The following is a 72089-nucleotide window of genomic DNA, read 5'->3' on the forward strand; positions in this document are numbered from 1 at the left end:
TTCACAGACTATTTTTATTAAGTCCAGCAGTATGTTTTCCTTCTGTGTATTTTTCCTCTCCTAAAATTCATGCTTTCCAAGAATCCTAGAGACTGCAGTCACGTCAGCTGTGGGTGAAATTCACCCCTGGGCAGTGACATGAACCCTCTAAAGTCCACCTAGACCACATTTGTGACTGAAAGTAAAACTTAAATGTTTATAAGCCTTCTGCTCACTCTCTGTCCAAAGGTAAATTTAATTTACCCTGTTGTTGCAATAATTACCAACTAAATATGGCTGAGAAAAGGAAAAAAGAAATTAAAAGAAATTGAATGACTTACTGGCTATATTAGATTAACATATTTGAGGAAAGATGACCCAAGTAGGATGAAATAACATCTAGCTCTTCTATACTAATTTTCATTCATAGATCTAATCTCCCCGCCACTGATATAACTTTTATAATACGTATAATACATATTTATGCTGTTCTAAGTTTGATGCATTCCTTATTTTGTACATTTGACATTCTTTCTCATACTCTTGTAACAAAAACTATCTTGTACTATCAATAATTTATTTTTATCCATAATAAAAATAAGTGTTTAATATTAGCATAGAGAAAAATTGGTAGACAGACAGAAATGTATATTTAACCTAGAGAATTCCCTAACATATGATACCTGAAAGGCTTAGATTATCATATTTTAATGTATTTTTTGGATTTACATGCAGTTACATCATACCCTCTGGATTCCCTTGACATTAAAGAATACAGTAAAAAAACCCAGCAGGACATTGCACTTCCTCCCTTCTCCTGAAACCAATCACTTCTCAGTCTTCAGTTGTCTCAGTCATGCCTAAATACCACTTACTAATGCTATCCATATAAATGGATAATCAAAACCTCTGCAGTTACATTATACTGGATAATTCTATTTCCCTTAAGGGATGTTCTAACTTGGGTACCTCTTGGCACTGACTGACATAGGGCACAGGGTTGCATAAAGGTAGAGCCCTGTGTGTATACAAAATTTGTATGTGCATCCGATTCGTGATCTGCAAAAATGGTCTGCGGATATGTGCATCTGCATCTTCATCAGATAAAATTATTCTATATATTATTCCCAAAGTCTGTGACTTGGGACTGGTCAACAGAAGGTGATAAACATCTCTTGCCTGAAAATCTTGTTTATCTACTTGTCTGGCTACATGTAAGTTAAGTATTGCATGGCTTCCAATGGCTGTCCATTTACAGTCTGAGCCAAATGCAAATGAAGGGACTGTGAAATCTTCAGGAGAGGAAATTTACAGGAAGAAATAAAACAGCAGGAGGGAGTCCAATTTTCATGTGAAGACAATGTATGTTTTGGACTATAAGTGTGGGGATACAGACACAGTAAACAACCTTCACCTAGGAAGAAAGCTGACAGTGGGTTTGCTTCATAAAAAAAGGATAACAGCAAAGTCTGAAAAATGCTGGAAAGACATTGGGGGTGAGCTAAACTTTGTTTGATAAGAGGGTATTTTGTTAATTAAGTCTAAGTTCTAGAATGCACATTTGACTTTGAAAAGGGGCTTTTTAAGCAACCAGACAGATGTCCAGGCCACTGCCGATTCTTGAGATGGACTATCAATTATTCTGCTTGTTTCATTTAGCCATTTAATAGGCCTTTTCAGGAACTTAGCATAACTAAGACAAGCCGAGAAGGGTAGGCAGCTATCATATGAAATGCACTTGACTCAAAACCCTCTCTGATATGCTGGGGTAAACATCTTTGGAAAAAAAGGAAGTCTGGCTATATCTTAGGATTGTCATTATGGGGAAATACAACTGCCAGACTAATGGCTCAAACCTCTTGCTTAACAATGTTTTTTTTAGTGACATGTTTTTTTGTAATTCCTGCTTTTGCCTAATGGTTGATTTTGTTTGGTCAGCTATGTAACAGTTTTGATTGACCTGTCTTTGTAACTTTTGGGTTGTAAGAGGGGAATTGTCAGTCTGGGTCAAGTGGACCACTTTGGGGACACATTGGAAAGATCTCCAGCCACAGATCGAAGGCTGGCCATCAGAAATCTGCTGCTGAATCACCTGAAGACTGCTCCAGACTTGTGGGATAACTAATTGTTTGAGGTACTCTGTAACCGATTGTGTTTGTATGTGCTTGAGACTAAATAAAACAGAGACTTTGAGTAAAGGCATTCTGATGAGAGTGCTGGAGACTAATAAAGTGCTGGCTTTACGTGAAAGCACTTGGTTTTGATGTGTTTTTCTCAGCTATATAGAAGACAGAGGCATTAGCCTAAAATATGCAGATCGAGTCTAGGAAGAAAATTCCCCTATGGACAGTTTTTATCTATAGCTGTCTTTTATGGCATTTCTTGCACCTTCCACTGAAGCAAGTGCTTGAGTCAGACACAGGATGCTGGACTAGTCTGATCTGGGATGGCAAAAAAAAAAAAAAAAAAAAGTATCAGGCCCTAGATGGGTAGGTGCAAAATTCAGCCCCAAGCCTAGGACCCAAGTGTAGGGCTGCTTATTAGCATGCCTTCCCCCTGTTTTTAGCTGCTATTTCTGGATATGTAAAAATGTGATTCCCGTGGCCCACATCTAATGCAGCTTTCTTTGCTAGCTTATACGGACCAGTGTGGATAACCCTTTCCTCAAGCAGCCCCTAAATGGTCATTCCACCTGCAATCTCCCTACACTGCATTTGTATTGGATTCTCTGAATGATTAAATGAATTTCACCCTAAAAAGGCAGGGGTTCTGCAGAAATAATAATTAGTGGTTATGTTATTAAAGGCAATCATAATGCATATGAACATTAGTGAACATGCAACTTTAGCACTGATGTTTCTTCACTTTTCAGAGCTTCATTTTGAAGTCTTAATGCTCTCTTTTGTATCGAATATATTATCCAAGTCAGTGAGGTAAATCCACTGTGTACTAAAGTCCCTGCACACATCTGCCCCCACGTTTTCTCTTCTCTTATTTCTTAACATGCATCTCCTCTCTTGCACAACAAATCCAGACTCACCTCTCCCTTCATGTTTTCTTTCAGCTTACATTTTATGCCTCCAACTCCCCATATCCCCGTGTACAAAGTCTCCTCCCTATTTCCTCTAAAATCTCACATCTAAATTCACTGCTACCATACTTCCACAAAAGCTGACCCACATCACTAAAAATACTGTTACTCAACCATTAACAAATAAAGCAAGTCTCTAAAATGGGATCTCCAGGTCTTCTTTTTACATTTTGTGTTGTTCCTTTCTATGTAGCTGGCAGTGAGAGGGTCAGTGCTTTCTTGTGGGTCTTGTTAAACCCCAGTTGCATGCTCAGCACTGGAGCTGGGCAAATAACTGATGTTTCTAGTTTGCTGGCAGTTCTGAAAAAAATAAAAATAATGGTTCAGGTCAAACCAAAACTGAATTTTTTGGTGAAGCAAGAAATGTCAGAAAATTTCATTTTGAGTATGTTTAACCTTTTTGATGAAAGCAAGAAAATGAAGTTAATGAAAAAAGGTAGTTCTGGTGCCCCCTCCCCGCCTCTAACCAATGGCCACATGGTTAGGGCACCTGAGTTTCAGGTTTGAATGCCTATTCTAGAGTAGGAGCTTGAACCTAGGTGAGTGCCCTGATCTCCAGGCTCCTAGCTATTCTGCTGTACATCTCTTTCAGTCTCACCTATTGAAGCTATTCCACTTTGTATAAAATATTTGGATAGTCACTGGGCCAGAAAGACAGTATGAGAGTTAATCTATAACCTGGGGGTTAGGGCACTCATGTGGAATGGGGTGGATACCCGGGTTTCACTCCCTGCTTCAATAACATTTGTAACACTTTTGGAGATGATGTTCCTGAAATACCACACTATGCCTCTAGGGGATTCGCCCCTGGATTACAGCAGCAACGATGGCACAGATATAACCTTTATTTCACTGCCCTTCTCCAGTGCCTAAAAACCCAAACTCCCATAGAAAAGCACATATACACTCAGAATTCAATCACTGAGGATTTTCAGCAAAGATTGAACAGGGTCAGCCTTCCCACAGCCACATCCAAAAAGAACAAAAGGAATGAACTTAAGAATTAAGTACCAATTTATAGAATATGATGATAAAACATAACGAACAACTTTTTTACAACATAACCTAGATACTTTATAATCCGCATGTATTATCTTCAGTTATACATAGGCATAAATGAAGAAAAAATATATATCTAAACAGGTCACTCCCACAGAAACACAGTGAGATGTAACTCAGAGTTCCCAAAAGCTTAGGCTGAGTTACAGTCTTCTATCACCAAAAGCTATATAGTCTGCTGAGTCAAAAGCACTGTAACAATATCTTCTTTCCTCTTGCTTGTAGAAACCTCCAACTGGAATCCATGCAGACTCTTCCTCCTCCTCTGCTGAAATCACTCAGTTAGCTAGTCAGCTAACTAATTAATCAACCACTCAGTTTAAAAAAGAAACCTGTTAAAAGAAAAATACAAAAATGAGAATAGCAAAGTATAAATGACTCTTTCCTTATCACCACATTCAAATAAGAGAAAAAATTGATTGTTACTGGTTGAGACAATGTTACTTAAACATTTTCGTTAAAATCAAACATTCAAAGTATACAATTAAAATAAAAGAAATGAGTTTTCCCTACCAATTTCCCCTTTCTGTAATTAACACTGCCAGGGCTTCCCTACTTGAAAGTTAACAATATCACTAATGTGCTGCAAAATGCTTCAGTTAGGAAAAAACAACCTGCTGACTGCTCCTGTGGTTCAGCTTCTCCCAACCCACACAGGTCACATGGCCTTTTGCAAAGCAGCTTTTCTGACTACTTGCCCTCATGGAGTATGAATCGAGCTACAGGAAACCTGGCTCAGGACTCAGTTTCCCAGGCTGGCTAGGGTCCTGGACAAAGGTAGAACTTGCTAGCAATACTACAAGAATCAATCATAAGCAGTGCACTCAGAGACAAACGGTTTGGTGTTGGCTGTGTTTTGGAGTATATCGGGGAGAGAAACATTGCAGCCGGGCAGGACCCTTCAACCCTCCACATTCTTACCCAAGGGGAGATTGAGTTCTTTTTGAATTTCTGGGACATTGAACACTGTCAGCTCAGCACAGACCAGAAACTCAGAAGCTCAGGAGAGTCAAAGTCACGCTACCAAGAGCCAGCCTAACTGCGCATTGGGATTCAGACCAAACAGCCACATGGACCATCTTACCATCCTTGGTGTGGATACTTTGTAAGATCACCCTGGTATATTGATTTTGTTTTAAGCCATCCACTGACATCAGTCATGCACAACCCATCAAAGACTGAGCCTAAAACTCACTAATTGCATAGGCAGGTGCTGGGAGAGAGCACAGAATGGTTTGTATGGACTGTACTTTTAGGAGGGGTAGAGTTTATGAATAGTTGTTTTTGCCTTTTATTATCCTGATCCCTTTTTCCATTGTCCCCAGAGCTCTCTATACGTGTCAAAGCCATAGTTACTGTTTTATTACTCTGGGAATTATGAGAACTATTTTATTATTTGTATTCTGAGTGGTACTTCTCTGTAACAGATTGTTTGTGAAATGTTTTCCCAAGAGACAGGCCCTTTGCTTTCTCTTAAATGCGGGGGGAGGGGAGGCTTCCTTTGGGATGAGGGGGAGGTTCTGCGGGGGAGGGGAGGGGCTTCCTTGGGTGGAGGCACCAGGTGTCAGGTGCCATTATAAAATGTACCCAGGACCCATAACCCTGAAGAGAGAAGGCTGAAGACACACCTCAGGGCTGGGTTACACATTGAATAAGTTATACAAAATAGAATAGTTTCTACAAAAGAGACTGAGACACCCACAGCATCATACCCAATAGGCTGGTAGTTAGAGCACTTATCTTGGAGGGGGATTCAATTAGATTCAAGTCCCTGCACCAGAATGGGGAGTCAAACAAGGTAAGCATCCTAACCACTCAGCTATAGGGTAGAAGGGTGAGATGGCAGCTCCTCCTCCCCGTCAGTTTCATGAATGGCACTTAAATTCTGTGTAAATCTAGCCTGAAAAATCTACAAATATTTTGTTTTGGTAATGTCAATTATTCCTTTTGACCTTGTTTGTTTGTTTTCAGTTGAAGCAATTCACCAAAATCAACATTTTTCAGTGGGATAAAAAATGTTCTGGGCAAAACACTTCACCCAGCTCTACTCAGCACTGAACAAATGATGACATAATATACCATAATAAGACATACAAGATATAGACAGGCATCAGGAGCCTTTATGCTTCTTTGAATGGCTCATTCTGTTATTCTAAATCTTTCAGGAAAATGAACATCCCCATTATTGTCAATGAGAAGATGGTTCAGCTTGAAAGAGAAGCTGCAATACCAGAATGACTCATGTTTAAATTCTGCAATCTTTTCTTAAAGAATTTTTGTAAGTTTTTTTTTTAATCTTAAAACATCTGTCTTTTTGTCTAATGGAGAAATCTTATTTTTATCAAGAGACAGTTTATAATTCCATTTCCAGCCTCCTAATAAAATGTCTGTCTCGTGAAGAAACAAAATGAAAATATTTCCTGGTGTTTTTGTCTAAGTAAATTTACATTGAACAATGGGTTTTTGATTGAGGTGTGTATATTTCCCTGGAGAGGTGGTTGAAAAAAATAATTTCCCCCTATAATGAAGGTGCTAAACGCTATTTATAGTCCTTCCTAAAGCACTCATCACTATAGTGCAGGCCTGATCCAAACTCATTTAAGTCAATGAATGTCTGGTCAACTCATAAGTGGTAGTATGCTTCTCCCTACTGCTCCCTTATGAGGTAGGAACAATTTACTACCCACTTTTCAGACAGGAAACTAAATCACATAGATGTTTAGTGATTTGGCTGAGGTCACATGAGATAGGAGACTAATTGTGTTCCATGACCAGTCCTGATTCCCTTTCCTGTGCCTTGTCAATGAGACCATGTTCTGTCTCAAATCAGATCTAATTAAAACTTTTCACTGTCTCTAAGTTTGATTTCTCTTTTAGCCATGAAAATCTTCTATACTCATCAAATTTTCTGATGTTTACTATTTTCACAGTTCTATTTAATCTTTTTATATAGTTATATTATATATATATATACACATAGAGAGAGAGAGAGAGAGTTATAAAAGTCCACATAAGATAGTAAGTTCTAGTGTGAGGGGGAAAATCCACTAGTGCTATAGCTGCACTACTACTTGTGGTTTTAACAGTGTCATCAAATTTGAGTTCAAAAATATCTTACAAAAGCTAAAGTGTTTTGAGCTGATAATATGCTACATAATCTTCCTTCACAGAGCTACATTATTTATAATGTAAAACTAGAAACTGTGTTCCTGTTTCAATATTTATAACCAGAGATCAACGAGACATACAATGCGGTACTATTACTTGCTGAAACCTCTACTACGTGTAAATCCTGATTAGACTAATTTTAACCAAAGAAAAAAACTTCAGAAATTACTTTACAAATAAATAATTGCCATAAATGCCCAGTCTTCTCAAGATTCCATAGAATATCCAGGAGATGCCAAAGATTTGTAATCCCTAAAATGATCATCTCAATCCTTTTAAAAGTAATTTTAAAACAATACTCAGCCCCGCCTTATCAGAAATAATATTTCAATGCTGTATTTGCAGGTCCAATCCTACAGTGCATTTGTTGTCCTCAGCCCACATTGATGTCAGCAGGAGTGGAGGGCTCAGCACCTCGCAGAACAATGGCTCTGGTTTGCAAGCAATAGAGCACGATAGGCAAAATAACCAAGATCCTAGACATTGAGGTGTCTAGCTGGAGAATTAGTGTGTGGCAAGCTGGGGTGTACGTCTACAGCACATGAACGTGTTGTTCATTGTCTGGTTGGATGCCGTTACCATACATTAAAAGTTTCATAATGCTGTGCTAAAGAATGCTCATCTTCAAAATGGATTCAAATAAGTAAATGTTTCATTTTCATCATCTTCTGGTGTGGTCTTCTGAGAGGTCTCTGTTTCTCCTGATTGGACCTCCTAAGTTTGTTCTCAGTCAGGTCAGTTCCTGGATTCTCACTGCCAATTAAGTCTATCAGCCCTTCCATTTTAAAACTTGCAATTTCCTCCTCAGCTGTTTTCTTCGTGGTATCCTGGTGCAGGGTTCTCACTCCTTTGCTATCCCAGGCCCTTCTACCTCCCCTTCCATCTCTGTACTGTCCCCTTCACAGCAGACCTTGTTCTTGTTACGTTGCAGCTGTGGGTGTCTGCCTCCATAATTGGCAGCTGAGTGGGGTGGTGGTGATCAAGCTGTTTGCTCATAAACAGGCGAGACTCTGCTCCCACCTCTGTCTCTGCTCAGCCTGGGGTTTGTAGACCCCATTACACTCATGCTTTTATAAATAAAATATTCTAGAGTTCAGAAATGTTTGATTTTTAAAACTGAAGTTAAGAGCACACAGGAAATCTAAGAAACCATTAAAAACCATTTGCTATTTGAATGTATGAACTAAAAAAACCATACAAAAATCACCTTTGAATCCCAGGAAGCTGATAAAAACATTTGTGTTATACAATTAAATTCTGTATTATTCAAAAACTCTGTCACTGAACTATGTCAATATCAGACATTAAAATTGCTATGCTCTTGCAGAATGAAATGAAATTTGACTTAATAAACCAGGTATTCCATAGTGCTTGACAACAGTTAAAAAGAAATTGGTGACTCAGGAGGGAGTAGGTTGCTGGTGAGTTAATGCATTCACCTCTGGAATCTTGAGTGCATGTTCTTACCTTATTCCTGTTGTGCATAATTTCTGAACATCAGATTTCAGCATATAATCAGTTGCTAATCAAAAGAGATCCAAAAACCCTTGGTGCTGAGCAGCAGGTGAAGGGTGAGTAGCATTTCTAGGGCTCTGTAGGATAGAGTAGTTTGATCAGCACCGGCACCTGCCCAGGAAAACTCAGTTCTATTCCCACAACTTTCAGACTCTTTCCTCAGGGCATGTTTATTGATTCAGACACAAACTCAGAAAACAGGCTACACAGGCCTTTCCCTTTGCAACTCTCTCTCCTCCACTGGAAGAGGGACACATCCATTCCTTTAACTCCTTGCTGAATCACATGACAGGCAGGTAACTGATCCCTTTCCTGGCTGTTCTAACCTGTCATAGGTAGTTTCAATATTACTTGCATTATTCCAGTTTTTAACTTGTTCTATGAGTTCTTAACTAACATGAGAGCTAAATTCAGCTAAGGGTCCAACTGAGAATTTTTTATACATCCCAAACTCTTAGACTTCAGTGGAAATCAACCTTTATGATTTCAGTCAGAAATCATCTGCAAAAGGTTTGTTCTCATGGCAGTCAAACCCCCATTGGGCCAACCGTGAGGAATCATTATCTGCATTGTCACTGAAGTCTTTCAAGACAGTGCACTTGGATGAGTCCCACAGCTGAGTTGTCACATATTCAGTTCATTGAGAAAGTTTGAGGTGTAGCAGAGTGGGCTATGAATTATGACCGTTCTCACTTTACTCCTGTCACAAGTCATGCAGGAAGTGAATACAGTCAAAGGAATCAGCTAAGAGACAAACTGAATTTGTCACGTTTCAGAGTTACAGCCATGTTAGTCTGTATCCGCAAAAAGAAAAGGAGTACTTGTGGCACCTTAGAGACTAACCAATTTATTTGAGCATAAGCTTTCGTGAGCTACAGCTCACTTCATCGGATACTCAAATAAATTGGTTAGTCTCTAAGGTGCCATATGAATTTGACACCTCTTTGATCCTCCTGTGGCCTATGGAAGTCCAAGTGCGCTGACATATGATTATTGTGCGAAGGAAGCTCCTGGTGTATCAGTTGCAATCCCAGAATTTCTCTGCATGGTCAAATTATAAATGATAACTTTATTAGCAACTGACCTTGAATTCAGCTTCAGGAACTGAAGAACAGTTTCCTTGTTGCATAATACCCTATGGAGGAATGGCTCCAATGTTTCCTTTGTGTTGGATGACAGTATGCTGGAAAGGGAATACATATTATCCAAGGAAGAATGAGGAAATTAATGTTAGGTTTCAGAGTAACAGCCGTGTTAGTCTGTATTCGCAAAAAGAAAAGGAGTACTTGTGGCACCTTAGAGACTAACCAATTTATTTGAGCATGAGCTTTCGTGAGCTACAGCTCACTTATATTCTGTCTTGGCCGGGGATAGACCAGGAATGGAGTCTTAGAACTTTTAGTAAGTAATCTAGCTAGGTACGTGTTAGATTATGATTTCTTTAAATGGCTGAGAAAAGAATTGTGCTGAATAGAATAACTATTTCTGTCTGTGTACCTTTTTTGTAACTTAAGGTTTTGCCTAGAGGGGTTCTCTATGTTTTGAATCTAATTACCCTGTAAGGTATCTACCATCCTGATTTTACAGGGGGGATTTCTTTATTTCTATTTACTTCTATTTTTATTAAAAGTCTTCTTGTAAGAAAACTGAATGCTTTTTCATTGTTCTCAGATCCAAGGGTTTGGGTCTGTGGTCACCTATGCAAATTGGTGAGGCTTTTTATCCAACATTTCCCAGGAAAGGGGGGGTGCAAGTGTTGGGAGGATTGTTCATTGTTCTAGTGAGCTGTAGCTCATGAAAGCTCATGCTCAAATAAATTAGTTAGTCTCTAAGGTGCCACAAGTACTACTTTTCTTTTTGCAAAATTAATGTTGTTTATTCTTCTCAAAGAAGATGTCTTCAGTTACTACATTATACTCTATAGGTTCACAAAGAGAAGATTTAATCCCATATATTCAGGTAGCTCCATCTCCTCCAGGACTTTTCTGCAGAAGTTGATTATCATGTAGTGAAAACAATGCATCATAAGAATTAATATCACTCCTCTACAGGAAATTGGGCAGACCCTGTGTTTAGAAACTGGCAAGCTTATATTTTTTGATTAAATATGAACTTGTTTCCTTCCCTATAAAATCAATACAGTAACAATCCCCATTTCTTTTCATTTTCTTCAATGAAAACCGTCTCAAAGGAAGACTGCCTCAGAGGAAGACCAGGAACTAATGAGCAGCAAGCCTTTTTCTTAATCACTGTGTCTTTAGGGTCCTATTTAGTCTTTGGAGGCTCTTAAGCTGTTTTGTTCTTTAAATTAAAGTTATTTTCTTGTACAGCATTTTGATTTTTGCTCTCCCTGTAGGAGGTTTCTATAGGGATAAGTTGCTTTATTTGTTAATGACCTTTACTCTTTTGCTTTTGAAGTCTCAATTTGTTAGAGGACCTATTTCTTGTCATTATTTATGATTTTTTTTTTTTTTTTTACTGTTTGACACCTGGAGGATAAATCAATGTCAAATACTGACACTGTTGATTGTTTATGAGCAATTGGAAAGGCTTGGAAAAACACACACATTGGGGGCCTCATCCTGTTCCCTTGGAAGTCAGTGGTAAACTTCCTTTAACTTCAGTTGGGGGAGGGGATAGAGCGACTGCATTATGCCTGGGAGAAAATGTGTGTGGAGAGAAACCCAGCCGACACTACCAGTCAGGCTTTGGTGAAGGTGAAAAGACTCACTCGCTCTCAGTTGCCTGTGCCAGGCCAGTTAGTATAGGGATTTAGTGAAGAAACCTCTAGCTCCCCCACCCCCTATGCCATGCCTGGCATAAAGACTTCCACCTACCCTCCCTCCCCAAGATTTGGGGGTGAAAGAGCTGAAGTAATTGCTGACTGGTACTTCCTGCAGGCCTGGGGGGAAGATATGAAGAACTTCCATATCCTTCCCCGCAACCCTTCTCAATCTAAACAAGCAGTTGCAGGAAAATAAAGTGGCAGAGCAGTAGGATTACTCCTTCTTTCACAGGAGGGGAAAGAGAGTAAAATGAGCTTGGCTGGAGATGCCAGCTTCTCTTAAAGATGCAGTTGTACAGCTGCCTGGGAAATAGTTTCCCCATCCTGTGAATTTTTTCCAGACCACAAAAAAAAAAAAAAAAAAAAAGAATATCCCAAATTAGGATTAAAAAGTCAATCTCAAACTTTCATGAACCAAAAATCTGAAAAAAAAAAATCATCAATTGATTCAATCCAAACATTTTGGTTCAGTAATTTCTAAATTTTTCATTTAGATTTCAACCATCTTTTATTCTTTTAAATGTGTAACTATAATTAGCTTACAATTCAAACCGCAAAGTCATTTTGTACTAGGAAATTAGTTTGTTGGTTTTTTTCATTTTGAAAATGTCTAAGTGAACTGTTTAGGCAATTCTGACATTTTTTCAAGTAAAAAAAAATCAAAATCAACCATTTCATGTAAAAAGTTCAGTTTTGACAATTTAGCATTTTCTGATTGGGGAGGGAGAAGCTTCGTCAAAATTTCCTGATCAGTTCTAAACAATTGATAAACCCTTGCTAAAGAGTTTCCTCATTATACTTCAAATCTCTTATCACCTTCCCTCAGATCTTCCTTTTTCAGGGTAGTGTTATTAAGAAGCTCATGGTGAAGCAATTCCAGAAATATCTGCAGTCCTGAGATCTCTTTAACCCAAGATAATTTGCTTTTAGGACTGGATATTTAATTACACTGTGTTAGTTATTTTGAGTGATTTTCTTCTTTGAGTGATGGATTAAATTCAGTTGTCCATGCTGACTGTCATCTAATAAATGTTGATAAAGTTCACCATAAATAGTTGACCTACCTGCAGACACTAGCAGGACAGTTGTGCTAGATCTTGAATTATACACCGTTTTTTCTTTCTGATGGATGGATGCCAGAGGGCAATATTAAATTATTGTCCATCTGAAGTATGTTTCCTCATGGTATACTTCTGTTACTCCTGTTCAAAATGTGTACAGGACCATTAAGAAGGTTAGTGAGTTGGTATGGTCTGAAGTATTCTTGATATGTGGATCACACCAAGCTCATTACATCCATTTTATCTGACCAGTCTACTATTTATGTGAAACTACCTAATGCTGGAGAGATTGGGCACTGTGGAGAACTATTTGATTGACACTCACCATAGATAAATCTGGGAGAGGCTGTATAGCTGCTGTTCGCTACTTAGGTTTGCATCCTAGGGTCTTTGTGCATTCCTATCTTGCCGTGTTTGCTAAATGTGGATTGTTTTAAAATAATTATTTTGTTGGGAGGACAGGGAAGCTTGCACCTTTTCATTCAGCTGAAGACTGGACCACAGCTATATATGTAATATTACTGGGAGTTACCAACTGAGACCATTACAGATAACCTTATAAGTTCTGAACGGTTGAATATATAGACAGATCTTGGAGAATGTTATGTTAGTTGTGATCCAGTTCTTTTGGGAACCTGAACATATTAGCAATGCAAGTTTGATTACTGCCTAAATCTGTCGGACTGAAATCCTTTTTTCAAATGCAGAACTGCTGCTTACACATAGAGCAAATCAGGAATTGCATCTAGTGCAGAATAAGTTTTAATGAAGTATCTGTGTTCCATTATCTGCACTGGTGATTAAGTGATTTACAGATGGACTTCAAGGTATTGGCTTTGTTTTATGAAACAAAACCCAAAGTGGTTTGGTCCCATTCTCCATCTCAGTTATGAATAGCTGAAGCTGATCACATATCTCTTAACAGAAATTAGACATGAAGTGAGAGGAAATAGACTCTTTCATGAACTACAAAAAGTAAAACTTCAGACCAAACACGATTCAATACGATGCAATCAACAGCAGTTTTACAAACAGATAATATAAAGGCACACTGTCATAAATTTGAGAGTTCTAAATTGTTGATTTGTTTCTTTTGATGGAATCCTGTTAATTTCCTTCATACCATTTTAATAGTAGTCCCCTCCTCCCCAAACACTTACATCATTTTTGCAGTCCTGGCTGACATGAACCTTTCAGAACCCATAATAACTACATAATTGTGCAAAAAGAACAGGAGTACTTGTGGCACCTTAGCGACTAACAAATGTATTTGAGCATAAGCTTTCATGGGCTACAGCCCGCTTCATTGGATGCATGCAGTGGAAAAAAACAGTAGGACAATTTTATATACACAGAGAACATGAAGCAATGGGTGTTACTGTGCACACTGTAAGGAAAGTGATCAGTTAAGGTGAGCTATTACCAGCAGGAGAGAAAACAACACACACAAAAAAAAAACCCTTTTGTAGTGATAATCAAGATGGGCCATTGCTAGCAGTTGACAAGAATGTGTGAGGAACAGTGGGGGGGGGGAAATAAACATGGGGAAATAGTTTTACCTTGTGTAATGACACATCCACTCCCAGTCTTTATTCAAGCCTAATTTAATGGTGTCCAGTTTGCAAATTAATTCCAATTCAGCAGTCTCTCATTGGAGTCTGTTTTTGAAGTTTTTTTGTTGTAATATTGTGACTTTTAGGTCTGTAATCGAGTGACCAAACAGATTGAAGTGTTCTCCAACTGGTTTTTGAATGTTATAATTCTTGACTTCTGATTTGTGTCCATTTATTCTTTTACGTAGAGACTGTCTGGTTTGGCCAATGTACACGGCAGAGGGGCATTGCTGGCACATGATGGCATATATCACATGTGTAGATGTGCAGGTGAATGAGCCTCTGATAGTGTGGACACAGTTGGCAACGGGTTTTGTTGCAAGGATAGGTTCCTGGGTTAGTGGTTCTGTTGTGTGGTGTGTGGTTGCTGGTGAGTATTTGCTTCAGGTTGGGGGGCTGTCTGTAAGCAAGGACTGGCCTGTCTCCCAAGATCTGTGAGAGTGATGGGTCGTCCTTCAGGATAGGTTGTAGATCCTTGATGATGCGCTGGAGAGGTTTTAGTTGGGGGCTGAAAGTGACGGCTACTGGCGTTCTGCAACTTTCTTTGTTAGGCCTGTCTTGTAGTCGATGACTTCTGGGTACTCTTCTGGCTCTGTCAATCTGTTTCTTCACTTCAGCAGGTGGGTATTGTAGCTATAAGAATGCTTGATAGAGATCTTGTAGGTGTTTGTCTCTGTCTGAGGTGTTGGAGCAAATACGGTTGTGTCTTAGAGCTTGGCTGTAGACAATGCATCGTGTGGTGTGGTCTGGATGAAAGCTGGAGGCATGTAGGTAAGTATAGCAGTCAGTAGGTTTCCGGTATAGGGTGGTGTTTATGTGACCATCGCTTATTAGCACTGTAGTTTCCAGGAAGTGGATCTCTTGTGTGGACTGGTCCAGGATGAGGTTGATGGTGGGATGGAAGTTGTTGAAATCATGGTGGAATTCCCCCCTACTGTTCCTCACACATTCTTGTCAACTGCTGGAAATGGCCCATCTTGATTATCACTACAAAAGGTTTTTGTTTTATTTTGTTTTTCTCTCCTGCTGGTAATAGCTCACCTTAACTGATCACTCTCATTATAGTGTGCGTGGTAACACCCATTGTTTCATGTTCTCTGTGCATATAAAATTGTCCTAATGTATTTTCCACTGCATGCATCCGATGAAGTGGGCTGTAGCCCACGAAATCTTATGCTCAAATAAATTTGTTAGTCTCAAAGGTGCCACAAGTACTCCTGTTCTTTTTGCAGATACAGACTAACACGGCTGCTACTCTGAAACCTGTCATTATAATAATTGTGAAAACCTGTTCTGTGTGTCCTTAAATAGTGCTCTTGAATTCTCCCACATTGCTGCTGCCTCAGGGGTGGTTGGGTTGCTCACTGATGCACAGAGGAGAGTCTCTGGATTCAAAAGGTAATTGGGTAGGTTGTCACACACAAAAATCAACGACCTGCAAATACAGTCATGCTAGAACAGGAACAAGCAGCAGGTATTGTAGTTGTAGAGCTTGTTTTTGTAAGATAAATTTTAGTACTTGTGAAAGGTACCTGGTTACAGTTACTATTGCTGTCTGTCTTGTATTAAAAACCAAACCAAACTACAGTAGCAGCATTGCAAGCTTACCAGCCAGCTTACCTTGCTAGTGGACTTTTTCTTTGACCAGGAGAGATCATTGGGGAATGTTACTGGGGAATGTAATTTGATCTCTGTGTACAAGCAGCAGTTCAATTAACACCAACTGTTGTATGGGCACAGATGCATTAAGTAATGGACTAGAGCAGCAGCTCCTGTCACAGAGACACCAACGTGCCAGGAAGTATAATAAGTTTGGGTCATGCATCCAATTACCAGTTCATTAAACAATCCAGCCCCCTTAACAAAAGAGTGGTTTTTCATTCTATAGAAGTAAACCTCTTCCTACATTCATCGAGAGCCACATTGTGCCTGGGTCTACCCAAAAATGCAGACAGAATATTGAGAATAAGGAAACTTCCTTACTCTTGCTAAGGGCTGGTACTGGTGCAGTCATGTGCTCAAGGGAGGACTGGACACAGGCACATAGCACCACAAAGTGAGAAGGCGGAAGAGGAGGAGGCATGGCTGTGTCCAGTGTCTTCTTGGCTGTGTCTTCTTATCTCCTGGCAGGATGGGGACTCTATCCTGGGAATCAGGGACTCTGAAAAAGATTTTGGGGATTATGGTGAATAATCAGCTTAACAGGAGCTTCTAGTGTGACGCTGTGGCCAAAAGAGCTAATGCAATCCTTGGTTCCATAAACACGGGAATCTCAAGTAGGAGTAGAGAGGGTACTTTACCTCTGTGTTTGGCACTGGTGCGATCACTGCTGGAATACTGTGTCCAGTTCTGGTGTCCACAGTTCAAGAAGGGTGTTGGTAAATTGGAGAGGATTCTGAGAACAGTCATGAAAATCATTAAAGGATTAAAAAAACTGGCCTTATAGTGAAAGACTCAAGGAGCTCAATCTATTGTGCATTACAAAGAGAAGGTTAGATGGCTACTTGATTATGGACTAAGTACCTACATGGGGAAGAAATATTTAATAATGGGCTATTCAATCTAGCAGAGAAAGTTATAACATGATCCAATAGCTGGATGTTGAAGCTAGACAAATTCAAACTGAAAATAAGGCACACATTTTTAAGAGTAAAAAGAAAAGGAGTACTTGTGGCACCTTAGAGACTAACCAATTTATTTGAGCATAAGCTTTTGTGAGCTACAGCTAGCTCACGAAAGCTTATGCTCAAATAAATTGGTTAGTCTCTAAGGTGCCACAAGTACTCCTTTTCTTCTTGCGAATACAGACTAACACGGCTGTTACTCTGAAACCTGTCATTTTTAAGAGTGTGAGTTATTAACCTTTGGACTATTTACCAAGGATCATGGTGGATTCTCCATTACTGACAATTTTAAAATCAAGAAAGGATTTTTTTTCTAAAAACTGTGCTCTAGGAATTATTTCAAGAAAGTCCTCTTGCCTGTGTTATACAGGTGGTCAGGCTAGATGATCAGAATGATCCCTTTCTGGCCTTGGAATCTAGGAATCATACCAACCAGCCCACAAAGCTCAGTGGACATGCAGGAGGGGAGGGAAGGCTGCCTCATCTCAAAGGATGTACCTTTTGAATTTCTCCTTAAGCTCTCCTTAGGAAGGTGCAGCTTCCTGCCAGTCCCAGTGTGGGTCTGTGCCTTTTAAGGCACAGTTTGTCCCTTTAGAGTAAATACATAGGGTTAATTCTGTTTCAATGTTCCTTCTTCAACATTAGTCCCCTTCCAATTGAGCATACATTGTTTTCTATGTGGACAGTAGAATTTAATGCTAAGCACTTCCCAATTAAAACAAACCAACCAACTGACCCATAGAACTTAAATTTGACTGTTTTCTTCACTCTGAATGGCTGTCCAGTTGTCTTAGGTATTATAGGAGTGATTCATAATGTAGTGGGAGAAATGCTTCTTGACTGCTGCACAACCCTTTAAACTTACAAAATCTACATATTATAAAGATACTTGACCTTCTCTGAAGGCTTACTCTTTAATATTTGAAAATCCAGACATCACAATTACTGAAACCATGACTCTCACTTAACAGTGTTATCTCTTTCCTGTCACACGGCCGCACACACTACACAGGAACTAAACATTTATTCAGCAATGATTTTTTAAAAGACTTGCAGCACAGTAGCAATGACAGAAGGGCTATAGTTTTACAAGGTAGTAATAATTCAGCTCCCTAACTAAGATTATGGCCTGTGGCCTCATAATTTGTCCTCTCAGGTGAGAGATTGCAGGCTTTCAGAACAGTGTAATGGTTCTATGTTATGAGGTATACAAACCCCATTCTGGGACTTAGGTTGCCAGGTGTCCGGTTTTTAACTGGAACGCACGGTCTGGTTGGCAGTGAAGCAGGACTAAGGCAGGCTCCGTGTGGCTCCCAGAAGCAGCAGCATGTCCCCTCCTCCGGCCCCTATACATAGGGGCCAGAGGAGGGGAACCAGTTGAAGCTGCAGGGGCAGCACCTGCGGATGGGGCAGCACGGAGAGCCACCTGGCTGTGTCTCCGTGTAGGAACCAGAGAAGGGACATGCTGCTGTTTCTGGGAGCTGCCTGAGGTAAGTGCCGCCTCGAGCCTGCATCCCTCACCCCTCCCATGCCCCAAACCCCTGCCCCAGCCCTGATCCGCCTCCCACCCTACAAACTCGTCAGTCCAAGCCTGGAGTCCCCTGCTGTACCCCAAATCTCTCATCCCTGGCCCCACATCAAAGCCTGCACCCCCAGTTGGAGCCCTCAGAGACCCCCGCACCCCAACCCTCTGCCCCCTCCTGCACCCTGAACCCCTCATTTCTGGCCCCACCTCATAACCCACACCCCCAGCCCAGAGCCTGTACCCCCTCCCATACCCCAACCCCCTAATTCAGCCCAGACCCCCTCCCATACTCCAAACCCCTTCACTCCACCCCCAGCCTGGAACCCCCTCCCGCACCCTGAACTCCTCATTTCTGGCACCATCCCAAAGCCTGCACCCCAGCTGGAGCCCTCACCCCCTCCCACACTCCAGCCCAGTGAAAATGAGTGAGTGAGGGTGGGGCAGGCGAGTGACAGAGGGAGTGGGGATGGAGTGAGCAGGGGTGGGGCCTTGGAGAAGGGGCAGGTGGTCAGAGCAGGCAGGCAGAGCAAAGGGGTTTGGTTTTGTGTGAGTAGAAAGTTGGCAACCCTATCTGGGACAGAAGGGAGTAAAGGATAGTTCTGGGCCTAGGTAGCCCAGCCTCACCAACCCTGCAGAGCTTGCTCCATCTGGAGACAGGGTTGAAAAGGTAGCAACCAGCTCAGAAGACTGAAGAGGAGTACAGACTTATCCTGAATGCTCCTGCCAAAAGGGGCTAGAGGTACCTCCCTGAAGTACAAGAACTGTATTCTGAGCCTGGTTGGGGCTGACAATTTGGTTACTTCTTGTTTTTATTTTTCCTCATATGAGACTAGCAGCAGAGGGAAGCAGTGGTAGGAAGTGACACACTGGTCGTCAAACAGTGCTGACACTATTAAGGCCCTGGGTTGGGGCCTGGTGGAGTCGGTGGGCCAGTGCTCTCCTACTACTGCTCCAAGACTGAGTGGATGCTAACCACTAGGCCTCCCAGCCTCTGAGGACCCTATTACATCCTATCAATATCAAGAATATCAATAGTGATCATTATGCTTCACCTGAACTGTCTTCCTGCATTCTTATTTCATTTGCAAGACACATTAAAGGTAAGGTGCATTAAATTTCTTCCTTACACAATCTTGTCTCAAAACCACTGGGAAAGGCTTTGGTAAAACAATGCACAGTAAGATAAAACCTCACTTTTGTATATATAATGCAGCATTTCTACACCCATATAAGTAGATATACTAGTTGTTAGAGTCAATGTACACTGACAATGAGCTGCATTCTTCTGTAGTCTGTCCATAGTTTGGTTAAACCAATGGCATTTGGCTTCATTCCGGTCAAGTAGAATCTACATTCCTTACATTAATTCATCTGAATTATGATAGGTGACATTAAAATTTGATCAGTGAATGTGAGTGATTGCAACATAAAACTGATGATAAAAAAAAAAGAAGCAAACCTTGCTACATTGGTTTACACTTTCAATATGAAAGCAGTGTCTCTGGCTGTAAGCAAGTGTTATTGCTAATGATATTGTGTATGCTACTATGGACATTCCACCAGGGGACATCTGCACAAATCTTGCTAGGGACAGAAAATTGCACATGTTTCTTTATGACAAAATGAAGGGAGACTTAAAATCTAATTTAAAATATGCACCCTAAAAGACATTATTTTTAATTAACGAGATATGTTTTTATTAACGCTAGCTGATGTGTATTTTTAATACAGTACATGGTCAAAAATAGTCATTTTAATAGGTTAGGGAGAATAATGCTATCATTTTTTTTCTATTTCACAGAATCCTAGATGTAACAGATAGGAAAGAACTATTATTAGCTAGTCCATCCTTCTGCAATTTCAGGAATGTTACCTATCGTATTTTGTCATGTTATATTTTAAATCAAATTGAAAGTCTTCCGGCACTTTCCTTAATTAAACTGTTCCATAGTCTCTTGGTGAAGCTGTTCTTGTTTCCATGAGGGAACAGATCAGGGAGGCAAGAAGGTTGCTGAGCCATAAAAATCATCAGCTGTTGTAGCCTCAGAGGGTATGTCTACACTGCAATTAGACACCTATGGCTTGCCCACGCCAGCTCACTTTGGCTCCTGGGACTCGGGATAAGAAGATGTTTAATTGCAATTTAGAGTTTTGGGCTGCACCCCAAGCTTTGGGACCCTCCCACCTCACAGGGTCCTAGAGCACGGGCTCCAGCACAGGCTTGAATGTCTACATCATAATTAAACAGCCACTTACCCCGAGACCTGTGAGGCCAAGTCAGCAGGCACAGGCCAGCCACTGTTTTTTAATTACAGTGCAGACATACCCTGAGAGTTCCTCGGAAATAGACAGGTCTACACCAGGACTCACAATCATAGAATTGTAGAAGATTAGGTTTGGAAGAGACCTCAGGAGGTCATCTAGTCCAACCCCTTGCTCAAAGCAGGACCAGCACCAACTAAATCATCCCAACCAGGGCTTTGTCAATCAGGGCCTTAAAAACCTCTAAGGATGGAGATTCCACCACCTCCTTAGGTAACCCATTCCAGTGCTTCACCACCCTCCTAATGAAACAGTGTTTCCTAATATCCTAATAGACCTCCCCCACTGCAACTTGAAGCCATTGCTCCCTGTTCTGCCATCTGCTACCACTAAGAACTGCCTAGCTCCATCCTCTTTGGAACCCCCCTTCAGGTAGTTGAAGGCTGCTCTCAAATCCCCCCTCACTCTTCTCTTCTGCAGACTGAACAAGCCAGTTCCCTCGCCTCTCCTTGTAAGTCATATGCCCCAGCCCCCTGATCATTTTTGTTGTCCTCCGCCAGACTCTCTCCAATTTGTCCACATGCCTTCTGCTGTGGGGGGGCCCAAAACTGGATGCAATACTCCAAATGTGGCCTCACCAGTGCCAAATTGAGGGGAATAATCACTTCCCTCAATCAACTTGCAATGCTCCTACGAATGCAGCCCAATATGCCATTAGCCTTCTTGGCAACAAGGGCACACTGCTGACTCATATCCAGCTTCTCATCCACTGTAATCCCCACAAGCACTGGCTGGGAGGCGAAAGGGGCCAAGGTCAGCAGTATGTTATGTGGGTAAACTCCTGCAGGTTTGAAAGGGCTGCTGCTGCTCAAGAGAGTAACACTCCTTGAGGTCTACTCAGTATTTTCCCAGCCATGCCCCCCCAAACCATACCTTGAACACTGTATCTGACTAAACACACTGTTGTTGGCTATCCCTGCTAACTATTACTGCTTGGTTCCTTAAATAGGAGTTGTGATTACTGATTCAGATTGTATTCAATGATGTCAAAATATTGATAGGCACTCGGCACTGACAAAATAAAGCTGTCAAATGCTTGCCTCTACTCATTTCCAGAGTGTAGCATGTTGATCTTGGAGCCATGTTTACAATTGCTGCAGCCCTTGTTTTTAATTACTTTTTATCATCTACATGACAGAACATCATTCACAGCAAATTTGTTTATTATTTCTTCATTTTTATGAGGAGTAGAGTCATTTTACCGGTTATATTTTTATCAAACTGCCTAAAAAGTGAAAGTTTACTGTGAAGGAAGTCATTGACTGGAGATAGAAAACTGTAATAGCAGCATCTGTGTATGACAGAGAATTCTTAGAAATTTTTGGGCATGAAACAAGTGAGAGTGATTTTCAGAGGGTTTTAAAATTAAACATATCTTCAGTCCTCACACTTGCTGAATTCTTGAGTTAAAAATCTACATGTTTCATAGGTCCCAATCCTACAATTAAAGTCACTTTGCCTGGGCAACCCGCTGTGTCCATGTAGAATCTCACTGAAATGAGGGGTCTGCCGATGCATGATCAGAGCATTAGACATTTAAGACCCAAAACAACTCTTGTTGAAGTCAAAACATCTTCACTGATTTCAATGGGTGCTGGATCAGACCCCATATGAGAAAAGTCAGAGGCTCTCTCTCTTAAGCATTAATATGGCTCCCATCAACACAGTATCTGAACACCTCACAATTTAATGCATTTGTTCTCACAACAGCGCTGTGGGGTTGTTAACCGGGGTTCTTTCAACCCAAAGCTCTCGGTAACTTTTACTCTGTGTGAGGTGGTGTCCGGAAATAAATCAGGGGAGACATGGCAGTCCGACCGGTAGATGGCTGGCACAAACAGGGCAACACAAGAGTGCTTTCACTTAATGCTAAACTTTACTTAGTCTCAAGCACTTACACACATCTGCAACAGGTTAGTAAAACATGCCCAACCCTTGATAATTACCGAAGCTGAATATGGCTCTCGAGTGGCACCGTGACAGGCTTCCACTGGCCAAACTTCCATCTGCCAGTGGGGACCCCAAGATGTGTCCAGAGGGAGCATCCCTGAAGAGCCCCTTCTGAGAAATCCAGCTACCTCAATCTTTTTTCCCCTTATTTATATATTGGTAATACAATGACATATCCCTTAAAGAAAACTTGCTAAGCAAGCAGTTTTTTAAGGTCAAGCAAAAAGTTTCCTTATGATCTTCAATTAACCAGATATGTTTCTTTTTTCAGAGTGTCTAGGCCTTGGAACCCTGACAGACACATTCCTCAGGGTACATTACAGACAAGTTTCCTGTTTTTCTAAAATACATATATCAGCAATTTCAACATTCTTAGCAGGAAGGACATGGGGTCAAGCCGCCTTGTCTGTGGCAGCTAAAACCTCCTTCCCTTATGCTTTGGTTACGCTAAGGCTGCTGCATGACCAATTGATGGCCTGCTGACTTGACTAATTTTAGCAATAAGCAATAGTGGTCTCAGACACTTTATTGGTTTGCCAAAATCTCCCCATACAGGGTAGGTACTATATCTCCATTTTACAGATGGGGAACTAAGTTACAGAGAGACTTTGTGATTTGCACAGTGTCACACAGGAAGTCGATGACAGGGTAGGGAATGGAATCTGGGTCTCCTGATTGTCTTTCCTCTATAAAAGACTGCAATACACATGACTCTTGTTCAAAAATTGCTATTCTCTGTTTGAACACACTGGAACTGGAATGTCCCACAACTTTAATGACATGGCCACTCACATTTCAGAGCTCTCGACATTTGGGTAGATCAGATTCTTCAGTTAATCATATTGAAAAGCTCATGGAAACTTTTGTTTTAAAAATATCTTGGTTACAATTAGTAAAATATCAAAAATAATTTTTAAAATATTTTAATGAACATGAGATGGCAATAAGTTGAAATAGGAAACCATAAGGAAATACTTGTATTTAAAAGTCTATTGTATTTCTTAAAATGGTCTACTAAGCAAGACTGAGACAAACTTTTAGATGTATTAAAGAAACAAGTACCATTCTGTAGTACTGTGGAGATAAGAGGTGTAAACTGAACATCTGACTGAATGTTTTACTCCTGTTAAAAAGATAATGTACTCATATGGTGTGATCCTGCTCCCACTGCAGTCAATGACAAACTCCATTTGACTCCAGTGGAGCATTATAAGGCATTATACAACAGAACTTACATGAAGTCATGATACAGTACATACTATACACACTTGCTGAAACTCATTAAGCAAAACTATACGTTAGCTCAGGAGAATTCCATTAAACTCAACATACACAAGGAGTTGAGTTTGAAAATACATATATTTTGAGCTATTCTTTTATAAAAGGCCTGAGGGAGTTAACAGTCTTTGACGTTCTGTGAGGGAATGTAAATGCCTAAAGCTGTAAGATTGGCTTTTATGAAACTTCCAGTTCTCAACGAGGCCCTTGGCTAGTAAAAAAGGTAATAATGCACAGCATATTCTGATAAAGGGCTGTTGATTGTTTCTCCTAGGGGCTCCCTTTCCCAACTGGGTTCTACTGACCTTAGTCAAGATGAGCCCTTAAAATGCCAGAAGCAGATCTGAAATGTTACATACAGATTATTTTTAGGAGCATTCTTGACAAAATATGCAATTTGTTAAGCATACTCTAATGTCATAATCTTAATTTACATCTGTAACAGATGGTAATTATTGTGCCTAGAGGAAAATAAAAGGAAGAGATGATGATCTGGTGAAAGACATGATTAGTGAAGACTCACTAGAGGCTGAGACACAAGAGCCAAGAAAAGCAAGTTTTCTGTTTCTTTTTTTTATTATTATTCTCCTTGTATTTGAAAAGTGGCTGGCTTCCTCTGACTCCATCAGTCATTTTGATCTTATATTTCAATTGACAGAAAAATTTAGCATACATTATACAAGATTGTATGTTACCCTCCACTGTAAAGATAAGAAGAACAAATTTTCCTAAGTTAGAACCAAACTGTACTGTGGAAAAGAGCTGTGCAAGGCATTCTTCTCCTCGGACATCATAGGGGCCTCTCACAAGCGTAAGTCTCTGTAGTTCTCAGCGTGGACTCAGGGACAGAGAGGAGCTCCTGAGAACTCCTGGGGCTGTATTACTTTCTTGTGAAGCTCCCTCTGTAATAAGAAATCATCCTTTAAATGGGGGTTGCTGGGGCAGCCAAAATGTGATTGTTCCTGGTGGGAGTTATATCACCATGTAGTTAGAAGTACTTGCCAGAGACACAGAGCTGGCATGGAGACTCTTTCTCTCTGTGGGTGGTTCTGGCTCCATGCAGATAAATGGGAATCTTCCAAATTTGTAGGTTCCTGATTCCACAGAGGTGCATAATCTCCCCCCACCCAATGATGGAATGTGGAAATCCATAAGGGGATACTTACAGAGATCATTTAGCTCTTATTCCCTTCTTTTCCTAGTGGCTAAAGTAAATTAAACTATGACAGAAGTTCACTGCTATTAATGGTTGTACGTTCATGGGTATTGATTATGGCTGGTTGAAAATCTTGCATCGGAACTGTTTTGTGATGGAAAATTGGGGTTTCAATTAAACAATTATTTTTAAAAAAATGATAGAAGTGTCTGCTTTCCATGGGAAATTTGGTAAAAACTGAACCAAAAGTGTTCTCTCTTTGGCTGGAAAAACAAACAAACAAAAAATTGATTTGAAAATGAGCCATTGTGCCATCTGGGAGCTGTAGTTTAATTGTGTCATGCCACCATTCTCCTCTGTAGCCTAGGCTCCTCAGCCTGACTACATCCCCCATGATTCACTGTGGTAGCTCAGCAAGACAGGAGACTTGTTGCATTATGGGAGATGTAGTTTGGCTATGAAGCACCATAGCAACATTTCTAAATCAATATTTTCAGTTTGGGGACAATATTTTTTGGTGGCAAAAAACAAACGCTGAATTCTTGATCTTTTGCCCAAAAGAAATTAAAGGTTTCTAGAAAAATCAAGCTCACTTTCTGACCATCTCTAGAGTTGATATCATGTAGTGAAGTGACACCAAATCATTTTGTGTGATGGTATATGGCACCGGAGAGACAAAAGGAGCAAGGGAATAAATATACCTAAAAGGAGTCCATGCCCACAAATAGGCACAAAATCAGCCAAACAAATTGTGTGTGCACACATGGATCATACAGCTGTGTAGTGGGACAATGATTGTGGTCCCAACTGTCTTTCTCACTCTGGAGAGCCAGGAAAGCAGAGGGAACTGATTGGGTTTTTCTGTTGCTCATGGATTCTAGCTAGCTAAAAGAAAGCTGGAGGCAAGATCTCCGGTCTTCCTTGGAAGGGAGGGAACTGCCTCGTTCCCTTTTTGTCTTTCTGGAGAATCCAGCAAGGGGACAGAACTTCTGATACAAGAAAGTAGGCTGATGCGGGACTCCCAGCTAGATAATCAATTTTCTTCCATTGGGAGCTGCTGTTTTTTCACCTACTGAAGATGGGGAAGGCTTGGGTGCCCTATAAACCTCCCAACCAAGTACCAGCTTCCTTCTGCTGCTCTGACTTAATATTATTTTGCCTGATGAGTCCTCATTTCAGCAGACAGTGAAAGGGTTGGGGGGAGGTCTACAAATACCATACAGAGAGATTGGATCTCAGAAAAATAGTCAGTCAACATTTACTAACATTTACTCTGCTATCTATATCAAAACAATAAATTAATTTCCTAAACTTAGAATCGGAGAATTGCTGTTTCTCAAAATCTTCTCTTCTTTGAGCATTGGTAGATGCTGACTTTTTAGGAGCAAACACTGTGCAATAACAATGCATAAATAAGAATGGTTCAATCTGTGTATGCTCTGTGTTCTTATTGTTTTAGAATGCAAACAGATCTGTGAATTTTTCTTCTAAGTGGAAGAGCTCCATCAATAAAATATATTTTCCTGTTTAAATGTTATACTTATTAGGGGGAATATGCTACTGGCAGAGAACCCTCTACTTCTTCTAACTCATTTTGTAAAACTGATATAAAAGGTTTCCTTTTTCCAAAGTACAAACTATTGATTTCTGCATATGTATCTCTAAAACTTCAAACAATCTGTGCCTTTTTTGTGTATGTGCTTTTTTTTTCCAATGGTGAAGATTTCTGAAGATAAAGAAAGGTACTTCAGTATTTAACTGTGAAACTGTATGTTTTGATACAGTATTCAGACAATAATGGAGATACTAATTTCAGGTTAATATTATTACCTTTGTTTTTAATTATTGCCATGTTCTCTGAAATATTGTAGGCACCTCACTTTTGACTTGCTCCTATTCTAAAGAGCCTATCAATTACATTTGAGATGATACACAAAGTGAGGTTATAAAACATAAAAAGAAAAGAGATGGGGAATGGAAGTACAGGGCTACACAAAACGTTTTTCAGTAGTGTAAACCCAATAATGCATAGAGCTACAGTCACTATCATGTACGTATGAATTTGCAGTCCCCTGTATCTTTTCTACTTGAGTACATGGAGATTGAGAAAATATACAGTGATAGGATGTTGGGGTATGTTTCTATTGTTTCTATGCCTTATATATTTTGTGGAAACAGTTAGTTTCAACTCCAATTCTGCAATATTTGCTTATACAGAATTACACTTTATGTCACATATAATTCATTGATCTCAAACATATTCTATTTATTCGATTTTATTTAGATCCTTATGCTGCACCCCTCAACAGTGCATGTGGCATTTGTAAGAGACAGAGTAACTTCTGGTTTGTACACAACAGAAGGCCAAGGAATTCTCAATAGAAAACAACTGATTTCTATGAAACTTCAGTGTGGACTACGGTACTGTGTAATGTAAGGGTGATAGAATGGGGCCCTGATGTATGATTTTTCATGATTATATCATGCCAGCACAGACATCTCTCACAAATAACCTTTTTTTGGTAATAAAATTAATAACTTTCGTTTTTATGTGAGATATGAAACACATCACTGTATCTGGCTGATGAATCTTGCCCATATGCTCAGGGTTTAGCTGATCGCCATATTTGGGGTCGGGAAGGAATTTTTCTCCAGGGCAGATTGGAAGAGGCCCTGGAGGTTTTTCGCCTTCCTCTGTAGCATGGGGCACGGGTCACTTGCTGGAGGATTCTCTGCTCCTTGAGGTCTTTAAACTACAATTTGAGGACTTCAATAGCACAGATATAGGTGTGAGGTTTTTTTTTTTTTGTAAGAGTGGTGGGTGAAATTCTGTGGCCTGCGTTGTGCAGGAGGTCAGACTAGATGATCATAATGGTCCCTTCTGACCTAAATATCTATGAATCTATGAATCACACCATCAAACGACCCTATGTTACTTCACTAGTTCAATATCGAAATGCTTGCCTATACAGAAAAGATTTGATAAGATATTGAAAGATGAATGAAAAAGCAACTTCTATTTTCATTTAGATTTATCTTGTTTGGAAAGTATGTGTGAAAGGTTTTCCCTAAGTTGGACTTGTAAACAGTTGTTCAGCAGAGAAAGAAAAAGAAAATCTTACTTCCTAAGTTAACTACTGTGGCATGTTTTAAAAAAATGCAGTCTGCAGGTTAGATCCTGAGCTGGTATAGCTCTACTAAAATGAAACTACTCCCGTTTGCACAAATTGAGGATCTGGTCCTATATGCTCTCTGAAGTGGCATTAATTTGTCATTAGAAACAAACATATTATTATATTATGGAAAACAATGCGCCTCCTGTTAGGAGGGACTTCAGAGACATTAATTTACTAGATTTCTTCCATTTTCTATTAAAAACAGCTTTAAAAGAAGGGTAATATCCACCACCCTCCAGAGGCCAAGGGACAAGATCCTGTGGACTTCAATGGGAACTACATCAGGTCCCATTTCTCTGAACAACCACGCATTATCATTACTAAAAATGCTACTTCCAGAAGTATATGATTTTGGTATGGTAAAGGACATGGCAGACGCATACCTAAATCTTCCATTATAGAGGTACTGGAATCTTCCCAGTTACACCTATAATAGCTAACCTTAGTCCTTAACATATGCAAGTACACAATGCCCTATTGTAAATTATACAGACTGGACACCCCCACATCATGTATTTCGGGTAGGTCTAGATTCTGTTGTTGTCTGAAGCAATTATTTGCTAGCTTATTGATCCACTCCGACAAGTAATTCAGAAAAGCCCTTATAAATGATTTTCTTTTCTCCAATGCAAAGCTGTCATGTAAGAAATATTACAGCCAATGACAGTGACACAGTTTGGAGATGATTAGTTCAATTTATGCTGTAAACAGGCAATCAGTCATAGATCCCAAGAGAGACAACTATTAACAAAGTTGCATTTGAAACTGGAAGAGAATACTTGGTTAGAGCACGTCAGAAATTGTATTTACTAGTCTACAGTTACAAATAATATAACCATTTGGGTCAGTTTAACATATTTACATACTCCTTTCTAATCTTTACAGATGTTTTGGGTCCTCCTGAGTGCTACATTACAACATAATCCCCTGTAATATAGAAATGCTATTGTAATTTTTCAATTAGGAGGAATATTAAAACATTCTGTCATTTAACAGGTAACCAAACAAATAAACAAAGGCTGCTTCTTGTACTCTTGGTCTTGTATTAGCATTAACATGAAAACATTCCCCTGATTGCAGATCAGTGAAAACTTGCCATGTTTTTAATCAGCCAAACAATTTAAGTATTGGATTTTCACTCTATTAACTTTGTCTTAGATCAGTGTGACTTTTTATGCCTGGGTGGCTTAAGAATTATTCTCTTCGGTGATGACTATGGATTTTTTCTGTAATGCTTAAATCAGTGACTCAGTGTATGCTGTATGCATACTAAGACACAGTTATTAGCATAAGAGAAATTGCAGTTCTTCAAGTACACATGGCACAGAAACTCAAACACAAGAACTAAAACTGAAAGATCATTAAAGTCCACTAAAATAAGTATTATTTACTGTAAGCCTCTTCAGTTTACTAAGTTTTATTTAAGATAATGCACTGAGTGCACTAATAGTCTATTATAGCTGTGTAAAACTTGCATGTTTATAATGTTATAAATAGCACAATACTAGAGAGATTTTTCTATAGAGATTATTAATAGTTGTCCTGATTCTGTTACTCATACTCCTTTAACTACTACTTTGGTACACAATCAGTGTCATCAGTTTGAAGTGTCATCAAATTGGATTACACCATGATAAAATAGATATCATGGAAGGGAGCATCAGGCCCTTTGTGTACTAAGTTAGTACTTAATGGGTGAAATCCTGGCCACACTAAAGTCAGTAGGAGACTTTATTGAGTTAAACAGGGTCATGTTTTTAACAGGATATATGTATGTAAGGGTGGAAGAATTGAGACCAGTGAGGTTAGTTAGTTATAGACTACACATCTTACACTAGACAGAAGTTACTTATAGTTCTATAAATAACAACAAACAAAAGTCAACGCTGATAAATAAGACAAACACTAGCCAATGGGGTCTCCTATAGAAAATTATGAGGTTTCTTGCATCTTTTTCTGAAGCTTTTATTATTGTCCACAATCAGAGACAAGAGATTGTAGTATATGAATCAGTAATCACGGCAATTCCTATGTAAACATTTTAAAAACATTTAATAACTTTGTTTCCCTTTGAGGTTTGTAGTGCATATTTATTTATTTTTTGGAGGGGAGGATAGTTGTTCAAGGCACATTTAATAAATGAAACATGTATTTTTAGCCAAATAGAAGCCAGTGAGTTACTAAGTGTTGTATTTGAAATGATTGTCCTGATTCTAAATCCACCTAGGAATCGATTGAATACGTAAATAAACCCGCAATAATCACTGAATTGATATGAGATTGTGATCCAGTGCTAGCTGTAGCACCCTGATCACGGACATTACTGCAGCCCAGAAAAGCCCAGCCCAGCTATGAGCAAATATACACGTTCTGTTGGGGGATTATGAACACCTGGGTGGTAACTGCAGCACCAATGATATAATTAGCAGTAATTGGGAGGATATAATGGGGAGGAAGGAATATACAGTAGGATATAATGGGGAGGAAGGAATATACAGTAGGAGGGAAAGCTGTGCAGAGAAGACAAAGGGTGAAGAATTTTTTCCCTGCATTATATCTGTGTCATGGGCTGCAGTATACCGGTGTCATGATCAGGAGACCTGAGGAATAAAGTTATATGCGGAGAAAGGGAAACAGCCTCAGTATGTTTGTTACTGAGGGACCATGGAAACAGACTAGGCAGCCAGGAATACTGGGGAGCTGAATACTGGGGAGCTGAAGAATCACCATGACAGAGAGAAACCAAAAAATATTACTGGTTTTCAAGAACCATTTTTATATTATCACTGAATATACATTATACATCACTTTTGTTTATGCCCTCTATTTATGTAACCTGGATCAAAATGAAATTAGATGATGTAAAATAGGATTATTCACCCAATTTGTTGTTGCTGAGATAGCTAACATTTTCTAATGAGTTAAGCAATTAGTTAGTTGCAAAAGTTTCCCAATGATCATCTCAGTGCAGCTTGCCAAATGAGACCATTCAGGCAGTAACCATTAAGAACAGAATATAGAACCTAAACCATACCACACAGAAAAAAAGATTGAATCATTAGTAATAAATTCTCCCTCTCCTGCCCACAGGATACCCTCTGAAGACTCTCTGTAACACTGTGAATAGTAGCTGACATTTGCAACAACCATTTGCCACTTAGATTTCAGATGAATTACATAAAACGATGAGAGCTTCATGCACAACAAGAATTGCATTAGAAGTGTCTTTTTTTTCCCTTCTGAATTTTCTCTTTGAAGATCTTGGAATCTATGTTGCTTGGGAGCATTGCTAATATTTCTGTGTATGTTTTACCTTTGTATTTTGAAACCCAGTAAACTATATCTAATTTGCATTTTAATTTGATGTTATCATGATTAAAACCAGAATTCATGAATTGCACCTGTGTACCCACTCCTAGTAGCATTTAACATTATTTTGCACTGAAAATTCATCATGGTAATTTTGCAAAATGTGCAAAGTACATTGGTGCTTCATATATTATAGAGTACACCATATCCACACAAAATAACTCATTCTCTTTAAATTACCTGACATTATTTATAAAGTTTTGCAAAGTGTTGTATATGATTAGTTATTTTTCATAAGCATAATGAAATGATCTACATTACAAACCTGCATATTGTCTCCAATACTTCCCATTCACAGTGCCAGTTATCAAATTAAATTAAATTAAACATGACAGTTCTACAAAAAAGCTGACTGCACACACGCACACAAGAATAATAAATCAGTATGATAGAGCATGCAAGTATGCATTTGATTTTCGGGGGGAGGAAATATATATTTCCTTTTGTTGTACAGTGTGTACTGTTTGTGTCCTTACCCTGTCAAAATTTACAGCAGCTGCTATTTCTTCTCATTGCCAGATTGTCTACTGCCTTGCACCTTGTGCACTTTGTACACCAATGCCAAGTATATGGGAAATGATACCTTTCTGTTCTGACAGGTGTTATGCATACTTTGCTCAAGTGTCAATGACTGCACAGTTTGCAACATAGTGGTGAATCAGGTGTTTGATATACACTCAAATTCAAGATACAAAATCTGCAACAATCAACTCTTGTCTTTGTGCATTTCCATCTATGTTCATCTATTGAATCTATCTGTCAATGTCCTAACAGAATATAGATAACCCACACTTGTGAATGAACAGAAATCATGTCTTGGGTATGTGGATGGAGTATGGTTTCATAGAATCATAGAATCATAGAATATCAGGGTTGGAAGGGACCCCAGAAGGTCATCTAGTCCAACCCCCTGCTCGAAGCAGGACCAATTCGCAGTTAAATCATCCCAGCCAGGGCTTTGTCAAGCCTGACCTTAAAAACCTCGAAGGAAGGAGATTCTACCACCTCCCTAGGTAACGCATTCCAGTGTTTCACCACCCTCTTAGTGAAAAAGTTTTTCCTAATATCCAATCTAAACCTCCCCCACTGCAACTTGAGACCATTACTCCTCGTTCTGTCATCTGCTACCATTGAGAACAGTCTAGAGCCATCCTCTTTGGAACCCCCTTTCAGGTAGTTGAAAGCAGCTATCAAATCCCCCCTCATTCTTCTCTTCTGCAGGCTAAACAATCCCAGCTCCCTCAGCCTCTCCTCATAAGTCATGTGTTCTAGACCCCTAATCATTTTTGTTGCCCTTCGCTGAACTCTCTCCAATTTATCCACATCCTTCTTGTAGTGTGGGGCCCAAAACTGGACACAGTACTCCAGATGAGGCCTCACCAATGTCGAATAGAGGGGAATAATCACATCCCTCGATCTGCTCGCTATGCCCCTACTTATACATCCCAAAATGCCATTGGCCTTCTTGGCAACAAGGGCACACTGCTGACTCATATCCAGCTTCTCGTCCACTGTCACCCCTAGGTCCTTTTCCGCAGAACTGCTGCCTAGCCATTCAGTCCCTAGTCTGTAGCGGTGCATTGGATTCTTCCATCCTAAGTGCAGGACCCTGCACTTATCCTTATTGAACCTCATCAGATTTCTTTTGGCCCAATCCTCCAATTTGTCTAGGTCCTTCTGTATCCTATCCCTCCCCTCCAGCGTATCTACCACTCCTCCCAGTTTAGTATCATCCACAAATTTGCTGAGAGTGCAATCCACACCATCCTCCAGATCATTTATGAAGATATTGAACAAAACCGGCCCCAGGACTGACCCTTGGGGCACTCCACTTGATACCGGCTGCCAACTAGACATGGGGCCATTGATCACTACCCGTTGAGCCCGACAATCTAGCCAGCTTTCTACCCACCTTATAGTGCATTCATCCAGCCCATACTTCCTTAACTTGCTGACAAGAATACTGTGGGAGACAGTGTCAAAAGCTTTGCTAAAGTCAAGAAACAATACATCCACTGCTTTCCCTTCATCCACAGAACCAGTAATCTCATCATAAAAGGTGATTAGATTAGTCAGGCATGACCTTCCCTTGGTGAATCCATGCTGGCTGTTCCTGATCACTTTCCTCTCATGCAAGTGCTTCAGGATTGATTCTTTGAGGACCTGCTCCATGATTTTTCCAGGGACTGAGGTGAGGCTGACTGGCCTGTAGTTCCCAGGATCCTCCTTCTTCCCTTTTTTAAAGATTGGCACTACATTAGCCTTTTTCCAGTCATCCGGGACTTCCCCGGTTCGCCACGAGTTTTCAAAGATAATGGCCAATGGCTCTGCAATCACAGCCGCCAATTCCTTCAGCATTCTCGGATGCAACTCGTCCGGCCCCATGGACTTGTGCACGTCCAGCTTTTCTAAATAGTCCCTAACCACCTCTATCTCCACAGAGGGCTGGCCATCTCTTCCCCATTTTGTGATGCCCAACGCAGCAGTCTGGGAGCTGACCTTGTTAGTGAAAACAGAGGCAAAAAAAGCATTGAGTACATTAGCTTTTTCCACATCCTCTGTCACTAGGTTGCCTCCCTCATTCAGTAAGGGTCCCACACTTTCCTTGGCTTTCTTCTTGTTGCCAACATACCTGAAGAAACCCTTCTTGTTACTCTTGACATCTCTTGCTAGCTGCTGCTCCAGGTGCGATTTGGCCCTCCTGATATCATTCCTACATGCCCGAGCAATATTTTTATACTCTTCCCTGGTCATATGTCCAACCTTCCACTTCTTGTAAGCTTCTTTTTTATGTTTAAGATCCGCTAGGATTTCACCATTAAGCCAAGCTGGTCGCCTGCCATATTTACTATTCTTTCGACTCATTGGGATGGTTTGTCCCTGTAACCTCAACAGGGATTCCTTGAAATACAGCCAGCTCTCCTGGACTCCTTTCCCCTTCAAGTTAGTCCTCCAGGGGATCCTGGCCAACTGTTCCCTGAGGGAGTCGAAGTCTGCTTTCCTGAAGTCCAGGGTCCGTATCCTGCTGCTTACCTTTCTTCCCTGCGTCAGGATCCTGAACTCAGCCAACTCATGGTCACTGCCTCCCAGATTCCCATCCACTTTTGCTTCCCCCACTATTTCTACCCAGTTTGTGAGCAGCAGGTCAAGAAAAGCGCCCCCCCCAGTTGGCTCCTCTAGCACTTGCGCCAGGAAATTGTCCCCTACGCTTTCCAAAAACTTCCTGGATTGTCTATGCACCGCAGTATTGCTTTCCCAGCAGATATCAGGAAAATTAAAGTCACCCATGAGAATCAGGGCATGCGATCTAGTAGCTTCCGTGAGCTGCCGGAAGAAAGCCTCATCTACCTCATCCCCCTGGTCCGGTGGTCTATAGCAGACTCCCACCACTACATCACTCTTGTTTGTATGTTTCATCATACATTGCTTCCTTCCTTCCATAGAAAATTAGTTTTGCCATCTAGATGGGTCCTGTTCTAAGCAGAACTGGGAGGATGGTAGAATAGAGGTTCCATTTTAATCTTTTCTTGCAATCTTTTTCTCTTTTTCATCATTGAATATATTTCAAGCAATTTAAAAAAAAAACTATAATAATTTCTAACATGAAAGTTGTAGGGTCAAGAAATTCTTTCCCTCATTTGTTAGAATTTTTTAAAGAAGTTTCGTAGTAAGCTGTATTTACCTTGTCTTTCCATGTTTTCTAGCACTGTGAATTATGGTAGTTTTGAAGATTTTGATTTCAGGAGGATGTCGTACCACTTGATGCTTATGCAAAATAAAAGAATAAGTGAAGTAGAAGTAACTAAGCTGCATCTTTCACTGGCATCTGAGAAACTGATAAAGGTATATAAAACTGGTAGTGATTTTCAAAATGTTTTCTGTGCATCCAGAGTAGTCCACCAACCCCCGGTTGTCCACGGAATGAAACATATGGAGAATGATGGGATTAGAAAGGAAGATGATTCTATGGTAAAGGATCTTGCTCTTATGTCTTGGACCAGAGGATGAAAAAAGTTGCAGAACTAACATGGTATTGTGTCCAAAGGTAGTGCTGTGGCATATAATGTGATTTGGTGATCAAATTAGTCATAAGGTCCAACAGGCAACATATTCACTAGCCCATTTCTAGAGAATTCCCTTATCCCCACTCTCCTAGAAGTGGAGAAATTGACTCAGAACATTTTATTTTAAATCAAGTTTTCTAGGTGCTTTGCAAATGTAAAAGAAGATTTGGTCTTCTTTATAACTGTCCTGAAGTGTTTACAGTCTAAAAGCTTGTTATGTTCTACATAACTAAGCACCTTTGGCTCTTTATGCAGGGTCAACAATTTTCAAGAACATCACTCTTACAGAGAGTTGGCTAGATCTCTTTTAGGTGGTCTATGTCAACAGTGGGTTTAAGTATTGTATCTTAAATAAAATCTATATGAGCTTATAAAATCTAAACGTGAGGGTAAAATTGTGGTCCTAATGAAGTCAATGGGAGTTTGCCATTGACTTGGATGGAGACAGGATTTCACCATTATTAGTTCTTGCCTTGGATGATCAGCAGGGACATGCAGGTGACTTAAAAATGCAGTCACATATGCTATCACAAAAATTTTCTTCTTGAATTTATCTAAAAAGCATCAAAGAACACACTAATGATGATAGAGAGCTGATGATCCACAATTTCAAGTCCTATGCAGTCTTGCTAAATCTTTTTATTTTTCCCTGTAGCAGCAGTAACAATCTCTGCATCCCTTCACCAGCCATGATGTTGGTGTAGAGCAGTAGTTTTCAACCTGTGGGCCATACACCCCTGCAGTTCTGCAGACTATGTCTAAGATTTCCAAAGGGGTCTGCAACTCCATTCTAAATTTTTTAGTAGTCTGCAAATGAAAAAAAGGTTGAAAAACCACTGTTATAGAGGCAGCAAAAAGCTAGAGTCAAATTCTGGCCACTATAAAACTCCCATTAACTTCAGCAAGGCCAAAATTTCACCTTTGTCCTTTCAGTAGCTATAAACCTTTGCAATTAATCCTGGATTGATCCAGTCCAAATGAGTTATCATATACTCTATTCAGTCTTCTTTTTGATGGCTACAGCTGACATTTCATCTTCCATGAACTGCTTACAAGTCTTAATAAGACATTGGCATTGACCAAAATATCCCTACTCTTCTTCCATGAATAGCTCATATTCTCTTCATTAGCTAATTATTTTTCATTGGGAAAGGAAGGTCAGTGGGAGCAATTGAGCTTCAACTCCTTTAATTCTCCTTCAGATCTTCTGTGACTTTGCCTTTCCACTTTCTTTCTCTTAATCTTTACAGGCAGCAGCCCATTTGCTCAATCATTTTGTCCTTGAGAGCCATATAATATTGGAGACCTGCTAACCACAAAAAGAAAGAAAGAAAGAAAGAAAGAAAGAAAGAAAGAAAGAAAGAAAGCAGCAGCCTTGGCTTAAAATACTTCTCTTCTTTAGTATTTTGAAGTAAAGCTTTTATCTCCAAAGTGATTGATATTGGGAATCTGATATTCATGATTAGTGATGGAGAGGAAAATGGAGGGAAAAATCTTCCTTCCAACACACTAACAAAAACTTTTTCACTGTCCCCTTTTATTAAGGGTGCCTTGAATTCCTGATAAGCTGTTAATCATTTCTACAATTAACCGTAGATACAGTGTTTGCCACAAAATCACTACAGCTTTTACCTCTTTCACATTATATAGTAGTAATGGTATTCTCTATTGGTAAAATAAGAATACCACAGTAACGTTAATTAATTCATTACAAATGGTAAAGATTGTAAAGAATGAACCCTGTATACTCTTAAAAAGAGCATATGGTTTAAAAAAGAGTGAGATCACATTAAAATACCAACAGTGTTAAATTGAGTGGAGAATAGCAGTCCAAGTAACTATTTCTAGCTGATTTCAGATGACAGGATTGGTGCGCCTAAGTGGAAATGAAAGAAATAAATTCAGAATAGACTTTAAGAAGTACTTTTTTCACCTGAAGAATAATAAATGTGCAGAAGTGCCTAGCACACGTGGAGTTAGAAATGCCAGCATCATTCAAGGAATAATAATCCCACTCTGAGAAATAAAATATATAAGTAATGTGCATTGAGGGGCCATGAACTTTTCTGTCTTTCTAATGTTTCTCCTGTTTTTATGCATTCCCATCACCATACTATTTTCATTCCTGCCACATTTGTGATTTAAAGAAGATAAATTAGGTGATGGATGGGAGGTGTTCTCTTGGAAAAAATGTCCAATCAATGTGCATCCAATGGAAAATTTCACTGTGGGTTGATGCTTCTTGCTTCCTGTTGAGGCCATGAATCTAATTTTTGGGGGAGAGTGGAGGGAAAATCAGCTTTACTGTGCAGTTTATTTCTGCTGTTAAAACATTTTAAAACAACTTTCTGGTGAGTTTAGACTCGAAATTAGGTGAAGCTTTCTAACCAGCAGAGGAGTGAAGTTCTGGAACAACCTTCCAAGGGGAAGAGTGGGGGCAAAAAACCTAACTGGCTTCAAGACTGAGCTTAATAAATTTATGGTTGGTATGGTATGACTGGACTGCCTACAATGGCATGTGGCCCATCAATGACTGCCAGTAGCAAAAATCCCCAACTGCTGGAGACAGGACACTAGTTGAGGAAAGCTCTGAGTTACTACAGAGAATTCTTTCCCAGGTATCTGCCTAGTGAATCTTGCCCATATCCTCAAGGTGTAACTGATCATCATATTTGGAGTCAGGAAGGAATTTTTCTCCAGGTCAGATTGGCAGAGAACCTTGGGGGTTTTCATTTTCCTCTGCAATGCAGGGGAACAGGTCACTTGCAGGTTTAAACTAGTGTAAATGGTCAATTATCTGTAACTTGAAGTCTTTAAACCATGATTTGAGGATTTCAGTAACTCAGCCAGAGGATAGGGTCAGCGAGTGGGTGATATTCTGTGGCCTGCAATGTGCAGGAGGTCAGACTCTATGATCACAATGGTCCTTTCTGACCTTAAAGTCTATGAGAAAAAGATGCATTTGATGTCAATGTCTGGACAGTTTAAGTGTCAAACTGAAGTATGTCAGTGTTCCACTATACCCTTGATACATGTGCATAATTCCTACTGTAACTAATAATGTCAAGTATACATATAAAAAGGGAACTTTTTAGGGTCTAGCATCCTACTGTATATTATCAGATATATTGTAATGCTTCCAAGTCGTTCTTTTTGAACAGCTTTGCTCTGATTTAATACAACCTAACTTTATATACTGCCAAATTCTTTTAATACAACAAATTTGAATTCAACTTTTGAATTACCTTGTGGAATTTTCCATTCTTAGGGCCAGATTCTGAGCTCTAGGTATGTCTCTTTTGTCCTGCTCCAGCAATTCAAAGGGAATACAGAGCTTTCCTAAAAGGGCAACTGATAATTCCCCTGATATAGGGAGAATCCTGGGGTGATGTGACTTGAGGCTTGTCTCCACTTACCGGGGGATCAACACAGAGTGATCGATCCACTGGGGATTGGTTTAGCAGGTCTAGTGAAGATCCATTAAATCGACCGCCGATCGCTCTCCCATTGACTCCGATACTCCATCGGAATGAGAAGCATAAGGCAAGTCGAAGGGAGAGTTTCTCCCATTGACACAGTGCAGTGTAGACACTGCAATATGTCAACCTAAGATACATTGTCTCCAGCTGGCGTTGCGTAACTTAGGTCGACTTAGCCCCGTAGTGTAGACCTGTCCTTGGTGTCCCTCACTTGTTATAGGGACCATCTGTTGGTGTACCCGAGGGGCAGAGCCACAGTGTGATGCACACTAGTGATCCCTGGCAGTGGTGGTGGAGCAGTTCATAAGAGACTGTGCTCTGCTTCAGACTACAGAGTTTCAGGGGATTTTTTGGCTCCCACACTGATTCCAGGATCAAGGGAGTGGGAAGATGTTTTTTGTGCAGACATTTAAATGGCAAGAATAGCTGGCTATTTTCAAAATTTTTCCTCAGTAAAGATAAAAAATAGTCCAGTCTACTGCTTTGCTGGTGACATTTATAAGGTAAATATGCAGACACCTACCCTAACTCACTGATGTTGGCCAGTGCCTAGAAGAAACAAAGTGTACTACTGAGAGTTACATGTCCACAGTGTTAAGCATCACCACTAAATAAATAAATAAATAAATAAATCATGTCTACTAGCTCTCAAGCTTTTACCTCTGTATATGCGCTCATACAGTCATATTGTTATCTCATAACATTTCCTATTGGTCCTACTCCAAGGAACTGCTGGACCTGCTGCCCTGCCTTCTTTCCCAGTCATTGCTGCATAAAGGATAAGAAAGAGTAGCATTAACATTGTAGAAAAGAACAATGCAGCAGGAGAGCTCAGCGGCAAGCTTTGCATAAATAGTTCTAAATAGCGTCCTCCCCATCTATAATTGGGCCTGTGTCTCTGACTAGTGGGTCAAATGCATGCAGGAATTGCTCCTGAATATTCAGTACAGGCCAGGCCAGGCCCCAAGTAGATGCTAGATACTATAGGTTGAATGCCAACAGCATATCTCTTCTGTTTAAAAGCTGATGGTGACTACTGGGTTCCACTCACCTACATAGATGTTACTATTGGTTCCATTCTGATAACTTTCAGTGCTGCTCTGAAGTTTAAAGAAATCTGCCTGAACCATTTCGGTTGGAAATCAGGCTACAAATCTCATGACTATGGACATTTTCAGGAGATTTTTAATACTTGCTGGTTTCAACCAGGTCAGGGAGAATATCTCAGAATAGTTATTGTTCTGGTACTCAGGTGCTTTCTCATTTTGATTTTTGCAAAAATCAAAAAGAAAAAAAGATATTTTACTTTTCTAAGGTTCTGATTCATAAAACTTTTGGAATTTGGCTGAATGATTGGATTGCTATTATTTTATCTACATTAATTTTCTTATCCTCCATGTCAGTGACATTATACTGGAAAAAATAAACAAACAAAACCCCCACATCAGGTCCTTTGTAACACCAGGTATCATAAATATAAAGGGAAGGGTAAACCCCTTTGAAATCCCTCCTGGCCAGGGGAAAGCTCCTCTCACCTGTAAAGGGTTAAGAAGCTAAAGGTAACCTCGCTGGCACCTGACCAAAATGACCAATGAGGAGATAAGATACTTTCAAAAGCTGGGAGGAGGGAGAGAAACAAAGGGTCTGTGTCTGTCTATAATCTGTCTTTGTCGGGGATAGACCAGGAATGGAGTCTTAGAACTTTAAGTAAGTAATCTAGCTAGGTATGTGTTAGATTATGATTTCTTTAAATGGCTGAGAAAAGAATTGTGCTGAATAGAATAACTATTTCTGTCTGTGTATCTTTTTTGTAACTTAAGGTTTTGCCTAGAGGGGTTCTCTATGTTTTTGAATCTAATTACCCTGTAAGATATCTACCATCCTGATTTTACAGGGGGGATTTCTTCATTTCTATTTACTTCTATTTTTATTAAAAGTCTTCTTGTAAGAAACTGAATGCTTTTTCATTGTTCTCAGATCCAAGGGTTTGGGTCTGTGGTCACCTATGCAAATTGGTGAGGCTTTTTATCCAACATTTCCCAGGAAAGGGGGGGTGCAAGTGTTGGGAGGATTGTTCATTGTTCTTAAGATCCAAGGGTCTGGGTCTGTAGTCACCTAGGCAAATTGGTGAGGCTTTTTACCAAACCTTGTCCAGGAAGTGGGGTGCAAGGTTTTGGGAAGTATTTTGGGGGGAAGGACGCGTCCAAACAGCTCATCCCCAGTAACCAGTATTAGTTTGGTGGTGGTAGCGGCCAGTCCAAGGACAACGGGTGGAATATTTTGTACCTTGGGGAAGTTTTGACCTAAGCTGGTAAAGATAAGCTTAGGAGGTTTTTCATGCAGGTCCCCACATCTGTACCCTAGAGTTCAGAGTCGGGGAGGAACCTTGACATGGTGGCATAGTGGTGGGATTAACCTGAAATCATTTTGAGATCCAGTTGAGATTTTTTGAACTAGAAATACAGATTTTAAAAAGGAAATTTTTTTTTCCTTTGGAAAGGAAGTCCAGAAAGCAGCTGAAACTGAAAGCAGCTTGTTTTTTCTCTGCTTTGTGGCCAAGCAGAGACAAAAGGGGATTATCTTTGTGAATTGCAGGTTTTCTTTGCCTGGAGGCAGGATACTTAACTCCTGCAGGGAAATTCACAGTCTTCCAACCCAGAGGTTTTTTTTTTCTTTTCTTCCTAAAAGTAAATAGGGGGTGTGTGTTCTACCCATTTGCTTTTTCTTTGGGCTGGGTAAGCAGGTTTCCAAGTAGTTGGAGGTTTTTTGCTTTAATTTGGGCCCAGAGCAGAGACAAGGGAATTGTCTTTTTCTGTAGGCTGACAATCACTATCAGAGAATAGGTATTCTATTCCAGCACAGCAAAATTTTACAGCCAAGTTTTGTTTGTTTATTTCTAAACCTCGGGTGTAAAGTTAGTTAAAAACAGAGAGGTTAGAATGACCAAATCCGCAGCTCGACTACAGCTGGAATTAGCCAAATTTCAGGCTGAGGAAAAACAAAGGGAACATGAAAGACAGATAGAACTCATGCGGCTGGAGAAGGAGGTACAGGAGGCTGCCCACAAGAGGGAAATGGAGGCAAGGAAGCATGTGGAGGAGGAGAAGGAAGAAGAGAGGAAGCATGTGGAGGAGGTGGAGAGGATAAAGGCCCGGCAGAATATACCAACAAACCCTAGTAATCCTTCTCCAGGTACCACTCCCCATCCCATAAAGTTCCCCACCTACAAGGCAGGTGACGATACTGAGGCCTTCTTAGAAAACTTCAAAAGGGCCTGCCTTGGGTACAACATCTCTACTGACCAATACATGGTAGAGCTGAGGCCGCAGCTCAGTGGACCCTTAGCTGAGGTGGCAGCTGAAATGCCTAAAGAACACATGAACAAGTATGAACTGTTTAAATCCAAGGCGAGAGTCAGAATGGGGATAACACCCAAGCAGTCTCGTCGGAGGTTCAGAGCCCTAAGGTGGAAACCAGACATGTCATTTACCCGACATGCCTACCACATTGTGAAACATTGGGATGCCTGGATATCAGGAGCAAGTGTTGAATCTCCAAAAAATTTGCCCTTCCAAATGCAAATGGAACAATTCTTAGAGGGTGTTCCTGAGGAAATAGAAAGATACATCCTAGATGGGAAACCCAAAACTGTAATCGAGGCAGGAGAGATTGGAGCCAGATGGGTGGAGGTGGCAGAGAAGAAGAAAACTGGTCGCAGTTGGAGCGGAGACCAGAAGGGACCACCCCAGACCACACCCTATTACCGGGGGCCGCCCAAGGCCCCACCTACCTCCCAAAGAATCCTCCAGACCCCTTATCGTCCCGCCACCCCATTCTCCAGCAACCCTCCTCGCCCCAGTGACCCGTCAGCTGGGTGATGTTTTAAATGTAACGAGCTGGGGCATGTAAAAGGCCAACTGCCCCAAGAACCCCAACAGATTACAGTTCATTGCACCGGAATCACACCAGAGGTCCACAGGCCCAGATACCTCCCAGATACCCTTGGAGCGGGGGGAAACTGTGAGTGTGGGAGGGAAGAAGGTCACCGCGTGGAGGGACACCGGAGCACAAGTGTCAGCTATCCATGCTTCCTTAGTGGACCCCAATTTAATCAACCCAGAGATCCAAGTGACGATTCAACCCTTCAAGTCCAACTCTTTCAATTTGCCTACAGCCAAGTTACCTGTCCAGTACAAGGGCTGGTCAGGAATGTGGACTTTTGCAGTCTATAATGATTATCCCATCCCCATGCTGTTGGGGGAAGACTTGGCCAATCATGTGAAGCAGGCCAAGAGGGTGGGAACGGTCACCCGCAGCCAGGCTAAACAAGCCGTGAGGCCTAGCTCTGTTCCGGAAACTTCTATCAGGACCCGGTCAGAGGTGATGGACCCGGACCCCAGGCCAATGTCTGCAACAGCAGTAGTGGATCCAGTCCCAGAGACCCAGACGGAACCAGTCCCAGAACCGGAACCAGCCGAACAACCAACACCAGACCCATTGCCAGCACTGAATCCAGTACTTGCAACCTCAACACCAGAGGGACCCACCGAACCTGAACTGGCAGCAGCCGATAACCCTACACAAGAGGCTCAGCCGGAGCCTGAATCCCAACATAGTGCACCAGCGGAGAGTGGTTCACAGTCAGTCAACAGAAACAGCTCCATCCCCTATATCGCTTCCCGAGGGACCAAGCCTAGGTCCCCAATCCAATGAGGAACTGACGTCTCCAGCATCAAGGGAACAGTTCCAGACCGAACAGGAAGCAGATGAAAGCCTCCAGAGAGCTTGGACGGCGGCACGGAGCAACCCACCGCCTCTCAGCTCTTCTAATCAATCCAGGTTTGTTGTAGAAAGAGGACTTTTATACAAGGAAACTCTTTCTGGGGGACACCAGGAAGACTGGCATCCTCAGAGACAGTTGGTAGTTCCAACTAAATACCGGGCCAAGCTCTTGAGCTTAGCCCACGATCACCCTAATGGCCATGCTGGGGTGAACAGGACCAAAGACCGTTTGCGGGGGGTCATTCCACTGGGAGGGAATGGGCAAGGATGTTTCTACCTATGTCCAGTCTTGTGAGGTGTGCCAAAGAGTGGGAAAACCCCAAGACCAGGTCAAAGACCCTCTCCAGCCACTCCCCATCATTGAAGTTCCATTTCAGCGAGTAGCTGTGGATATTCTGGGTCCTTTTCCGAAAAAGACACCCAGAGGAAAGCAGTACATACTGACTTTCATGGATTTTGCCACCCGATGGCCGGAAGCAGTAGCTCTAAGCAACACCAGGGCTAAAAGTGTGTGCCAGGCACTAGCAGACATTTTTGCCAGGGTAGGTTGGCCCTCCGACATCCTCACAGATGCAGGGACTAATTTCCTGGCAGGAACCATGGAAAACCTTTGGGAAGCTCATGGGGTAAATCACTTGGTTGCCACTCCTTACCACCATCAAACAAATGGCATGGTGGAGAAGTTTAATGGAACTTTGGGGGCCATGATACGTAAATTTGTAAATGAGCACTCCAATGATTCGGACCTAGTGTTGCAGCAGTTGCTCTTTGCCTACAGAGCTGTACCACATCCCAGTTTAGGGTTTTCCCCATTTGAACTTGTATATGGCCGTGAGGTTAAGGGGCCATTGCAGTTGGTGAAGCACCAATGGGAGGGATTTACACCTTCTCCAGGAACTAACATTCTGGACTTTGTAACCAACCTACAAAACACCCTCTGAACCTCTTTAGCCCTTGCTAGAGAAAACTTACAGGATGCTCAAAAAGAGCAAAAAGCCTGGTATGATAAACATGCCAGAGAGCGTTCCTTCAAAGTAGGAGACCAGGTCATGGTCTTAAGGGCGCTCCAGGCCCATAAAATGGAAGCATCGTGGGAAGGGCCATTCACGGTCCGGGAGCACCTGGGAGCTGTTAATTATCTCATAGCATTCCCCACCTCCAACCGAAAGCCTAAGGTGTACCATATTAATTCTCTAAAGCCCTTTTATTCCAGAGAATTAAAGGTTTGTCAGTTTACAGCCCAGGGAGGAGACGACGCTGAGTGGCCTGAAGGTGTGTACTACGAAGGGAAATGTGCTGGTGGTGTGGAAGAGGTGAACCTCTCCATGACCCTTGGGCGTATGCAGCGACAGCAGATCCAGGAGCTGTGCACTAGCTACGCGCCAACGTTCTCAGCCACCCTAGGACTGACTGAACGGGCATACCACTCCATTGACACAGGTAATGCTCACCCAATTAGGGTCCAACCTTACCGGGTGTCTCCTCAAGCTAAAACTGCTATAGAACGGGAGATCCAGGATATGTTACAGATGGGTGTAATCCGCCCCTCTGAAAGTGCATGGGCATCTCCAGTTGTTCTAGTTCCCAAACCAGATGGGGAAATACTTTTTTGCGTGGACTACCATAAGCTAAATGCTGTAACTCGCCCAGACAACTATCCAATGCCACGCACAGATGAACTATTAGAGAAACTGGGACGGGCCCAGTTCATCTCTACCTTGGACTTAACCAAGGGGTACTGGCAGGTACAGCTAGATGAATCTGCCAAGGAAAGGTCAGCCTTCATCACACATCTCGGGCTGTACGAATTTAATGTACTCCCTTTCGGGCTGCGAAATGCACCCGCCACTTTCTAAAGACTTGTAGATGGTCTCCTAGCGGGATTAGGAGAATATGCAGTCGCCTACCTTGACGATGTGGCCATATTTTCGGATTCCTGGGCAGACCACCTGGAACATCTACAAAAAGTCCTTGAGCGCATAAGGGAGGCAGGACTAACTGTTAAGGCTAAGAAGTGTCAAATAGGCCTAAACAGAGTGACTTACCTTGAACACCAGGTGGGTCACGGAACTATCAGCCCCCTACAGGCCAAAGTGGATGCTATCCAAAAGTGGCCTGTCCCAAAGTCAAAGAAACAGGTTCAATCCTTCTTAGGCTTGGCCGGTTATTACAGATGATTTGTACCGCACTACAGCCAAATCTCTGCCCCACTGACAGACCTAACCAAAAAGAAACAGCCATATGCTGTTCAGTGGACCGGAAAGTGTCAGAAGGCCTTTAACAAGCTTAAAGCGACACTCATGTCTGACCCTGTACTAAGGGCCCCAGACTTTGACAAACCGTTCCTAGTAACCACAGATGCATCCGAGCGTGGTGTGGGAGCAGTTTTAATGCAGAAAGGACCTGATCAAGAATTCCACCCTGTAGTGTTTCTCAGCAAAAAACTGTCTGAGAGGGAAAGCAACTGGTCAGTCACTGAAAAAGAATGTTATGCCATTGTCTACGCTCTGGAAAAGCTACGCCCATATGTTTGGGGATGGCGTTTTCACCTGCAAACCGACCATGCTGCACTGAAGTGGCTTCACATCGTCAAGGAAACTAACAAAAACCTTCTTCGGTGGAGTTTAGCTCTCCAAGATTTTGATTTCGACATCCAACACATCTCAGGAGCTTCTAACAAAGTGGCTGATGCACTCTCCCGTGAAAGTTTCCCAGAATCAACTGGTTAAAATCGTCCTTGAGATGTGGAAAATATTGTTAGTCTTTATGTACTTGGTAGTATATTTAGAGATGCATGTGTCTTATTAACTCTTTTTTTCCTAGAGCTGCAGGAAGAAATCCCAGCCAGTGTTTCACCCTAGCTGAGATTTGGGGGGCGTGTCATAAATATAAAGGGAAGGGTAAACCCCTTTGAAATCCCTCCTGGCCAGGGGAAAGCTCCTCTCACCTGTAAAGGGTTAAGAAGCTAAAGGTAACCTTGCTGGCACCTGACCAAAATGACCAATGAGGAGACAAGATACTTTCAAAAGCTGGGAGGAGGGAGAGAAACAAAGGGTCTGTGTCTGTCTATAGTCTGTCTTTGTCGGGGATAGACCAGGAATGGAGTCTTAGAACTTCTAGTAAGTAATCTAGCTAGGTATGTGTTAGATTATGATTTCTTTAAATGGCTGAGAAAAGAATTGTGCTGAATAGAATAACTATTTCTGTCTGTGTATCTTTTTTGTAACTTAAGGTTTTGCCTAGAGGGGTTCTCTGTTTTTGAATCTAATTACCCTGTCAGATATCTACTATCCTGATTTTACAGGGGGGATTTCTTCATCTCTATTTACTTCTATTTTTATTAAAAGTCTTCTTGTAAGAAACTGAATGCTTTTTCATTGTTCTCAGATCCAAGGGTTTGGGTCTGTGGTCACCTATGCAAATTGGTGAGGCTTTTTATCCAACATTTCCCTCGAAAAGGGGGGGTGCAAGTGTTGGGAGGATTGTTCATTGTTCTTAAGATCCAAGGGTCTGGGTCTGTAGTCACCTAGGCAAATTGGTGAGGCTTTTTACCAAACCTTGTCCAGGAAGTGGGGTGCAAGGTTTTGGGAAGTATTTTGGGGGGAAGGACGCATCCAAACAGCTCTTCCCCAGTAACCAGTATTAGTTTGGTGGTGGTAGCGGCCAGTCCAAGGACAACGGGTGGAATATTTTGTACCTTGGGGAAGTTTTGACCTAAGCTGGTAAAGATAAGCTTAGGAGGTTTTTCATGCAGGTCCCCACATCTGTACCCTAGAGTTCAGAGTGGGGGAGGAACCTTGACACCAGGTAAATTAATTTTGTCTTTGCAAGTAGGATAGTCACAGCTGTCTAGTGATGAATCCTAAATAGCATCTTTGAAAACCTTTCTAAAATGTGCATCTCTCTCCACACACATTTCTCTTTTGAAATATACATCTATGTATATTTTATAACTGTATTTTATAAATTAAATCAACTTCAGAGCAGCAGTAATCATTCTTCAAAACTGATGAGAATATAGGGTTTGCATTCCCCAGATTCAGTACAGTTGCCGTAACCTAGTATGAGAGGGAATGATACCTGGAATCACTTTTGAAAGAAATTGCTTAACTGAAGCAAATAGCCAGTTACAGTTCTGCAACTACGAAGAGAATAAAAAAAGAAAAGCAGAAGAAAATATCTAGTGGCCAAAGTGAATAGCTGATTACAGACCATTGAAATTCAAGACAGTATTTTGGTCAACTGAAGTGAATACCCTTCCTTTTGAAGATGCAATTCCTGTTGTCTGATTCTTGGTTAATTAGGAAACAGTTGTAATTTTAAACAATTATTATTTGGCGACTGGAAAGGGGGGAGCTCAGTAGGCCTGATTTTGTTCTCATTTACAAAACTGTACCTGATGAGTAACTCTGTAGGTAGTCAATGGTGTAAAACTAGTGTAAGTAAGAAGAAAATTGAGCCCAGTATCTGTCCAGACAGGGAAATTCTAAACCCAACAACAGATAAGGTTGAAAATTCAGAGATAGAAAAATATCCCGTAAACTGAAATCTGGTAAAATGTAAACCCAATCACTTATGGTAGCTAAAGAACCTTTGGCACTTTTCTAAAGAGTAAAGACATTCACCTCCATATTCTGCCTAAATTACAATTTGAGTATTCTTAATTTAGAATCATAGAATCATAGAATATCAGGGTTGGAAGGGACCTCAAGAGGTCATCTAGTCCAACCCCCTGTTCAAAGCAGGACCTAATCCTCAATTAAATCATCCCAGCCCAGGGCTTTGTCGAGCTTGACCTTAAAAACCTCTAAGGAAGGAGATTCAACCACCTCCCTAGGTAACCAGTGCTTCACCACCCTCCTAGTGAAAAAGTTTTTCCTAATATCCAACCTAAACCTCCCACACTGTAACTTGAGACCACTGCTCCCTGTTCTGTCATCTGCCACCACTGAGAACAGCCGAGCTCCATCCTCTTTGGAACCCCCTTTCAGGTAGTTGAAAGCAGCTATCAAATCCGCACTCATTCTTCTCTTCTGCAAACTAAGCAATCCCAGTTCCCTCAGCCTCTCCTCATAAGTCATGTGTTCCAGCCCCCTACTCATTTTTGTTGCCCTCCGCTGGACTCTTTCTAATTTTTTCACTTCCTTCTTGTAGCATGGGGCCCAAAACTGGACACAGTACTCCAGATGAGGCCTAACGAATGCCGAATAGAGGGGAATGATCACATCCCTCGATCTGCTGGCAATGCTCCTACTTATACAGCCCAAAATGCCATCAGCCTTCTTGGCAACAAGGGCATACTGTTGACTCATATCCAGATTCTCGTCCACCATAACCCCTAGGTCCTTTTCTCCTTTTAGCTTCCTTTTCTCAGGAGTGATGCTCATAGAATTGTAGGACTGGAAGGGACCTCGAGAGGTCTTCTAGTCCAGTCCCCTGCACTCATACTAGGACTAAGTATTATCTAGATCAGGGATCGGCAACTTTTGGCATGCAGCCTACCAGGAAAGCCCCCTGGCGGGCTAGGCCAGTTTGTTTACCTGCCACATCTGCAGGTTTGGCCGATCGCAACTCCCACTGGACGCGGTTCACCGCTCCAGGCCAATGGGAGCTGTGGGAAGCGGCGGCCAGCACATTCCTCAGCCCGTGCCGCTTCCCGCAGCCCCCATTGGAATAAGGGGAACTAGTAGCGCAACAGAAACAGGTGACAAATAGATGGGAACCAGGTTGTCTAGGACCTTGAAGGGGAGGACCAAGGACCAAATTACTAAAAATACTTAGATACCTAAAGATTCAGATATTCATCTAAGAGCTCTTGGAAACCCCATTGATATTAATAGGAATTATTGCCCAAATCATCACAGGTATTTAGGGGACCTACCTCCCATTGAGTTAGGCATCTAAATATCTTTGGTTATCTAGTCCTTTGTGCCAAGACAATGTTGAAAATCCCACTCTGCACCCATCTGTATCTCTAGGTGCTTAAACACCTTTAAAAATATAAACCTGATCCAACAGTCAGGGAAGCAGATTCCAGTGAGGGGATTCCAGCAGCGGAAAACTTGGTCAAGACAGCAGGCAAGGTAGATTATTTTCGTGACAGCATTTTGGACATACTAAACAGGGACAAGTTGGCTCTTTGGGAAATCAGAGAGGAGACAGCTGCAGTATAGATATAAGCAAGATATAGCCTGATTAGGCCAAGGGATTTTGGAAGTGGAGGTGGAAAGGAGTGGCTTCTAACACTGTTTTGTTCATAAATATCCCATTGTTCTGCTTATGTTGTCAAATCCCTTGAAGAAATGGAGAAGCAGTCTATTTTATCAGTCTACTCCCCATTTTACCCAGCCTTCACCTCTGCCTGACTCCCTGATGAATAATTCAGCAATATACAACTTCCTGAATGCACTAAAAGATGAGTCCACCTCTTCTCCATCTTGATATTTGTTCAGCTGACCTCCCATTTGAAGTTAATATCTCATATTGGGATCATAATCATTCACTTGCTATATAGGAGCATACTGTTACCACAGGCATCACTGACTACCCACTTTCTTTTGAGGAGGAAAATTTTGGTGGAGTATAAAGGTCTTGAAACTCACTTTTCTTTTTCGTTGTCTATTCCTTTTGAAGGGCGTATGCCTTTTCAGCAAAGATTCTGTGAACCCAGAAATTAGCATGCTTCATCCTCAAGCTCCTTCTTACCATATTCCACAATCTGATATTCTAGCTTCATTTAAAAGTTGAGTGATATTTTGAACCTGGTCAGTTTAAAGAACATTGACTTTGAAAAAAACAATGCCCCCCTCAAAAAATTAAAGTATTATACTCTGACTCCTCTCCCCAGAGTTTACAAAAATCAATATTTACTTTCATTTCTGAGATTTTTTTCAACCTTTACAAGTTGAAACTCTGCAGGAGTGGCTGTCTCCAAAATTGCTCAAGTGGACTGTTCCTCAGGATGGGATGGGATGTGAAATCCACTGGCGGGCCAGGACGGTTTGTTTACCTGCAGCGTCCGCAGGTTACCGATCCCTGCCCTGCCGAGAGCTCAAGGCATGGCCAGGTCAATTTAAGCACCACCACCCTTTCAGAACAGAGTAAAAAAAGCCAAGAACACCTTCAGGAGCTTAAATACAGTCTGGAAATCATCAAAATACAACACCAAAACCAAACTCAAGATGTATCAGAGCTGCATACTTTCAATACTACTTTGTAGTGCAGAATGCTGAGGAATGAGAAAGTAGGACATGTCCAAACTGTCATCATTCCATATAACCTGCCTCAGAAAAATCCTCCATATCTTTTGGCCCAGAACAATCTCAAACCAAGATCTATTGACACAATGCAGTCAAGAGGATATGAGCACCATCATTACCAGCAGCCACTGGAGATGGATTGGCCATGTGCTTCAGATAGAAAATGATATCACCAGAGTAGCAATAAGATGGACACCTGAAGGCAAATGAAAATGAGGCCGCCTGAAAACAACATGGTGAAGAGCTGTGGAAGCTGAGCTGAAAAACCTAGGGCACAGCTAGAGAACCATTGAAAGGCTTGCCAGAAATAGACAGGAGTGGAGAACTTCATCATTTCCCTAAATGCCAGAGACGTAATGGATGTTAACTAACTAGCCCTCTCCCTTCTGAGGGCTTGGGACATAGGGCACCTACCCTTACCCATGGGACTCAGGGCTCTATGGGTCTGCGGGACCTTTTCCCAGTGAAAGAATCTTAAAGAGCTGTGCTCTAAACATCTATTTATTAGCAACACACAGAGAATACATACACCAAGCAAATATCTTATGCTCACCGCTGCCAGTATACAGACAAATTTCACCCAATGATCAGTCAGGATCCACTTGTCTGGGGTTCCCAGCGATGCCTCTGCACGTCATGGTCATGCAGAGGGGTAAGAATTCTAGCAGCTTGATGTTGAACTGCATTCGGTGATCGTTACCAAAGAGTTTTGTTTTTCATTTATATTATATAGGTAAAAACTACCTACCTCCTTCAAATTTACTAAATCTATCACATTATCCTACACCCCTAAATAACAAAAAAATTAACCAAACACACGCTGACACCTATGTATTCTCCTTCCAAATTTTTTTTTAATATATATATTTGATCGTTCATGCCCAAATTGTAACTTATTTGTACATATGGTCAGCAAAAATTCCCTGGTCAGAGCTTATCTTACAGTTTGCTTATCTCTCTGTATCCACCCTAAAATTTCCCAGCGCCTGAGTGTCTCTACTTTACAATCCTTGGTGATAATAACTCTTGTTAGGGACATTTGTGAGGTGGGGGTGCTTTATCAGCAGCAGAACGTTCTTTTTTTTTTTTTCAATTTTAGTGGCAGGCACAGTTGCTTTTATTCTCCCTGCACGTTTTCCGTAGTTGGAAGGAGAAGCAGGAACAGCCTGGGCAGCTGCTGCAGCTGCTCACACCCAACTCAGAAAGATGGAGGAATGGTCTGAAAGAGCTGGGCAGCAAGAGTGTGTCTCATGAGGTTTAAGCTGTCTGAACATCCTGGTCCTGCTACCAAGTTGCCTGCTACCTATCTCCCCACCTTAAAGCATACCTACGTACCTGAGTGAGTGCAAGTGAGGTACAGAGGCTGCGATTTAAAAATAGGGCTTCTCCAGCTGATAGGGAGAGGAAGGGGTTCAATAGACATTGGAAGAAATAGGCCCTAATGCAGGAAAGCACTTAAGCAGATGCTTAACTTTAAGCATGAAAGTAGTCCCATTGACTTTAGTAGGGCTACCCACCTGTTTAAAGTTAAGCATGTGTTTAATTGTGTTGCTGGACAGGGGCCTTAATGGGGATCTGGCCAACTCACTATATCAGCAGTTAAATTATGTGTTAGAGTCAGCCTAGATTCTTGGAAGTGGTAACTTTCTAATGTGAGTGTAATATGTATGTGCATATATATTAAATTGCATACCACTATACATACTACATTTTCACTCTTTAGATAATGATCATCCATGTCGTTGTGCATCCCCTCTATTTTTGAAAAGGTGTATACCGTTTGTGTAAGGGAAAGCCTGCTGAGCTCTTAAAGTGCTCTATTTAGTTGCTGCAACAAGGAAGATGAGGTAATATCTTTTTTTTATTGATATTATTACTATTAATATATTTTATTTTCACAAAGCAATCACTCCATGTCTGACCTATCAGTCCTCATCCTCAAAGGAAATCTGCACACACCACTTTAAAAAGATGAGCCTCAGAACTTAAATTCATAACTCTGCTAGACACTAAAAATCATGGACTAGACAAACACTGGATGTATGGCTTATTACAACAACCTGTAAGCCACGAACCCCCACTTTCAGTCTTATGACTGAAGAGGCATTAATGGGCCTCTCTACCTTGGCTAAACAATCTGTTCCACCTTGTATTTAGCTGTGAAGCTCAGAGTACCTTTCTAGTCCTGAAGAAGAGCTGTGTGGCTAGAAAGCTTGTCTCTCTCACCAAGAAAAGTTGGACCAATAAAAGATATTATCTCACCCACCCGGTCTCTCAAATATCCTGGGAAGGACATGGCTACAACTACACTATTTTGTTGCTGATATTTTTACTTTTGCTGACAGTATTTTATACACAGGGGTACTTTTCAATATCTTGTTATGACTGTGTTTTATCCTCTTTCTGTGCCCTCTCTCCTCTAAAGGGTTCTTTTCTAATGTAATAGCTTTTCCTCCTCATTTCTAGCTATTTATTTTCTTTGTTTATGTCTTTTCATGGCTTAGTGCTGATGAGATGTAAGCTCATAAATATGCTAACTACAAATACCTGGGGATATTAAAGACTATCTCGTAAACTTCAGTTCTTTGAACTCGGATCTTCTGCAGCTATAAATTTCACAATGCGGCACTCATCTTTGAAAAAAAAAACAGCAGCTACCTCATTAATGTTAATACTGTTTAAAAAGTTAATAATTAGAAGCAGATGCAACTACATTTTTAATGTCCAAACTTGTGCTGCCTTCATAACGATCAATAGTAACACAACATGTATTTTGTTATATTTTCATTTTAATATGTCTCTATAATCAGCTGCTCTTCCAGTAGACAAAAAAGGTGGGATTAATCTCTAATATATGTGATTTATCAGAGGAACACATGACTTCCTCTTGCTGTCTTTTTTTTGGGGGGGGGTGTCCCCCAATATCCAAGGAAATCTTTCAGGTTTGGCCTACTGCCAAACCTTCCCTTGCAAACATACCCTTGTTTCTATTGTCTCAATAACTTAGGGTCATTACATAGCCCTCATTACTATAGTATTTGAGCATTTGACAATATTTTAGTGTATTTATCTTCACAGAACCCCTGTGAAATGAAGGAACTGAGGCACAGACTTGCCTAAGGTCACACAAGAACTCTGGTGGTGAAGGGCATTGGACTGGGTCTCCCCAGTGCTAGGCTATCACCCTGGGCCATCTGTCCCCTTTATCCAGCACTAGCTGGTGAATGTAGGGTTCATTCACCCTGAGTCCACTGTGTTTTCTGATAGTTGTATGGGATGATATCACAAGGTGATGCACAACTGATGTACCAGATATTTCACTGGTAAGCAATATTTTTGTACTTGAGTTCACTCTCAAGATTTAGCAGAAAGAGCACTTTGACCTCTCAGCCTCTGATTATATCAATGCCTGCTGAAAAGCTTGTTTCTAATGTGTATATTTTCTGGGGTGCTGCTGCTGAAAACATACCAGCTGCCAAGTTGCCCTGTGTGGTCCCCGCACTACTATTATCTAACACGTGGTTTTGTAGAGCACTTTGGCATATACGGAGTATGAAATCCCCCACACGTCTTCTGTTTCCTTCCCCATCCCCGTGCCCCCGGCCACTCAGAAGTCTTCCAAGCCCTGTTTTAGAGCTCTGAGGATTCCCCAATTTTTACCTCTCAAAGGCCCTCTGTCATGGTGAACTTTCCACCTGTGTGTCCCAGAAGCTCAGGACTGCAAGTCGGATCTCTGAATGTCAAATTGTTGCCTATGAACACTGGTCTGGGCTCTTTAAAAAATATACTTTCAAACTGGAGGCTGGTGTTGGGGTTTGTGGTGTTAGGAATCAAAGGAAAAAAAACCTACTTCCTTCCTTCTTCTTTCTTTACCAGCATCCTTGCAAGTAGAGCTGGCCAAAACTCAGGGGGTTCGGTTCAGGAAACATTTCAGTATTTCTGAATTTGCTTTTGTTCCGATTCAGCAGGGACAGTGGAAACTCTGAGAGCCCCTGCCCAAGTGGGAAGTCTAGTAACCCTGAGAACTCCAGCTGGGGCTCAGAGGTGTAGCAGGCTCCCTGCCATGGAATGGGAGGGGCTATCAGCCCACAGAGACCCAGCTTCAGCTGGGACTCTGAAGGCTGGCAGGGTCTCTGTTGCAGAGCTGTTGACCTTGGAACACCAGGGACTATGTTTTGGTAAAAGGTTTTGTTGAATCGCAGTACATTTGGTGAAAAGTTGTGCTCCAGCGAATCAGCATTTTCCAATTAAGCTTACTTTTGTCAGAAAATTTTCAGCCAGCTCTCCTCACAAGAACTTCCTTGTAGTGAGGAGGAGCTGGGTGAAGTTCATTGGAGAGCCTCACACTGATGGGCCAGAAAGTAACAACCAAATAATGCAAGGAACACAATCCCTAAATAGTCTTTCCAAATGTTTATATCATACTGGATCAGTCCCTATTCATCCTGGGTCCTATCCTCAGCTGATGTAAATTGACATAGCCTCATTAGATTCAGTGGAGCTACACACATTTATACCAGCCAAGAATGTGGCTCCAGATTTGTGTGTGCTTGGCTTGCCTTCAGGATACTAAAAGGAAAAGCCTAATAGCTCCTGAGTATATTAGAGTCACAATTTATCCTAATTAGTTACTGTGAAGTCCATATCCACAAATCCCTGATATGAGAGTCAGTTTATTCAAACTGAATGATGACCTGTACAAGAGTAGTACACACTGTACAATATTTTTTAAAATTAAAGGTATTAAAACTCTTATTAGTGGGGATAAACCTCTTTAATATATATGACTCCATCACAGAAAATGATTAATAATTTTATATATTTTTAAATATTAAATGGCACTTTGCACTGATTAATAACATTTCAGTGTACCCAGGGCCGTCCTTAGGCATACCCAGCACATGTGAAAATTTGGAGCACCCCTGGGACTTGACCTGGTCTACACTGGCGGGGGGGAGGGAATTGATCTAAGATACGCAACTTCAGCTACGAGAATAGCGTAGCCGAAGTCGACGTATCTTACATTGACTTAGAATCACTTACTTCACGTCCTCGCGGCGCGGGATCGATGGCCGCCGCTCCCCCATCAACTCTGCTTCCGCCTCTCGCCCTGGTGGAGTTCCGGAGTCAACGGCAGAGCGATTGGGGATCGATTTATCACTTCTACACTAGATGCGATAAATCAATCCCCGATAGATCGATCACTTCCCACGTAGATGTACCCTAAGTGTCCACCCTCCTGCCTCTTCCTATCCCTGTTCTGATCCTCCCGCCACAACTGGCTGCTGCAGCCTGGTGAGTATTCCTCTAGAGGGGATCTAATACTTAAAAGTGAAAAAGCCTTCCAGCCTGCTAGACCTATTAGCACAACACTGAAACTGTTAAAGAGCCATTCAACAGGCATTTACCAACCCCCAGGTACATACTGTCAGTTTCTAAATTTACTGACAAAAACAGTTTGTGCATTACTGTGATAAGAAAAGGAGTACTTGTGGCACCTTAGAGATTAACAAATTTATTTGAGCATAAGCTTTTGTGAGCTACAGCTCACTTCATCGGCTGCATTCAGTGGAAAATACAGTGGGGAGATTTATATAAATCTGTGTATATATATCTTCCCACTGTATTTTCCACTTAATGCATCTGATTAAGTGAGCTGTAGCTCACGAAAGCTTATGCTCAAATAAATTTGTTAGTCTCTAAGGTGCCGCAAGTACTCCTTTTCTTTTTGTGAATACAGACTAACACGGCTGCTACTCTGAAACCTGTCATTACTGTGATATTTAGTCAGAACATGTTAGTCTACAGGACCCTAGTTTAAAATTTGCTTTAAAATATTTCATTATTGTGTTGCCGAAGATTATAAAATCCCATATCTAAAAAATCCTTACATAGATTTTTAGATGCACAATCTGAGTATTCATTGTTAGCCTTAAATGCTTAGATCTTCAGACATACAGGTTTTTTTTAAATAAATCCTTCAAAAGACCACCCTTATCTAAAATACACATGCAATCTCCGGCAGCCATCAGGTATAGGGGCACCAGTTTAATAATACTGCATAGGGCCCCATAAATCCTAAGGATGGCCCTGCGTGTACCCAGTTAAATTAACAACTTGTAAAAGAAGAAAGAGCTGTAAAAACAATGTGTACCACAAAAAGCCACAGTTTGTATCTCCACATTTGCACTCTGTTGGTAACAGGTGGAGGATAAATAGGTCATAATGGGAGAAAAAGAGACCCGTTATATTTGGACCCAGCAGAAAAAGGAGCTACAGACACAGAGGAGCTCACTGAAGCACAGCTAGCTGCCACGAGACTTTTATTGTTCAGACTGAAAAACTAAAAGCAACATGAAACTGAGGAGGTGAAGAGTGCTCAAACATTTAAAGAGACAGGGCATCAAATTCCTCAAGCCTACTTAAAGAAAAAAACTAAAACTTGACATACATGCATATTATCACTTACATGACTAACGTAAAACACTATATAACCTGAAAGTTTCAGGTGGACTACTGCAGAGTCTCAAATTGCAAGGGATTATTCTGCCCTGAAATAGCACCTCACTAACTAAACAATGTAAGTCTGAGCGCACCACTGGTTTGTCATTCTCTTGAGATAATGTAATGATGACAGTGCAGCAGTGTCCCAACAACAGAAACAGTCAGTGGTAAGGAGTCAACTGGATCTGGTATCAGCAAGTCATTGAAATTAGGAGTTGTAACAAAAGGAGGTTTGATCGGAGGATCAGAAAGTGCTACTGGACATTCCTGGACTCCAGCACTAGTCGAGGCTGCAACTGGTCCATATTTTGTTTCCAAAAATAGCATTGGATATTTTTACCACAGATGAAACAGGTCCCATGCATTTTACAAGTTCTGCAAGTACCCATTTCACTCCACAGCCATAGTCGGAAGTTCTCACTAAGTGTCCCAGTTGAAAAGAATTATTGTCAGGGTTCCCTCCCCACTCTGAACTCTGGGGTACATATGTGGGGACCTGCATGAAAGACCCCCTAAGCTTATTTCTTAGCTTAAGTTAAAAATTTCCCCAAGGCACAAATTCCTCCTTGTCCTTGGATGGTATTGCTGCCACCACCAAGTGAGTTAGACAGAGGTTCAGGGAAAGGGCCACTTGGAATTCCTGTGTTCCCCAAAATATCCCCCAAGCCCCTTCACCCGCTTTCCTGGGGAGGCTTGAGAATAATATACCAACCAGACAGGTAAACAAGGTGAGCACAGACCAGACCCTTGGGTTTTTAGGACACTAAAGAACAATCAGGTTCTTAAAAGAAGAACTTTACTATAAAGAAAAAAGTAGCACCTCTGTAAAATCAGGATGGAAGGTAATTTTACAGGTTAATAAGATTTAAAACACAGAGGATTCCCCTCTAGTCAAAAGTTTAAAGTTACAAAACACAGAAATAAACCTCCCTCTTAGCAAGCTAAAACAAAAGATAATCTAACACATTTCCTTGCTTTACTTACAATTTTTGTAATCTTAGATGCTTATATCAGGTAGGGTTTTAGGAGAGGTTTTTTTTATCCTGCCTGGTCCCTCCCTCTGTCCCGAGAGAGCACAACAAAAAGAGCACAAACAAAACCTCCCCCCACAGATTTGAAAGTATCTTCTTCTCTTATTGGTCCTTTTGGTCAGGTGCCAACCAGGTTATTTGAGCTTTTTAACCCCTTACTTAGTATTTTATGCTACCCTTAGGTGTATGTTTATGACACTTATGGTTCTCATGTCATCAATCACTTTGCATAGTTTGGGATTTGGCTACATGTGAGGCAATATCATGAGTATGTGGCAGGTCCCAACAGGTATGCAAAGATCACTTCAAGAAAAGAGTAGCAGGTGATTCCTGGGAAGTAGCATGAGGTGTGTTCCTGTAGACAAGCAAGAAAGTGTCCAATTTCTGTTGATTTAAGATAGACTTGTTAGCTTGTAAGGCATGCTTAAGTACTTGTACAAAACATTCTGCTAGTTCATTTGTAGTTTGTAGTTGTTGACGGTATGGAGCAAAGTATATGTGCAGAATTACTTTTGAAGGTAGGAACTTCAGAACAGAACTGAGGTCCATTGTCACTCACCAACTGTAAGAGAAAACCAAATTGGCTAAACAGGTTACAAAGATGTCCAGTGGTCTTGGTAGTTGCAGTAGAAGTTGTTCTGTATACTTCTGGCCATTTAGAGTGGACATCAACTCTGCACAAAAATATATAAACTTCTATGGTCCAGCAAAGTTCACATGACTATGTGTCCAAGGAGTCTAAAGCCATGACCAAGAGTGTAGACAAGCTGGGCCAGGATCATGCTAAATTTGCTGACACGTAGTACAGCACTTCACCTTCCTCTCAATACCATTCTTGATTCCTGGCCACCAGACATGACTCCAGTCTATGGTCTTCATCTTTAGAATGCCAAAATGTTCTTCATGAAGAACTTCTAGAATCTGAGATTGAAGTGATTTGGTAATGATCACTAACATTCCCCATAAGATGTAGTTGTGATTCACTGATAACTCATGTTGACATGACATGAATTTTGTAAACTTAGGATTCTTTTGATCCAATGCTATACCTTGTGATACCATTCCCTTCACAAAAGAGAAAGCACATCATCCTTAGGGGTTTCTTTGTTGATGTCTGTGCTATTAATGGATAACTTATCCATCAAGCTGAGATAAAATGTTTTGTCTGAAGTTGCTTTGGGAAGACAGGAGCTTGTGAATGGCAGGAGTGGCAGCTGAATCCTTTTATGGAATTGAATAGTATAGGAATGAGCTGAACATATCAATGCCTATCATTGCATATAAGCAGCAGCGAATGACAGAATTCCCTGTTCTTAAACTGAAACTAATGTGGGATGATTCAACAGCAAGGAAAAATGTCTACCACATAGATAAGTATGGAATGTCAGAATTCTGAAGATAATACTGAGAGCTTCTCACTCTATTTGTGCATAGTTCTTCACAGGAATAGAGAGTGTTCATGATGCAAATGCATTTTTTTTCTCCATGCCATTAGGAAAAAAGGTGGGAAAAGGTACACACAGGCTATATAGTGAAGCATCACAAGCCAATTGCTGTGGTAGTGAAGCATCAAAGCCTGTAAGAACTCTGGCTGATGTCAAATTTCTTTGCTTTCTTAAATGCACATTCACACTCTTTAGTCCATTTCCATTTTTTCTTTGCTTGTAAATTCACGTAAAGGTTCCAGTATTGTTGCCAGATTAGGCAGAAATTTACCATAGGTGTTAAGCACTCCTAAGAATGAATATAAAAGTGTGACATGTTCTCTGGCGGTGGCACTTCAAGAACTGCCATATTTTTTCCTGGTGATTTTCTTAAGCTCATGGAATCAGTTACATGACCAAGGTATTCAAGTGAAAGTTTAAAAAACTCACATTTTCTTGATATACTCTTAATCCTGCATCTTCATAATGTTATAAAACAGCGTCCAAATTTTGAAGTTGATCCTCTTGGTTCTTTCCTGTAAAAGGCTGTCATCCAAATAGCATTAATCTACATTCAGAACTGGATCCCATTCATGACTTTCTGGAACACGGCAGGTGCCAATGTGATACTGAAAGGAAACCTGTTGTAATAAAATAAACCTTTTTGTGTGTTGATTTGGCATCTCAAAAATATCTCACAATCTTTATTTGTAGGTATGTATTGAGCAAATGCAATTTATTGAAACACTGTCTCCACTATAAATAGCAAACAAATCTTCAATCCGAGGTAGTGGATAATGGTAGTAGATAAGTAGTGGTCACCACATAAAACTGGATTCAGTGTCACTTTGAAATCTCCACAAATTCAGATGGAGCCATCCTTCTTGATCACTGGTATGATGGGTGTTTGAAACTAGTGGCAGAGCTCCAACGTTCACTAAACAGTCCAAATCAGTTTCCATCAGAGGCTTCAGAAGTAAAGCACAACTGTGGGCATGCAATCATTCATCTGACTGTCAGACTGATCAGCGAGCTTCACTGACATGTTGCTCATCTGTCTCAGCTTTTTTGAAAAAAACTTTGATGCATCTGTCCAGTATTTCTTGTAGATTTCAAGGTGTTTTCATGATCCTTTTGATCTCAGTCCAATTTACCTTGAGCTTCTCAAACCAAGATCTGCCAAATAATGATGGATACTTCCCTTCAATCAAATACAAGGATAAAAATAACTGTATGTCCATATAATTGAACTTTCATCTGGAGTATCCCTTTTGGGACTAACTTACTCCGGTATAAAACTTCAAAACCATGAAGGTTTCTTCCAGAGGAAATTGTGACAGAGTCTGGTGATAGGTAGATGTAGAATTCAGTGAAATGGCAAGTGCAGTATCAAGCTCTATTCTTACAAAGACTCCTTCAATCAAGGAACCTCATGCCATCTCTTACTCTAGCTTCTGCTAATACGTGTAGAGCTAGATCTTGCTCAGTGTCACTAGAGCTTTTCTTTTTTTCCCACATTATTCTGACTTCCAGCCTTAGTTAGATTCAGTCTTAATGGGTATCTCCTTGGATGGACAGTTCCTGTGTATTGCTGGTTGTTGAACAGTGCTACTGGTGATGTGTCCTTTCTTTTGACATTTTCTGCAAATAAGTTGATGTGCCCAGCAGCCCTTCTCAGTTTGTGCACAACAGCCACACACAAATTTCCCTGGGTCTTCTGCCTCACCAATTCAGGAGATGAACTTTTTGTTCATATTAAATTCTAGGCATCCTTCTCTGTGGATTCCATTTCAATTGCTACGTCAACAGCCTTTTTGAATATAACCACTTATACCGCAATAACTTTTTCTAGATCTAGTCATTGCATAATCCAGAGACAAATTCGTCATGCAGGGCGTCCTTTAAATTTTGTCCAAACTAACAATGCTCTCGCTACTTCTGTATAGCAACAACTAGCCTTGCTGCTGATTCTCCACTTCTCTGATGTCATTGATGAAACTGATATTATTCTCCTATCATTCATAGGGTAGGAGAAAAATGTTCCTGCATTGCTACAGTAGTTGTACAATAATTTCAGACACAGTTGGAGAAAATAAGTCCTTCAGCAGTCCATGTGCCTTCAGACCCATAACTGTCATCAAGGTTGAACTCATTCATTTGGAATGGTGTTTCAGGTCACAAATTGTTCCAAACGTTTGAGCTATACTGCCCATTATTTGCGGTTGTCATCGAATTCACCAATATTGCCCACAAAAAACTGCCATTTCTCTGCTCTCCTGTTGGACTTCACCATCTTCTCTGTCGCAGGGAAACTGTCTTTTTTGTTACAGCACTTGACCTGCCTCTTCTGGCTGAGTGCCAACACTGGAGACTGGAGAATTCTTCCTTTGGCTGGCTGTATTTGGGCTCCCTCTCCTCACTATAGACCCACAGTACAGGCTAAACTGTTTCTCTGTCTGCCTGGATGGGGTCCCATCAGTTTTGTTTGCAATACCTCTGGGCATCAGCCCCCTCTCTATCTGGTCTAATCATGCTGTCCCAGCAGCAAAAGCAGTAGTCTGTCACCTTGTACATCTAGGTGAAGGTCATCCTTTTTTATAGTATTTGCTTACTCTTTCTTCTTATTCAGGAAGAGGCAGCACTGGGCACCATTGGGGTGTATAAATCCCTAGTCACCAAATGATATATTTGGACCCAGCAGAGAAGGTGATACAGACATGAGGAGCTCCTTTAAGTACAGCTAGCTGCTGTGGCAATTTTTATTGTTCCGGCTGCAAAACTGAAACCAAAACACAACTGAGATTTTTTTCACTGGGTTGGGGGAGTGTTCAAATATTTAAAGTGTCAGGACATCCCATTGACTTAGAACTAAGGCACAAAGCTTGCAATCCAGCCCTCCATGGCTGCTACGCCAGGCTATTGCACAGTATATTAGAACAGTGTGCCTACTCATAAACAGAAAACACTAGGCCTGCCTCAGAAGTGCCAACCACCCCTGCTTGAGTCAAGGTGGAATCCATTAAAGATGGTTAGGAATTTTCCAACAATGTTTTTTCAATGGAAAATTCCGATTTGTCCAAACCAGAACTTTTTATGAGAAAGGGTCAGTTTTGAAAAATCTCCATTTGAATTTAACAAAAAAATCAAAATTGTCAAAATGTACCATTTCCTGCCTAACTTTAAAATCCATTTCCCTAGCATGCAGGATGCTCAATTCACCTCTACGGCTACTATGCCCCAGTCCCACACTACCGCAACATAAGGTTTTGGAACATATAAACCTGTATTTGAGCAATAAGAAAAAATGGTTCTGTATAGTTGTTCCAGCCTAGCTACATCTTACAAAACAAGCGCTTTGGAGGAAAAGATTGCCATGGGACTGTTTTCATCAGAGATGCTCAGTGAAAGACTTTGTTCTGTATTTCAGGCAAGCTGTGCCTTTCTATCACATTATTTCCTTGCCCATTAAGGAAGAATCCAGTGCTGGACTAATAGCTTTAGAACTCAAACATGTAAGATTCCACAACAAAACAATTCTTGAAAGGATTTTTTTGCATACTGAGGGGGAAAACAGGACTTTTTTCCTCTAAAACCAGCAAGTTGCTTAGCAACTGAAAAACCCTGCAACATTTTTAAAAATCTAGCAAAGTCTCTATAAATCAAGTTAATCCCTGATGTAACTCTGCTGAAGACAACTGAACAACACAAAGGAATAAACTGGCCATCACGAACTGATTTCAATGGAATTACATGGGTGTAACTAAGTGCAGATTTTTGCTGAATATTTTCTAGGAAATACCACTCAAATTAACCACACTGACCCACATTATGGCAAAGAATGAGGTTCAATCGATATGCTTTGACAACTATGTTAGCATTGAAACGTAAAAATTGTAACCCAAGCTGAACTCCCAAATGGGATAAAACTACCCATATCTAGAGTGGATTATGGGAGGGAAGGTGTCTACTGTAGAACCATTATTCCCTTTCTCATCCATATGGGTGAGGGGTAGGCAGGCAGGAGTGGGAAGTGGGCAAAGCTTTGGCTCCATCCGCAAACATGCTACCCACAGCAAGTAGTCTATCCCAGGTTGGGAGATTGTAAATGTCTCATGTCTGAGAAACAACTACTACCCACCATATCAAACTAATATATTAAATAACTAATTCATCTTCATGTTTTTGAATATCCTAAAAGACCTAGGTACACTATATAGAATCTGATTCCCTCTGGCCTTGTGTAGTAATTTAAACTTGTTCAAAGTGGGTATAAAATATTACCAGATCAGAAAGGTGGAAATGAGAAGTTTCAAGGCCGTGGAGAATCAGGCCCAGTAATGTTCTCTCAGTATGTCTGTAAGATATATTGGAGTTACCTAATATATACCACAAACTGTACAAGTACTTTAAATTAGAAAAGACAAAATCTTTTTTTTTTCTGGAAGGGCAAGTACCTCAGCTAATTGAAAATCCATTCTTCAAATTCATCCAAAAAAAGCTGGCATCCTCATTGCCTAATGCTTGGAGTTGAATGATTCTTAGTTGTTGATGGACTAAAGTGGAAGGGACTTGTCTATGGAATTTTGAAATAAAGTCTCTAGAGATATCATTTCATGAACTGAACTGTAAGAACATCTCAGATAGTAAGTTTTGAGTTTGCCCTATTATGGAGCGATGATAGTTAATGTTGCAGACCGGTACGCCGTAAGTACTGTATTTAGCCTCACTATGACTTTGGCTCACAAAACTGGTTTGGCCTGAAAATTGCTGGGTTCATTCTGAAAGCTAAACACTTTAAAAAAATAAAAGAAAATTGCACAAAGAGTTTGAGTTGTAGGTCATAAAAAGTATTCTAATTTGCATCTAAAATTTCTTTGGGGCTTCTAACTCAAAAGCAGTTAATTTCTACCCTTTCACATTTTCCTGTGGCTTCTAGCTCTCCACCTATTCCAGGGGAAAAGGGAAACTCTGACAGCACAACCTGAAAGCTGGGGAATGGGGTTGGGGTGCCTAACTTACAGAGATGGGGAGTTGGGAGGGGTTCCAGCACTGGTGTTGAGAACAGCTGTGGAAGGGTGAGGAGCTCTCCACCAGGTGGAAACAATTAAGGAAGGAATCATGACCTACACTGTATTATCGTTGCCAAATTAGTTTCCAGATGAGTTAAGTTCATAAAGTTGTGCCTTAACTAAACCCCATTCCTTATATCTTTTTTCCCCTATGTGTTCTAGACAATGGCTTCTCTTTCCCTAACCAGGATCCAGAGAAAACTGGAAATCCATTTCCATTCCCAGCACACCACAGTGAGAAAGGTGTGTGGGAAGACAAGTGTTGTCCCCCTACACAACACCATATGCTCTGCGTGTAGATACACACACACACTTTTGATTAGCAGGCTGTGGGCCTCCTTTTTTTATACATTTATGTCCTTGTTACCATTCTCTTCCTTTCATTTCACATCCCATAACAGATGATGATGGAAAGTCAGTTCACTGTTTTTTTTTCAATACCTTTAAAGACATAAAGCCACTTAATTTGGTGAATTCCCCGTTATTTTGATTTGTTTTAGCCACTGATTGTTAGTTATATGAGAATTAATAGAATTGTAGTCCATCATGCCACTTTTATTCTAATATTCCTGTGCTATGACCATAAGAAAAAGAAAAGATTTAAAATATTCCCTCTGGTATATTGCAGTTGCAGCTTCTTATCAGATCTGTATTTATAGTTACTGTATTTCTTTTTTACCAAATCAACGAAGTGATAATTTAATGTGAGTGGCAACTTGATCACCTCCACAGGGAGTTAAACCTGGAGCATTTGAGTAATTACCTGGTATTTCTGCGTGTATAACAGTGATTGAATGGTCACATTCCAAGGTGTAATCCAGACCAGTGAGACGTTGTGTCATGAACTGCCCACAACCTTGTGAGCCTCACAATGCTTTGCTCTTGTATCTCCAAATCAGGGACTCTCACAAATAGCCTAAAAAGATGCAGGTCACACCCTAAGCATTTGTGAATAGCTGCCTGGTCCAGCAACAGCAAATCCCAGCAGTCTGTCAGCAACACTTCAGTCACAGTCTGGCTTCCACCAGCCTTGGTTGCTAATTGCAGGGTGACCCCCCACACTCCCAATGCTATTGTTTCCCCAAAACATTCATTCTGCACTGTCCAGCTCTTACTGAAGGGTTCCAAACTGGTCTTTAGTGAGGAAGCAGAAATCTGGGTTGTAATCTCAGTTCCGGCAGGCAGAATGAAAAATGTCTTTCTCTCCTGCACCAAAAGGAAGTTCAGTCTTCATTCAATGACCATTCTTCATCAACCTTGCCCTCAGTAGCACTGCTATTATAGTCCCAAATCATGTGGTGACTATTAAAATTATCTACGTATATAGCCAGGTGATAAAGTTGTGGTAGTGGTAGAAAATGCCAATCTGTATTCAGTGGTTTTAACACATTAACTACTATTATGTTCCCAATTCTTATTGTGATGGTAAATGTTCTGGAATTACTCCTGGCATCCAGCATGCCATAATTCTTAGTGCCCTGTTTGATGCATGTGGCAAGTGAGTGTTTCGGATAATGGAGGGAAGAGATGAGATTGTAGCTGGCAATCCAGCTACATGATTGCTGAGTGTCATCTTTCATATGGGTTCCTTGCAGGGCAACGACTTTGATCATTGTCCACACAATAAGAGCTAGGTGGTCACTTTTAGATCAGGACACACCTTTAACGATCAACTGGGAAATTCATAGAGCTGGGCCTGTGGTTCTCTGACAGTGACTGTGGAAGGAGTCACTTTTTGTAGAGGAGTTATTTCCATTGTTTTCAATCTGGGACTTGGCTGAGAGATGTTTGAATGCCAATTCCATGACATTGCTTGTGCCTTAACATGTCATAGAGCATTTTGATCATTTCACCTGGATCATCCAAAGAACCACAAGAAAAAAAAAACAACATTGCTGGTGGTTATTGTAAAAGATACACACCATGTTGAAATCCAGAAACAGAGAGGCTGCTAAAGGAGTACTAAACATCAGGTTACCCAAAAACTGCAACATTCCCATTAGAGTCACTGAATTTAGTGTTCTGTCAAAGGTAAATTGAGATGGTGAAGTTCGTGACTTTACTCACTCCAGAAGAAAAAATCGTCTATTATTGTGTCAGCTTGGGACTAAAAACCCAGTGAAACATCAAAACACTGAACCCTCAGCTGATTCAATCACAAGAACACATCTTATGATTTCAAAAGCACTAGCAGACAAGTCTATTAAATACAAAGTGTGCCGAGAGCTTTGACAAATACCTCACTACATGCTTATCCCCCTCTACCCCCCATCATACCCCTTCACTATTGAGGAGGTAATCGAGGCCCTGTTACTCATAAAAGCCAGGAAGGGTGCAAGACCTGATAGTGTCTTTCCAGAACATCTTAAAAACCTAGGAGACAACAAATGGAAATGACTTGCAGCTCTGTTCTCTAATATCTATTCCTCAGGGTTCATCCCAAGAATCTGGTACAAGGTTATGGTTATTCCATACCCAAGCCTGGGAAGTCATTGTATCAGCCCATATCATTCCTCTGCACATGATAGGAGCTCATGAAGAGAATACTGCTGGTAGGGATGCTGCTGCTTGTAGAAATAATGTTCCAAATGAACAAGTGGATTTTTGGCCAGACTGCAGCTGAACTGCCCATGTATTAGCCTCAACACACACTGCAGGCAGGATTCCAGTAAAATCTGCCTTCAAGATAAGACAGATGAGACATGATCCCACCCTGAAATATCTTGATATGACATTAGTATACAGTCTTACTAACAGCACCTGAGAAATATCTATGACAAAATAAAGAAGCTTGTAAATCTCATCTAGAAATTGACAGGAATGACCAGCTCCAGGCAAATTGAACCAAGCTCATCCTCACTGCTCCAGCATGGCTGAGACATTGCTGATTTTCAGCTTCTCAGACCTCCTTGCTCTGTCAGTTCAGTATCCCATACTACTTCCTCTCCATCCCGACCTGTTCACTCAGAACCCAGCCACACCCTCCATCCTGTGATCAGCTCCCTGCATCTTATGGCGTGGCTGCTGCATGGAGGAATGAAGTGGAAGAACAGTGCTCAGTGGCGGTCAAAAATGTCATATTCAACAGGTAGGAAGTCCTCCACTAGGGCGGCCTACTTAGCTGAGTGGAAGAAGTTTTTGGTGTGGTCGTTGGCTTGTGACACTCAACCGACAGGGGCTTCCATCCAGGACATCGTGGAGTCCTTGCTACATCTTCAGAAATCGGGTCTTGCAGTCAGTTCACTCCATGGAGGAACAAGCAATGTTGATAGTGTTCCTCAGTGACATACTGGGCATTTGCAGCATTGCCATGTAGTCATCCATCCATACATTTACAGACCATTATACTATTACCGCATCCTCCAATGCAGATGCAGGCCTCAGAAGGGCAGTCCTGCAATCTCTATTTCAGTAGACTCTGAGCTCCGCCTCTGGATTGGGATACTGTTTGTGAATCACCTAAATAGAATACATGTCTGCATCTACTCAAAAAAGAAGAAATGGTTACTTACCGTAACTGTGGTTCTTCTAGATGTGATGCAGATGTTTATTCTACAATTCACCCTCCATTCCCTGGGCATCAGAGAGTTTCCTCTCATGAGCTTTTGGTGCTAAGGAACTGAGAGGGGTTTGGGCAACACTGCCTCATGTAGCCAGGGGAGAGGCCACAGCCACAAAGTGCAAGTGCTGGCCCTCTATGGGTACTGCTAAGAAAAAGTTTCCAGCTCTAGAATCCTGGGTGCACGTACACCTAAGTGAAATACACAGCTGCATCACATCGTGAAGAACAATTACCCTAAGTAACCATTTCACATCACTTCTCAACTCTCAGTTTAACACTGTCATGTGGATTTTATAGGCACAGTAAAAATAATGCCTCAGATGGGTTTTCCCCTATTGCCACATATTCTCCCACCCCAAATCCACTGTGACATGAGAATACTTTCCCTTCATATTTGTGGGATGAAGGATCTTCCAATACGTGAGGACCTAAATGACATACCAAGATTCCAACTCAAATACCTTTGGGGCGTGCAGTGCAAGAGCTTGAGGGCTTGGGGTTCACCCCCAAAGATCAATGGCTAGCAATGCCACTTTCCTAAACACCTCATTGAGGATCCAGTCGAAGAATTCAGTGGCTTTTCACTCCCTCAGAAAATGTGGTCCTATTTGATGCACCTACCGTCCTTCTCCATAAATGGGAACTTTAGCCAAAGCCTATGTGTGTCTGAAGAAATTGACTTCAAACTATGGAACACGTCATACATCAGTATCCTAAATGATCATATTCTGGTGGTATCTCTGCCATCAATTTTGCATCACCTATGGAATTAATTGGATTGCCAATCTATACTTGGACATCTAACATTGCTCTTTCTGAGTCCATACAAAAGAAATACCATAATATTTGACAATACCCATTTATTTTCTGAATGAGTCAATATATTTAAGTAGACATTTCCAGTGTTTCAGTTTAGATTACAAATACATTTTTCTTATATGATTAAAAATTCTAGCTATAAGATAATCAAAAGTAATTTTGTAGCTGCTATTTTTCCAAAGTTATTTAACCAATAGTTAATCCTTTCTCTGTTCCTTTATTGTACTACAATAATTAATTGTTACACTAACTAATTATATATTTTGTACAAATAATTCTAGTATTGTGTGTTCTGACAAAATGTGTTCCCACAAACTAAAAAAGAAAAATAAATACAGACATCTAATTTTGTAAGCAGAATGTGTATATTGGAGTAATCAGCGTCTCTTTAAACTTTTCAGTGAGGAATACTAAAATCTTGAGATATTAGGGATTACATGTAAGCATCTGAATATGAGAAAAGAAGCTGGTTAAAATGCAACTGTTAACTGGAGACTGAAATATGAATTCATTGCAATTCATGTGGTAAATCTTCTCTCCATACAATTAAAAAGAGCATTATTGCTGCATCAAATATCTAACAAACATAAACAGCATTTTACAAAGAAGCTTTCCAATTGAGAATTCCATTTTTTTTCCTTTTTATTAACAAAGCACATAATGTTCTGTAATTATCCAATGCCTGTTTTAGGTTTCTGCCTTTGCACAATTCATTTTTAATAACTGGAGCAATATTCAAATTGGCTTCAGCCTGTATATTTTAAATTTTCCCATGACACTATTTCAAAATGTTATCTTGCTGAAAATAGGGTGGGATGTTTGTTTGTTTTTTTTTGAGGGGGGGATTGGAGTGGAGATAGACATTGGTAAATTAAGGTGTAAATCATAAACACATATGATTGATTTATCAACTCAATAAACCCTAAGCCTCAGCTAGGATACATCAGCAAAATACCTTTATGTAGGGTGGAGTAAGTCTTGGCCAAGGCAAATAACTCCCCCCCCCACCATGCTAGAGTCTCTTTCCCCGCCTATAATTATTCATCTGAATTGCTAATAACCTCAGCAACCATTTTTCCATTCAATGCTTTCTTATAACTATAATCCCCAAGAAGCTTACCTTCGTTCCTGTTCTCTCTATGCTAGTAAGTCAAGGAGAGGTGCACTGTCCCTGGGAATAAGGGGAGCCAAGTGCAGACTCAAAGACTGCTAGAGAAACAAGAGGGAGCGAGGCTATTTCAAGGAATAGGGGCCCTGGTTGGTTAGGAGAGGATAGTAGGAATACCTGAATGACCATCGATATGCCTTTTCTCAGGAGGAGCAGAGTCTGAGAGAAAGGAGGGATTAGAGTCAAATGATTGATAATAAAAGCACAGGAAGAAGAGCTAGCCTGACTGATAAGAAAGGTCCTCAGTGAGATGCCCTACCCATGGAAGAGGGAAGAAGCCATTTTGGAGGAGTATGGAGCCAGCCACTGAAAGGGAAGGACTTGCTCTTTGGTGAGCTCATGAGTTGCAGGGTGCATGAAAGTTTCCCCCTGAGAACTAGCTTTGGGTACCTGGAAGCAAGATCCCTCAGCTTGATCCTTTCCCTGATCAAGCTAACTCCCAGTTTAAAAAGTTTTGTTGGGAAAACTTCCTACTCAGCCAGTGTGAGTTAGTCCTTCAGCTCCCTATATAAATCAGTTACCAAGTGGCAAGTGCTATGTTGGCTGTTAGTTCAGGTTGCCCACTTGCTGTGATTGTATCTGAGTGCTAGGATAGGAAGTTAGAGTTAGGATTTTTAGGATAGTTATTACAATCTGCATCTGATCTCTGCATCCCTTCATGATCTGGGGAAATCTTGGGAACAGAAGGAGACTGAGTCCTGCATGAAGAGAACCCCTGCCAACTGCGATTGTCAACTCCTCTGCATTTGCAGAAATTCATATCTGCACCTGAGGCTCATTTATGGACTTGTGAGTGCACCATCTTAAAGGCATATAGTCAGGAAAATTGTTTGTGAGACCCCCTATTCTCTGAACTGTGTCTTTAAGCCAAGAGGGTAAGGGCTAAGGGATTTTATTAATTGCTGCCTATTAAACCTATTGAGGGACTTACAGCCGTATCCCCCATGTGAGTTGCTTATTGCTGCTACAGAAGATATAATTGTGATAGGTGCCTCCAGGGCACCTACAAAGTTTGCATACCAACCTCTTACTATATCAGGTCACGTGACTAGGGAAATGAATGGGCATCGATGACCCTGTGTTTTATTCTGTTGTTATATTTACTTCCTCTGTAATACAATTACTCTATTAAATATATTGTGTGTGTTTGTGATATTTCTTGGGAGCCCACCACTATGAGGCAAGTAAGTAGGGGTTATCCTATGGTTAGAATTTCCCTTCCAAGCTGCCTGGTAACCCTTCCAGGAAGGAGTGATG

General features: G+C 41.0%; 1 long non-coding RNA gene across 2 annotated transcripts; it reads right to left on the minus strand.

Moving 5' to 3' along the window:
* Window positions 1–3932: 3932 nt before the first annotated feature.
* Window positions 3933–56380, minus strand: LOC144258893 (uncharacterized). 2 transcript variants are annotated; one of them, XR_013344810.1, is made up of 7 exons: window positions 56299–56380; window positions 16572–16666; window positions 16255–16432; window positions 12662–12799; window positions 9897–9995; window positions 8765–8889; window positions 3933–4461 (listed from the first exon to the last, which is right to left on the minus strand). It is a non-coding gene; the product is annotated as an uncharacterized LOC144258893 (long non-coding RNA). The 2 variants fall into 2 exon arrangements; XR_013344811.1 differs by lacking the exon at window positions 12662–12799 and having other exon boundaries at window positions 3934–4461.
* Window positions 56381–72089: the final 15709 nt, after the last annotated feature.

The sequence above is a fragment of the Eretmochelys imbricata genome, chromosome 1, assembly GCF_965152235.1.
Source record: "Eretmochelys imbricata isolate rEreImb1 chromosome 1, rEreImb1.hap1, whole genome shotgun sequence".
Lineage (NCBI taxonomy): Eukaryota > Metazoa > Chordata > Testudines > Cheloniidae > Eretmochelys > Eretmochelys imbricata.